The following is a 57,316-nucleotide window of genomic DNA, read 5'->3' as shown; positions in this document are numbered from 1 at the left end:
TACCTTTCTCCAAAAGTTCTGGACAATATTTCAAAAGCAAATGTCATCTGAAATTGACTGAAAAACGAGATTTCATCACGCATGACATCATTATATGAGAAATTGGTGGATGGGAAACGTAGACAAGAAGTTGGCATCCTCATGAGCACCAATTGTGTGCTATTCTTTATGAATAGAAATTGGAATTTCTGCTCGGATTGACACAAGCAAAACAAGGGAATTTGGCCAAAAGAAAAGCTTCAGGTATATCGTTCATGCAATATCGTTTAGTAGTTTCTTTACAACATATTTATTCAAATGATAACCTCATTATATGAGAAAGGTCTTTTAAGTTTATTTGATTGTTGTTTAACGCCGCATGAAGCAATATTCCAGTTATATGACGGCGGTCTGTAAATAATCGAGTCTGGACCAGGCAATCCAGTGATTGACATCATGAGCATCAATCCACACAATTGGGATCGATGACGTGCATCAACCAAGACAGCGAGTCTGACCACCCGATCCTGTTAGTCGGCTCTTACGACAAGCATAGTCGCCTTTAGGGCAAACATGGGTTGCTGGAGACCTATTCTACCCTGGATCTTCACGGTTAGGGTCTGTTTAGAACAACCTTAGTAAATTAATCACAACGACAGTGAGTCGTAATACATTTAAAATACGACAAAACGGCCGACACGATAAACGTGACGGGAGTGGTTTCCGAAGTTGTTAACTTTGTTAACCTGTGGCTATTACAAGTGTTAGTCATCACTGATGAATTGGTTGATCATAGAAAGATGATTGGAAAGATGTGTCCAATAGATACTGAGGTCAATTCATATATTGCTGTAGACTGTCACTGTAGTCTAGACGCGGATCGAGTCGATACCACGATAGTTTGGATGTGCTTTTCTTCGTTTTGTTCTCTTGGGTGGGTTGTAGCGAGGATATCCTTGAAGGGGCAAAAAATTAAACTCTCATTACAATGTATGCTAAAACGCCAAGTATAAGATTAAAGGGTCTAAATGATGAGAAACAACGCTTCTGTATGTATTCGTGCTCGGGATTCCACAGGGGTCAGGAATGTGGACATAGTTCGTCAGTTTTCACGTCATTGCAAGAATACAGTATGCAGTAAAACACGTATGAAGTGCCGCAAATCGCTGTACAGAGCAGTATTCCTCCAGACATGTCGTGGTCCACAAACCAAAGGTAGGAATTCCACTCGGGTATGTGTGATCGGCTACTACTACTACTACTACTACTACTACTACTACTACTACTACTACTACTGACCCGTGAAGATCCGGGTTAGAATAGGTCTTCAGTCAACCCATGCTTGCCCTAAAAGGTGTCTATGCTTGTCGCAAACTACTACTACTACTGCTACTGCTGCTGATGCTGATGCTGATGCTACAAATGCTACTACTTCTACTAGTTACAGATTAAAATAGAAAATGTAGCAAAGAAGGTTTGGGTGATCCTTGGACAGTCATGCTGGTTATGCTCATCATCAGCTCATGGTCCTTTCCCCCTCTACACACAGACCAGACAGCGAATGGGACTCCCAGGAAACCCACCCAGACGTTTTCGGAGAATGTGAAGACTCTCCAATTAGAAGGCCCAATTCCTGGTAGCAAACCCGGGTACTCTCTAAATGTGAGATTGGGAGGTACCAAACCTAAGGCACCGAGACCAATGGGGGTCGGGCATCTTTTTCTTCTTCTTCTTATGTGGATTCACCGGAAGGTGACATATACGACTTTCGAGAACGTCATTATTCCTTAACCTCATTTATTGAACAATGATAATTGAATGGGTCAGTATTAACAGCAATCGAAATGAAGGGTGTATAATTCAATAGAGCTAAATGCGTTTTTGAATTTGTTTATAGCGGGTTTGTAAACTATGATCATGAATATATAGTAAATAATTAAAATTTCATTTAATTGCTTTTATTCAAAATTGAAATTATATGTAAACAGTCTCTGAGTGCTAAAAAGCATGTCTTGATGTTATCAGGTTCTGAGAAAAGTTTTGTAAGTAGCTATTACAATTAATATTATATATTTGCTGGAATTTGATGTGACAAAAACTTGATCTGTAATAGTATACTATTCTTTAAAGGCTATTGTATCATGATTTATTGCTGTTTGAGATAATAAATAAATTCGCATGGAAAATAATACGATCATCATAATCATGAATCTTTGTTGTGATATACATTCGTCCACCAGGAAGAGAGTGTCTGGGTGCACAAGTTTTGAAGTGCCGAGTTCTGTCAGAACGCCTAAAACCTACATCACTTCCGGCCTTTACCCCACATTAAATTGAAATCCGTAAAGAAACTGAAATACTGATCAAAGCGGCATCACGCCAATCAGATCCGTCTGCAACAGACTGTTTTCTTCCAAAATATATAGAAAGGAAAAAGGAAGAAAGCTGCTGAAACATGAAGAAAACATTTCTGAGAATCAAAATATTCCTCCAATATTTCGAGCTTGAAAAGCACTGGTTTCATGGTGTACGTGATTCACTCACAGTAAAATATCTCTGAATATATCACTTCAGGATTATTCTCAAAATATGTTAGGGTTTAATGCCAGTCAGCAATATTCACGCTTTGTCTCGGTGGCATGAACATAATTGAGTCTTAGCACGACAGTGGCTGATATTATGAGCAATATCCACCGCAGTTGGGTTACGATAACGCGCAATCTGTCCACCCGATCCATTTCATTCCACTTTTATGACCAGAATTCTTATTCGAATCTATATCTTTTTATGCTTCTTAAAGGTTTAGTAGTGACATATCATGCACGTGGGTTTTACAAAACTCGAGGACGCAGCACAAACTGTCCGCAACGTTCCCGCAGAACAGCATAACCATGTTATAATTTGAATGTCACTACGACTGAATCCAAACATATTATGAAACAGCATGTCTTTGAAATAACCTTGAGATGCAGCAAGTGTGTCTACACACATGTAGTAATGGAATTGCTAAGCAAATACCATCACCTTGACGCGTATGTCAACGACGGCTGGTTAATCCTAATTGAAACATTTCATTAAACTGATGTAAACATCCACATCCAAGTCATAAACGGTACATATTGTTAGTATAAATGTTTATTGATATGAACCTTTCACCTTTCAAGTGACCTGGATACATCTACGATTACTATATAAGGTGCAGTTCAAGCCGTCAGTCCATACCGCAGAACTCCTGAACATCAGATCACAAGAATATCAGACCAGTTCGCCAGCAGCCATGACTTCAACCAAAGTATCTGTCTTGTGCTTGATCGCTATTGGTAAGTTCGTCATCATTCTACATCAATGACATTAACTTGGATGTCGGTCTTAGAACAGGCCACGCTAATTCTATAATGGTAATCGTTGTTTTTTGGTGAAAGAAGACACAAATGCTATACCAAAGATTGTCTTCGTCATTGAAGAAACTGATCGTTGACAGGGCAGTGGGTCATGTCCTCGTTTGTCACGAAAACGTTTTGCGTTTGATTTCCTATATGGGACATGGTCAATTTAAAATACCGAGAAAAGAATTTTGATTACTGAAATGCACTTAAATTGTATTACCTCGATGGAGGACGTCGTATCCATTGTTATGGCTTTCTTGTACCGTAATCGGGGTAAAAATGACCAAAACTCGTGAAACATCGAGAGTGAACGTTGTTTTACGCCAATACTCAAGCCGTATGACGGTAAACTATACCTAGTGTCGAGTTTGAACCATACAAAGCAACGGTTGGTAGTATTGAGAAACATGGACGCCGTCTGAGTACGTCGGTGTCACAGAGTTGACAGAGTGCCTGATGGACACATACTTCGTATGTTGTTATTGGCCGGAGGCCGACCTCAATGTACTTGATTGATTGATACTTAATCTTTAAATCGGTTGCCTCTTTGGGCTTGAACTTCATGAACCAATTAATCTGTTTTTACTTCGATGTGTCGTATCTCGTTGATGATAATACACAAACCCACAGACGAAGGGAAATAACGAATCCTTCATATAACGGCCTGTTTATACAAATTGTGTCAGTGGCGGGTGCACCCGTAGAACAGGACACGCCTATCCTTTGCACGAACACCTCGTGACATCACTGATTTACAGCGATCCATTCATGGTATTTTGCCTTTTCCGTCCAATGGAGACAGGCTAACCTCGGTCTTTCACCCAAATATTCAAAGTGAATAATGTCACCCTCGATTGTTATTTTTCAGGCTTGTGCTTCTCAGCTGTAAGAGGTAAGAAGACAGGTGACAGTTATATTGTCAAAAAATGTAAGATGTATGCCGTAGAAAGAATGCTTTGAGGATGAAGACACTAGTCTCCCGTGGAACATATTCGTTAAAAATAGTTGCATTTTTTGTAACTCGGGAGAAGAATAGTTTATAGATCCAATGTAATCCTATCAAAGTTGGCTGACTGATTGTGATGTCATGATCGCATTAATGTTTGACTATGTAAAGAGTACAAATGCCTAATAAAAATGAGATGATATTCTGGCTTTGCATGTTCCAAGGATTTATTTGGCTATAAATGGACTATTCTGTTCATGTGAACTTTTGTTGAAAAAGTAGGAGACTATGGATAATTGAATGTATATTTGAATAATAATAATGACCTTTTTGTCGGGTCTCTTGGTGTTTGTATTAATCCTTAGAACTGAAGGGATGTTAGTGAAAGCACAGTCATAACTGTCCTCTTTCTGTGTGTGTGTGAAGAGTTTCACATCTTAACCGTGGCAAGATCGTGGATTCGAATCCCATATTCATCCGGATAATGATCTTTGCTTTATCAGCACCATGGCTCAGTTTGTGTTGTGTCACGTGTTGGGATTTAGTCTAATATGAATTCTTCTCTCGACTCACTGAGTGGTTTCAATGCGTGTAAATGGAGTTTCGGAAGCGACAGTAAAATGCATGGTACGTGTACATGAACGGACCTGAGAAGGTCACTTTTCAGCCGCAAGTTGACTGACATCTGACCAAATGGTGTTAACCGAATGGAGAAGGCCAAACAGAGTAAACCGCTCTGGTTGATTATTGTCCACACTCATAGTGGCAGGTCAAGACAAACCAATGCTGAAAGTGTGACATTGCTACAATGTTAGCCATATTTCGCCTGCTTTGCTGGCTATCTGTTGTATATGATATTCACGGCTACCATTTTGACCGATCCATCCCCTCTCGAAAAATTTGTCACATTGAGAATACAGTACCGTATACGTTTTCAGCCTTCGCATTCCCAAAGAAGCCTTGCGTGGAGATGAAGTTGTCCAATATTTGTGTATGTTACAGATGTTCGAGCTGATTCAGCATCAACGTCAACCTCAACCTCAACCTCAACCTCAACCTCTACGTCAACTTCTACATCTTCGTCTACTGAAAACGGAGGAGGTGTTCTGATAGGTAAGAATAATTCAAATGGACATGATTGATAAAAGATGCACACTCCTCAGTGGTATTAAGTTTTCAACATTCTATTTGGATTCGATTCCGATTCTGATATGTCGGTCAGAGGTTTCAAATCACAGTTATCACTTCCGTTTCGCGACCGTACCACCGAGGCAGCTAACAGTTACAGAAAAATACTTCTTTCTCAAGTGTTGTCGGTGGGCATAATGTAAAAATGATATCTACAATTGGAGGTTGCAATAATACAGATTTGCAGCAGTTACTACACTATTCAGAGTATGTATTGTAATATATAATGAGCAGCAAAGCCGACAGAAATTATGGAAGAGAATGTACCCCGAGGACGTGGATCATTGCTGGTGAGGCTGAACTCTGAATGTTCTTGCCTAGATTCGGTTGTTTACAGTAGTGCTCAGAGCGGCGCAAGGCAGCAAACAAACAATTAGATATTATAATTGTTCTTCAAGCAGACCAGGTCATGCATACCATTTTCCTGATTATGCATTTATATGATTTTCAAAGCTATTTTACGTCATGTGAATATCTGTTAATCGAGATTATTCTCTGGCGTAAACGTTTTGAATTTCGTATTTTCACGAACAATAGAGAGTTCGTGGTTACTGTGACATGGTATCGTTTGTGTTACAATTAGCGGTGTGACGTGTGGTGTGGAATTAGTTTTTCAATGTTTAATTCATGTTTAATTAATGTTTAACTGCTGTCCTCATTAGCATGGCCTACGAAGTAGCTTGCTACATATGTTCAGCATATTTTCGGATAAGTAAAGTGGAATAAAGTACACCTTTAATCTTGCCATGAAGAAATAGGATCAATCCACAGGAGATATCTACAGGTAGCCCATCTCTACACTTAAAACTGGGTATAATTATCTCAATTCCAACTGAAACGAGTTAGCAATACATAGCTACGTTTAGAAACATATAGCAAAAATACCTTCACGCCATTAATGACATTTTATTACATTTATTCAGATAGTCATATTGTATATTATTAGCTCCGGATAATCCTGAGCCACAAGGACCTATTGAACCAAACGGTGAGTGTAGACCATATGCTTCTTCAAGGGATGTGATAAGGGTTCCTTTAAACCATCCAGATCTGAAATTGGCAAATAATTTAAGAAAACTATCATATTCATATTATTCTGAATTTAAAAAGATTTCCAACTGGTTTTCCGATTTTTAACAACACCAGCTGCTGTGATAAGACTGTAACGTGTCCAAAAGGATCGTTTTCTGCTGGTTGTGGTGAAACGAGTTCTTAAAATAAATACTTGAACACAAAATTTGAACAACGCAGATTTTCTTATTGAATGTCGTTCAAACAATATAACAATGTGATAACAATAATATATTACCTACTTCTGTAGGTAAAGGGGAAGTTGTATGAATGAAAGGAAATGCTTGTTGTCATTTATGTAATATAGTGCACAAAAAGGACCCTTTATCACACCTCCTCCTTCCACTTCATTTGGTCACAGGTGGATTCTGAGACTGAAGAGACTATTAGTTCACTGCAGTCAGTGTACCGCATGTTGTCCTTGGTACATAACGACGCAGGTTTGGGGGTAGCCGAGTGGTTCAAGCGTTGGTCCGCCACGCCAAAGACCCAATGGAGCATTGCTGAAAGCGGCGTTAAACTATATTCAATCATTATAACATGAGGACGACTTTAAGAGTATAAAACAAAACGCTTTCAACATTTACAGCAGATCAGGACTCGGGTCAAGTTGTGCTGTGTCACGTGGTATCACATAATTACCAATGTCAGCCATATTTCGTCTTCTTGTCTTGGTATCAGCTTTGCCATCCATATTTTTTGCGTCCATTTTGAGATATACTTACCTTATCATAGTGTTTCATTTTGCTGTGATATCAGTATAATATTGATTACAGACAGTTTATTCAGTAATTTAGGCATCAAGGCCCATAGTACAATGCAGATTGGATATTAACATTTGTCACGTGATGTACATGATTAGATTTCAAATCAAGTTATACATTCCTCATTATAAAGACATGTTTCAAGAATACAGAAAAAGCATGGATCTTATTAGGTTTTTCAGAGTTAAGCAGAATTATCATTACCTGACGGTCTTTAAAAATACCTTGCAACATGGGGAGAAATTTATACCTTAAATGGGAATACGTTTCACATGTAAGTAAGACACGGTATTCATCCTATACTTCTCCAGGTGAACTGTTTGTACAAATAGAGTTTACAATATCACCGTCTTTGGACCTGCGACATACATTTACATTAAAATTGTGCAATGAAATTCTATGTTTACAATAAACTCTGATTAAACAATGATTTAACTTGCTAAGATGAAGTGATTCAGAAATAGTTCAGGACTTGGGTCAGGTTGTGTTGTGTCAAGTGGTATAACATAATCACCAATGTCAGCCATATCTTTGCCTGGTATCAGCTTTATATGCTATCCATATCTTTTACATCCATTTTGAGCTATACTTCCTTTGTCTTAGTGTTTTATCTTGCTGTGATATCAGTATAATATTGATTGCTGCTGCTTTAATCTCCTTGAAGTCACTTTCAGTCTCTAGATCGCAGAAGAATTTATGGAAACCCAACCAATGGCCAACATATCTGTGTTTGCATTAATGGCACTATCATTTGAATGATTTCTGGTTTTTTTATGTTTTAGCTGCAGAGTGTGTTGGAGGTAAGGATAATGTTTATTTTGAAACTGTTTTCAAACATGTTGACAAACTTTTTTAAAAAGTGATGAACAGTTGTTGATATGAGTTCTCTGTCCACATTAGACACGACCACTGTAAGGACTGTTTGGTTACAATGTATGACCTTTCTCATTGTACGACATCCCTCCTCGAAAGCTGATCACCAGTTCAACCCTGACAGCATGACACTCAATTTATTCGTATTCAATTGTAGAATTCTGTGACCCTGAGCCAGAGGTGCCAGCTAAAGTCACGGAACCAGCTGGTGAGTAAAAACCCGGTTTTCCATAATCACTCATTGGCTCTTTGCAGCTTACTCACCAAAACTTTAAACAATTTCACTTTCATCACATTATTTCACTCTTTTACTTGAAGATGTTGTTGAGCCAACCGTCCCAGTTGAAGTGACTGAACCAGCTTGTGAGTATTAACCGAGTCATTCCTCCCACTGTAGTGTTTACCGGGCCTAGTTATGCATTTAATAATTTAAACGTTCTTCCCAAATATCGAGAAATCTCCATGAATCTGGGCTTTATGAAAGCAGGCAGGAATATGTCCTAACTCTCAATATACAGAACATGGCGTACATATGAAATAGGAAAGATAAAGAATATGTCCTTTGTTTGTTTCTGTCAGGACGTTCGAAACAAAATTAAACAAGTTTTACCAAATAATATTTTCTCATATAACTAAGTTTTGATTAAAATTCATGGTTGTAAGTATATGTTTAGTTATGGCGTCCTCTATTTCCAATGTGTCAGAAATATATCAGAATATTTCCTTTCAGCACAATGCGTGAAAGTAAACCTACCCGAGGGTGCTGTTTCGGCAACACGTGTCTACTGGAAAAACCCTGACAGAATTACCATCGCCAGTGTCACCCTTATCGCTGGGACCTCGGAGGGCACATGTGTCGAAGGCAGAAACTATGTCGTGACTCGTACTGGAGGTTTCTATGTTAAAGGATGCAAGGGCACATTTCAATTGTGCCCCTAGGATACAAGGCTATTTAAAGTGGGCCCTACGACACGATGGAACAAATACACATGTTACTACTAATGTGTAATGTAATTTCTGTAATGTAGTTTTCATATGTATTTGACATTCTGAAATAAAGTATTTACATATTACTGTTAATTATGAATCAGTATTGCAGTTCTTGGTGTCATTATGTATATGAGATGCTATAATAAAGTATTACTGTCATAATTTACGTTTGTTTCACAATTTTGTTGTTCCACTGAATGTTTATATAAATGAGATGCCCCACTCAACCCCAAATGGGCAAGAGACAAATGCGCAAACTGAAAAAGAGGAATTAGCAGCTATCATCAAAAGTCTGACCTCCCCGCATAAATATATTGTAGTTGGTCCCATTAATGAGGCCTCAAATAGCATAACCTTTACATGTTATCGTCAGAGTGTTACTTATTTTATCAAAGAAGTAACATAACAAACAATGCCACACATAAGGCCAGTCTGTTTGGCCTGACTTTAAAACCTGAAGAGAAGTCCATTCCTCTTTTGTACTGGATTCCAAAGCTCCAAAAAGATCAGTACAACGAGGGATGTATGGCTGGGTCCAGCAAATCTACCTCCAAACCCATGTCTCAATGATTAACTACAATTCTTGATACAGTCAAGGAAGGATCGTCTTTAAATTCACGAAAGGTAATTGAGACAAGTGGAATTAATAACATGTGGATTCACAAAAAAAATAAATTATTTGCTTGATTTTTGTGGTTATCAGATAAGAACCAAGTTTAACTATGTCAAAATATTTGATTTTTAAACTTTCTTCACCACTATCCCCCTCGATAGGAAACACATAATTCTTTGAACCTTGGGACACTTGTCAGTAAACCTGCTGACAGTAGATATGTAGTAGTATGTAATAATGTGTATATCATCAAGTTTATTTGAATGTCAGCTTTAATTTTAATTCCTTGGTCTTAGTCAACCACACAATATAACCGGATGTACTATTACAATAACACAGTCACCATTGGCTATTTAACAAGGTTCAGGACAATTGGTAAAAAATGAGAGCAAAGGTCATCTGAAGTTGACTGAGACAATAATATGTGAAAAACGGGACTTCCGCACAGATCATATCTATGTGAACTTTTTGATGGTCAGGCTCGCTGACTTGGTTGATGCATGTCATCGATCCCAATTGCGTGGATCGATGCTCATGATATTAATCTCTGGACTGTCTGGTCCAGACTCGAATATTTACAGACCGCAGCCTTATAGCTGGAATAATGGAGTGAGGCGTTATACAACAAACCAACCAACCAGTGCCAAGTACATGTGCCTCCTGACTCTCTATTGTTCGTGAAAATGCGAAATTCAAAACGTTTACGCCAGAGAATAATCTCGATTAACAGATATTCACATGACGTAAAATAGCTTTGAAAATCATATAAATGCATAATCAGGAAAATGGTATGGACAATCAAAATTCGACACAATATATTACTTCAGTGGTGTTCTCAAAATATTTTGAATCGAGTCTTGACACGACAAATCAGAGATATCCTGAGCAATGTCCACAGCCGTCGGGTCATGATGAAAGGCAATCTGCCTGCCCGATCCATTCCGTCGACTCTTTCGACCGGCACTGGTTGCTTCCGGGGTCTCCTTAGTTGGAAATGTTATCCCAATACTTTCCAGATGTATTGTCGTTTGACTTCCTCGATTTTCAGACTTTTACAACTACAGTTTCTTCGTTGTACCTCAAAGGTGTATCTTCGAATACGTCCACAGCTTGGTCGCTGGACCTCCGCGGTGTATCGACCAATGCACCTACAGTTTCTTCGTTGTACCTCCAAGGGGTATCTTCGAATACACCCATAGTTTCGTCGATGGACCTCCGCGGTGTATCGACCAATGCACCTACAGTTTATTCGTTGTACCTCCAAGGGGTATCTTCGAATACACCCACAGCTTCGTCGCTGGACCTCCGCGGTGTATCGACCAATGCACCTACAGTTTCTTCGTTGTACCTCCAAGGTGTATCTTCGAATACACCTCGACCAATGCACCTACAGTTCGTCTGAGGTGTATAAACAAATCAAGCTTTGTCCCGCCGGCCTATAAATAATAAGTGGTCTGCGAGTCTGTGAGTACGACAAAAGAATGGCTGATATTAGGAGCAATGTCCACAGCCGTCGGGTTATGATGATACGCAATCTGCCTACAGGATCATTTCAGTCGACTCTCATGACCAGCATTGTTCGCTTCTGGGGTATCCCTGGGTGATAAGTAATCCAAATACCTTTCGAGATGCATTGTCGTTGGACCTCCTAGATGTAGACACAAATACACCTACAGTTACACCTTCGAGGTGGTTAAACCAATAAACCTACAGTTTCGTCGTGACATCGAGGTGTGTCGACCCATAATTACAGTTTCGCTGTTGAACTCCGAGGTGTATCGACTTCAGTTTCACCATAACTTCGAGGTGTATTGGCCCAAACACCTACAGTTTCGCAATACTTTTCACTGTGTATCAGCTAATTCGCAGACAGTTTCGTCGTGGTGGGACTTCGTATATGTATCGACAATACACCTAGTGAGTGGGTGAGTGAATGAGTATGGCTTTACGCCTCTTTTAGCATTATTCCAGCAATATCATGGCGGGGGACACCAGAAATGGGCTTCACACATTGTACCAATGTCGGGATTCGAACCTGGGTCTTCGGCGTGACAAGCGAACGCTTTAACCACTAGGCTACCCGACCGCCCCTCAATACACCCAGAGTGTCATTGGTGGACCTCCGTGGTGTTACGGCTTTAACAAATTTAGTAATTGACCGTTTCCGTTTGATGTGTCTCGCAGTATTGACATAGAATATTTACAAATAATGAATACTTTCCAAATGATTAGAAAGTATCAGTCACTCAGCTCCAGTTGCAGAGTGTAGAACTGACGAGTGACGATGTCTTTTGGGTCTTTGTCGCTGCCACAAAAAATGGGCTCAACATATTTTTAAAATGGAATTTAGTTTATATATTGTTACGTGTGAAGGTGAAGTGAGGGGTATACCCCCAAACCACTCGCACAAATAAAATGTTTTACAAAACAATCTGAGTTGAGAAGAACTTCACTGAGAATCATTCATTACACACAATGGTTTACATGATAACAAGTAATTGGAACCTAGCATTAATATCTGCAAAGCAATGTGGCATTGATAGAACACAAAGTCATAGTCACCAGGGGTAGGATTCTCAGACATCGTTGTTTCAGTGTTTCATGGCTGAAGGTGCATTACTATGATGTCTCAACCCCGACATGGGTACACACACAGTGAGTGAGTTGGGTTTAACGCCGATTTTAACAGTATTCCAGTTATATCGCGGCGTGTCAGCATAATGTGGGAGGAAAGCCCGAAGTGATGCAGGTCTCAGACGTTTACCACTTCGGTGAAACCCACGAGCACGGGTATGGTGCTGACAAACCTAGAAACATAATCGGGGCGAACCGGGATTCGAACCCACAATCATAGGTTTCTGGCGTGCCTAAGGGACGCAACTCTGCACAGCGAATCGCGGCGCCTTAGACGACTGGGCCACCCGTGCCCCCCGGGTACACACACAGAGTAACAGTCCTCGTTGTAGATGAAACAGGAGGAGACAAATAACGAGGCTGTTTCACACCAAGTCACAAACACCACTGAACACCACTGAACACCATTGAACAATCACACGTGATTTGCCGATAAGCTAACTTCTTTCCCTAAACACACAAAAGTTCCTTGCTTGATCCACTCAAATCACAAACTGTACACTCGTTTACATAACAAGCAATTCACTCAACTGAAAGCCCCTTATTTCAAGGCAAGTTTAATTTGCAGCTTATATACTGATCAACATATAAAAGTATTCACCACATATGCAAACATACATCAGCACGTGTAACAATTCCCGCCGTCATATTGCTGGAATATTGCTTAAAGCCATACTCACTCACATGTAACAATATGACGCAAAATTAGTGTTGTGACAATATGCATGCTTTATCTAAGACAGAATATTCTCATTATTGGTAGAAGATGTATGGCCTGGGACTTTAAAGAACATCAACAAATGTTTTGCGACTATGGTCTTTACGGTTTAGAACTATTTAAACAGACCTTGTAAGGATGATGAAGTAGAGTCTATAAAGGAAAAGATCTAATATACAAAATACCTTGAAATCATTATCAGGTCACATTATATACCGGGTTTATACTGCCATCCTCATCGTGTGTTTTCATCGTTATGTAGCAAATATAAAATGTCAAGGCCAGAGAATAAATAGTTTTGATTATCCGCCGAAACAGATTCCATTTGGCGTAAAGGTCAAAATAGCTGTGAAATTTACATGAATTGCCCACTGCAAATCAGTGATGACACCATGTGTTCGGAAAAACGCTAATCATAACCTGCTCTACCAGCATCACCCGGCCTTCACACGATTTGCGTAAAAAGTATGCATTTATTACCTGACGCCTCAAAGCAAGTCTCCTGGTAAGCGACGGCGGCATGCACACACATCAGACGATCAAATAATGAACCAAAAAATCCTGATTGTGGATTTGCTTATTTTTATTTAAGAATTGACCTTCACTTTGTGTGAGTTCATTGGAGTATGAACCTTCATAGAGTGAGGGCCAAACTGTATGAGCGTCGGAGCTTGCGATGTGCATTGTTTGAAGGTCAATGTATATAGTTTGCCTATGGTGGAATCAAGGTCATTAAATGAAGAGATAAATATCCAGTATTTGTGTTTGTTAAATAGTTATGACAATATGATTGTAAATGTTTTCATATACCTTGAAAAGGATACAACATGACTCCGAGGTTTGGATGGGATTGTTATTACTTTTTCCCTGCTATTTAAGTGTTTTGTCGCTTGTATGTGCAGCCCAAATCAAAGTGTTTTATCTATCGTAGATACCTACATAAAAAACGCAATGTGCTAGAAAAATTAGGAAAATATGAAACATCTCACATATCGAGCAAAGACAAATAATTGCGTGGTTTCCCTTTCCCCCTCCCAATGCAGAAATGTACGTGTACCGCACGTGCATACATATTTCTCATGAGGGGGGCTAGTATAAATGGTGCTAAAACGCACTTCAGCGGAGGTAAAGGTTCCCTTATTTAACCATCTGGGCTTGAAATAAAGGAGACCAGTGAAACTGCATCCACTGTTTCATAATTAGATCTATGTGAAAAAGGTTCAGAATGGTAAAATCTGTACACAATATTGTGTGACAATTTTAATGACTTTAACTTTCCAACAGCCAATTTCCCTTTATGTGGTTTAAGCATATTTTTATTTCAAAAGAAATCTGGATCGGTAAACAAGCAAAACTTGCGTATGTAAATACCTCTCCATGTAATAACTTTACAACAGCTGGTTATATATAAGATTATATGTAAGATAGTGCTAAACATAAACGTACTAAATGCACAAATGAAATATATGAAGCCAATACAACTGGTGTATGTGAAATAAGATATAGTAGTTTTCCATTACTACATGCATAAAATTAAGCTACTCGAATCTTTCGCTTTTGACAATGAAATCGTGCACTGATTGAGGAATAGTCATGTTTGTAGAACTGCTAACTAAACTACTGCCACGTAATATCGTTTTTAAATCATACACATGTGTGTAGAAATACACAGTGTTTCTGATATTATCGTATTTTTGACAGGTATAGAAAAAGTGAATTGCGTCTTCAAAGTGATACCCACAAGTGCAGTCTGACATGTCTGATCCATGTCGTCTAAACCTATCAGCATTTAGGTCACTGCAGCCGAGCCTAAGGCGACAGTGGACAATTTGACATGATCTATGACTGAATTTTAAGTCAAAATTATCAGAGACTGGACATGGAATGAGATCGTTGAGATATACAGGTGAAATACTGTTTTTCATTTTGTAAAATGTAATCAATTTGAAGCGGTGTCGTCGTTCTTTTAAGGACAGAAAGTTTGTTTCGTTATATATTTTAACATGACTGGTACCCCGAACCGCCCCACAAATAGTTCTCAATGCGTCCATTGTTATTACCACAATAACGATTCATTCGGTTGTATTTGATTGTGTAACTTCAAAACTTTAGTCATTCGAACCATGTGGAAACAGTGAATTTTAGTCGATGTCACAGTCGCTTTCCATGGTAATCAGGTGTCGTTTGTCTGGCACTGGGCCTGGAGGTATAATAAAATTTATCCTTCATTTGACACAATCACATTATCAGCAAACAGTGCCGACGCCACCAAAGAAATGAGTAATTTGAGATTGGCAATACCCATGCATAAACCACGATGAGAGTTTCAGGAACAAATCAAGCTAGGATGTTACTGTGTTCAATGTGTTTGATTGAATGCTTCCTAACATTATTTTGGATATTTGTTTGTGCTGACGATGATTTATGATTAAGCAATTATTCAGAGAATGGTGGTTCTTGTAAACCGTTATATGCGTGTATCAATTTGTTGGATCAACATTTGGACATTGTGTGCACACGAAAAACCATTTGTTATTCGTTCTGACGTCTAGATTTTTGCTTCTTATATACATTAGTCACAGCAGTAGATGATTTGACTTTCTCAATATGATGAACCATTAGATTTAGGTCTGCCATTGTAAAAGAGTACGTTGCCATTCGTCAAGACATTGGTCATGGAAGTTATTTACAGACTGTATCTGTGTCAGTCAACTTCAATTTCGATACTATCAATCAGTAACCATCTGGTAACCTTTAATAGCAATTTGGCAACACTGGTAACTGTATCGCTCCTCATTTATCAATTAAAACGTTGTCTCCAACATCAACAAACTTATTCTTGTTGTTCCGTTGCTTGTGTGAGACCAGTTTATCGCGAACACCTTGTGTCATCACGGATTTTCATTGACACACTCATATTATTTCCCTTGGTTGCCTGTTAAGCCCAATGGTTATTCTGTGACGTTAACCTTTTATATTTGTACATTGTATAAACACCAGTTCGCCTGCAAAAGCAAAAAAAGTGCTTTTTCTTTGCCTGAATTTGCATATTTATGTCATAGGCTTATGTCATGGATAAATGTATTAGTTAAAGGATAATGATTATTACACGTATTTATAACACTCTCATTTTGAACCATTTGTGAATAATAAATAGCTGTACAAATCATATATTTATCATTCTGAATCTTAGATCTAAATAGATCTAAAATGAAATTTATGTGGCAGTTTCACAGGTCTCTTTTTTCTGTCCCGAATGGTTAAATCAGTGGAACCTTTACCTCCGCTAGGTCTCCGTAGGTCTTTACACCCCATTATACTAGTCTCCTTCCTATCTGATGCGTCTTTACAAATCATGTACAGTAACTTGGTATAACTGAATTAAATTTCCTGAAAACCATTCCCGATCCTGTGGTTCCAATCGATATATCGGATCACGAGAAACATGTGCTGTTTCACTAAAGCATAGAGATTCTAGAATATTGCTGGACATACAACCTTTAGTCATAGATCTAAATATGGAACAGATCAAATCATCGATATACCTGAAGCTTTCATGAGGCTTTTTAAACAAATTCCTCTTGCCCTGTGTATATATGCTTCAGGTGGGAACAAAGATTTAAATGATTTAATGGTGACGTAGAAAAGCTGAAGAACCTTCTCTTTGATAGGAATCTGAATTTAGATATCAATGCATCTTTGTTTTAACATTCGGGTAAACATGTTTATATCACCACAATCTCAAACCTGTCATAAATGTATTTCGATTATGTCCCTTTGGGTTTGAAAGGTGTTCGTTTACCAAATATTAAAATAGTAAGGATGATTATGTAAGGTATGAGGAAACCATCTAATATACAAAATAACCTGAATAACCCCAAAAGGACCATTGCAATTGGAATTGTCCTGTTATTATGAACCGATCTTTGGTTGACATTTTTGGATAGACTGATTCTTGAGCTTCCTGGAATGTGTCATATTACTGACCAAAGCATTGCGTTTTACCCAATCAATCACAAACTCAATATCTTCGTCGACAGACAAAACCATACAAATACTGTTTAACATAGACTTTATTATTGAACCAGAGTGCACAATTATGTGGTCACAATCACATATTGATGTTTGGCATGGGCTTTACATTTGTCGAGTTATCTGAATATATCTAAATAACAGTGCTATCTACTTTACATTCCGTGTGTGAATGTAAACCAGTATATAATCCACTATGGTCCAATCAGGCGTCAAACGTGGTCTCGCACTTCAAAAGAACTTCCGTAGAAATTTAGTGTCACCATGCACCGGTAACACAATCCCAAAGTATCGGGTTTTCCTCAGGACCACGCTTTAAACATTCTGCTTGTTCACTGAGCAGGCTCTCCAACATCTGAAACAACACCATCATAAACCATTATGCTGACACCATTTTGAACCACTTGCTTTTTATATATTCGTTTCCATTACCGAATTTTTATCAAAATAAAAATAGAAAATAAAATTATAAAACATGTTTTTTGTGTAAGTTCTTGAAAGGTTTCTCGGTAGAATATAATAGAATAAAATATTATTTAAAGCACTCATGAATAAATAATGGTCAGGGGGGTTCTATTTTCACATTAACTTACTTTTCTGTTTTTCTCAACTGACTCATACTTCTACCATTTTTCCATTTGTGAACGTCGCCGGATGCGTAAATTGAGTAATTTAAACTGAAATGACTAATACACCATTTGAAAAAATATTCATATTCTGTGCGAAACAGTGTCAATGGTTTGACTCCTTTGCGAGAGCAGGGCAGGTTGCATTTTGTTGACATCTGAATCATCTGTACATGAAATAGGAATTGTGATATGAAAATAATAAGATAAGCTATTATATGAATTAGCACCTGTTCTGACACAGGATACTTATTCTGTTTCTTTTAGAAAATCTCGGCTCACCGATAACTGGAGGATCGACCAGAACTGCTGCACCGTCCAAGGGGATACAACCATCTGATGTATGAAGAGAAAAACATTCCTTGCTGTAGTTAAACATTGACCCCAGCACAATGTGTGCTTTCTAAGAGGGATGGGATGTACTATGGTTGAGCGCCATTACCACATTGTGAACATGTTCCTTGACATGATTACCCTTTCCGCGAAAACTTGGTGTGATCACTGATTTTCAGTGGTCCATTCATATAATTTTCACAGCTAGTTTTCACTTTCGGTCAAATGGAATGTGTTTCGGCGTACAAGCTTGATTGGTTATTCTCTTGCATTGACAGTTAATATTAACAAGAGTATCTATGACAGGAAGCTGACGCTGTCAAAATCCGTCATTGGTGTTTTATAAGGGCATTACAAACTACCTTGCCAAACTTGATCCTACTCTGGAACCTTAGAATCGGCATGGTGAATCTCGATATACAGTTCGTTTTATTGAAAAGACCTTACCTCCGACGCATTCTTGTCCTGGAAGGAAATAATATTCAAAATATGATTTACATTAGGACTGTGGTGCCATGTTATCATCATAATGGTACATGTATTTGCATTCAGTTAAGCGTATGTGCTCTTCAGTTTAAAAACAAACCGATGCGTATGGTCTATGTTATACTTTAGGTTACTGTTATTCCATTTATTTCTTTTGCATTCATGACGGATGATACTTTTCAAGTGAGGTAGGTGCTTACCGTTGGCTCCGAGAATTGAAGGTGCAAATCCGGCTGGAATAAAATTATCTTTACTTGATAAATCGTCATACGTTCATGATGAAACACCACTATCCCACGATATAAGTACATCTCATATCATCATCACTGGAACCAACTGCTAAACACACTTAAGAAAAATCACGACCTGACAATTGAAGCTGAGGCTGGCGAATTGGTACAGAATGTATTTTGTGTGTGTTTCTTTTAGATTCAGTATCAACAAAGAAATGTTTATGACGATTATCGTTTGTGTACCGTTTAGACGGTGTTCTGTCACAATTGTCCCTCATGTCATACTTTTCTGAGATATGGTCAGAAAAGAGAAACAATTTTAGTACCAAAGCTTTTGATTCACTGTGTCCATTATTCATTTTGTTTGCTCCTAATAGTAAAACCATAAAACCATCTCAAAGTATCAATATGTTTGTTTTTCTTATTTGCCATCAAAACAACGGATTAGAGAGAAAAGTTTACTTTGCCGCAAAATTGCGATGAGGTTTTTCATCATTGTTTCAACTGCATAAAACAGGCACAAGACTTATCTAAACGTCTTTCATTATGGAACCAAATTCAATCTATCACAAGGTCCCTGTACCACATGCGGTAGCGGTTTGGCGGATGCAGAACTAAATTCAGTTGGTTAGTTCGAACCTCCTGTCTCATCAGAAACTTACGTGCTCCATTTTCAGTAGACGAAGATGTAGAGGATGAAGTTGATGTTGATGTTGATGTTGATGTTGATGTTGATGTTGATACTGATCTATCCATTTCTGTAACAGACATACAGATATATAGGATGAAAAGTTGCAGTTACACGTATAAATTACATAAATAAATAAATAAACGAAGTACTCTTATCGTCGAGGCTGGCTTTTATGTATTGGGGAAACAAGCCTTTCATTGGGTATTATATTTAACCAGTTGATCACAAGTCAGTTAATGTAGTTACCTCTTTTGTTGCTTGCAATGGAAATCGAAATGCCTAAAAAGAAATGTTAAAATAATTGAACATATGAAATATTGATGGAACTGAAACATCTTTAAATACTTTGTACTTCAATATGACAGCCATGAATGTTGATTGAAAGTGGTAAAACATCAGAGAAAAGAGATGCACGTCCGAGACGTTTACAACTTTCTTGAAACCCATGATTACAGAGATGGCAAACCAAGACTTGGGGGAAAATTAAGATTCAAACAAATGATCAGCGGATCCTGGCATGACGACTGTTTATGATAATGTCATATTCTGTTCCTTATCAGCATGTTTCAATACTAAGACAAACGAATATCGATGCTTTCATTGAGATTTCTAAACACAAAGTTACCAATTGATGCAAATATATATTTATACTTACTGATGGCGATCAGGAACAAGACAGTGACTTTGGCGGAGTTCATGATGTTCTGTTGTTCTGTGCTGGCGCTGTTCGGTATGAATATCAGAGCTTTGACTGCCTTACTTATACTGAATGCTATATACATTATGAGATATGCATTGTTTGAAGGTCAATGTTGATTGTTTTCCTATGGTGGAATCAATGTCATTAAAGGAAGAGATAAATATCCAGTATTTGTGTTTGTTAAATAGTAATGACAATATGAATGTAAATGTTATCATATACCTTGAAAAGGATACAACATGACTCTGAGGTTTGGATGGGATTGTAACTACTTTATCACTGCTATCCGAGTGTTTTGTCGCTTTTATGTACAGCCCAAATCAAAGTGTTTAATCTATCGTAGATCCCTACATAAACAATGCAATGTGCTAGAATTATTAGGAAAATATGAAACATCTCACATATCGAGCAAAGACAAATAATTGCGTGGTTTCCCTTTCCCCCTCCCAATGCAGAAATGTACGTGTACCGCATGTGCAATACATATTTCTAATAACAGCAACAAGCGCGCGATCCGATATACCGGTTCGAACAACAGGTTCAGGATTATTGTTCAGAAAAAGTAATTTTGGTATAATAAGTTACTGTACTTGAGAAACTGTACGTATTTAAGTGGAGGGTGGCTAGTATAGTTGGTGCTAAAACACACTTCAGCGGAGGTTAAGGTTCCACTGATTTAACCATCTGGCCTAGAAATAAAGGAGACCAGTGAAACTGCCTCAACTGTTTCATATTTAGATCTATGTGAAAAAGGTTCAGAATGATAAAAACTGTACATAATATCGCGAGACACTTTGAATGACTTTAACTTTCCAACAGCCAACTTCCCTTTATGTCGAGCCATATTCCACCTGTCTTCATTTCACAACTTTTGGGGTACAAACGAGCTTGCTCCTTCTACGAAGCTTTCAAAGGGCGTTGTACGACTCCTGCTCAAACAACATTTGATCAGAGTTTACGACATTCAAGGCCTTAGTAAACCAATAACATGTGGAGAACATGTCCCAATTTGACACACGAGTGACAAAAGTGATGTCTGATGCAAGTCGCTATTTTCATTTGGAAGATATGTTCCCTTGTATTTACTGCAGACCAACCGACTTGCCTGGGTGTCACCGAAGGGCAGGACAGGCTTGACGTTTCGCGAACAGCTGATATGATCACTGTTTGTTTGCTGTTTCTTTGTTTGTCGTTTAATGATGGACTTAGCAATATTCCACCTATATGACGTTGGTCTGTGAATAATCGAGTCTGAGCCAGACAATCCAGTGATTATATTATGATCATCGATCCGAGGAATCGAACAATGGACTCTGCTTTTGGTTGGGATTTTTTATGATTGTAGAAAAGTTGATTTCAGCTTTACTTATAATTATAAAATCTGGGAGGTTGAACCTATAATAAGCATCAATAGTGGTCATTTTACGAATCTGAAAATCAGTAAAATTATACATTCCCTGTCTGTGAAGGGGACAGAAGACACTTTTCATATAATCTAGCATACACATTTAAAGCGTACGCATGTTCTGTCTACATATAGGACAAAGTTTCCATCTATATCTACCAAAGCCAGGGGTGATGGCTGAGCGTATACACATGGCCGTCTGTGTGTTATTATTAATGCCATCAGTAAATAGAAATGAATGTTGTTTATGAGAACGTTATCTCTGTTAATGTCAGCGTAAACACAACACTGTGAAATATCAACTGAGTCTTAGTCTCGCCAAAGTCTCCCAAGATTAGAAACAAATACACTTAAATCATTGAAATCTTATAATGCGTAGAGATACATATATTCTCTGGCAGCAAAGTGAAAAAAAAATAATATTCCGATAACTTCGTCTGTGAGACTCCATTCACCGATCTAGAAATAAGCTGTAGCAGATTTGAAAATGTATCAATGTTATTACCACAATAACGATTCATTCGGTTGTATTTGATTGTCTAATTTCAAAAACTTTAGTCATTCGATCCATGTGGACAACAGTGAATTTTAGTCGATGTAACAGTCGCTTTCCATGGTAATCAGGTGTCGTTTGTCTGGCCTTGGGCCTGGAGGTATAATAAAATGTATCCTTCTTTTGAAAACAATTACATTACCAGCAAACAGTGCCGACGCCACCAAAGAAATGAGTAATTTGAGATTGGCAATACCCATGCTGAAACCACGATGAGAGTTTCAGGAACAAATCAAGCTAGGATGTAACTGTGTTCAATGTGTTTGATTGAATGTTTCCTAACATTATTTTGGATATTTGTTTGTGCTGACGATGATTTATGATTAAGCAATTATTCAGAGAATGGTGGCTCTTGTAAACAGTTATATGCGTGTATCAATTTGTTGGAACAACAATTGGACATTGTGTGTACACGAAAAAACATTTGTTATTCGTTCTGACGTCTAGATTTTTACTTCTTATATACATTAATCACAGCAGTAGTTGATTTGACTTCCTCAATATGATGAACCATTAGATTTAGGTGTGCCATTGTAAATGAGTACGTTGCCATTCGTCAAGACATTGGTCATGGAAGTTATTTACAGACTGTATCTGTGTCAGTCAACTTCAATTTCGATACCATCAATCAGTAACCATCTGGCAACCTTTAATAGCAATTTGGCAACACTGGTAACTGTATCGCTCCTCATTTATCAATTAAAACGTTGTCTCCAACATCAACAAACTTATTCTTGTTGTTCCGTTGCTTGTGTGAGACCAGTTTATCGCGAACACCTGGTGTCATCACGGATTTTCATTGACACACTCATATAATTTCACTTGGTTGCCTGTTACGCCCAATGGTGTCGAGACTGGTTATTCTGTGAAGTTAACCTTTTATATTGCTACATTCTATAAACACCAGTTCGCCTGCAAAAGCAAAAAAAGTGCTTTTTCTTTGCCTGAATTTGCATATTTATGTTATAGGCTTATGTCATGGATAAATGTATTAGTTAAAGGATAATGATTATTACACGTATTTATAACACTCTCATTTTGAACCATTTGTGAATAATAAATAGCTGTACAGATCATATATTTATCATTCTAAATCTTAGATCTAAATACATCTAAATATGAAATTTATGTGGCAGTTTCACAGGTCCATTTTTCTGTCTAAAATGGTTAAATCAGTGGAACCTTTACCTCCGCTAGGTCTCCGTAGGTCTTTACACCCCATTATACTAGTCTCCTTCCTATCTGATGCGTCTTTACAAATCATGTACAGTAGCTTGGTATACCTGAATTAAATTTCCTGAAAACTGTTCCCGATCCTGTGGTTCCAATCGATATATCGGATCACGAGAAACATGTGCTGTTTCACTAAAGGATGGAGATTCTAGAATATTGCTGGACATACAACCTTTAGGCATAGATCTAAATATGGAACAGATCGGGCAACAGATAGGTGGTTAAATCAGTGGAAGGGAATTGGCTATTTTACCGTTATTAAACAGTATCAGATCATCGATATACCTGAAGCTTTCATTAGACTTTTTAAACAAATTCCTTTTGGCCTGTGTATATATGCTTCAGGTGGGAACAAATATTTAAATGATCTATGATGACGAAGAAAAGCTGAAGAACCTACTCCTTGATACCAATCTGAATTTAGATATCAAGGCATCTTTGTTTTAACATTCGGCTAAATGTGTTTATATCACCACAATCTCAAACCTGTCATAAATGGTAAAATCCTCACATGAGCTACCCAGTTTATACACCCATGCTCATTCTGTGTTTTCAACTCCATGTAGCAAGCACACTATAAATCGTCCTTTAGGGGATCCCTATCAGAAATTACTCGTATGTTTTTGCAAATGTATTTCGATCATGTCCCTGTGGGTTTGAAAGTTGTTCGTTTATCAAATATTAAAATAGTAAGGATGATTATGTAAGGTATGAGGAAACCATCTAATATACAAAATAACCTGAATAACCTGAAAAGGACCATTGCAATTGGAATTGTCCTGTTATTATGAACCGATCTTTGGTTGACATTTTTGGATAGACTGATTCTTGAGCTTCCTGGAATGTGTCATATTACTGACCAAAGCATTGCGTTTTACCCAATCACTCACAAACAAAATATCTTCGTCGACAGACAAAACCATACAAATACTGTTTAACATAGACTTTATTATTGAACCATAGTGCACAATTATGTGTTCACAATCACATATTGATGTTTGGCATGGGCTTTACATTTGTCGAGTTTTCTGAATATATCTAAATAACAGTGCTATCTACTTTACATTCCGTGTGTGAATGTAAACCAGTATATAATCCACTATGGTCCAATCAGGCGTCAAACGTGGTCTCGCACTTCAAAAGAACTTCCGTAGAAATTTAGTGTCACCATGCACCGGTAACACAATCCCAAAGTATCGGGTTTTCCTTAGGACCACGCTTTAAACATTCTGTTTGTTCACTGAGCAGGCTCTCCAACATCTGAAACAACACCATGATAAACCATTATGCTGACACCATTTTGAACCACTTGCTTTATATATATTCGTTCCCATTACTGAATTTTTATCAAAATAAAAATAGAAAATAAAATGATAAAACATGTTTTTTGTGTAAGTTCTTAAAAGGTTTCTCGGTAGAATATAATAGAATAAAATATTATTAAAAGCACCCTTGAATAAATAATGGTCAGTGGGGTTCTATTTTCACATTAACTTACTTTTCTGTTTTTCTCAACTGACTCATACTTCTACCTTTTTTCCATTTGTGAACGTCGCCGGATGCGTAAATTGAATAATTTAAACTGAAATGACTAATACACCATTTGAAAAAATATTCATATTCTGTGCGAAACAGTGTCAATGGTTTGACTCCTTTGCGAGAGCAGGGCAGGTTGCATTTTGTTGACATCTGAATCATCTGTACATGAAATAGGAATTGTGATATGAAAATAATAAGATAAGCTATTATATGAATTAGCACCTGTTCTGACACAGGATACTTATTCTGTTTCTTTTAGAAAATCTCGGCACACCGATAACTGGAGGATCGACCAGAACTGCTGCACCGTCCAAGGGGATACAACCATCTGATGTATGAAGAAAGAAATATTCCTTGCTGTAGTTAAACATTGACCCCAGCACAATGTGTGCTTTCTAAGAGGGATTGGATGTACTATGGTTGAGCGCCATTACCACATTGTGAACATGTTCCTTGACATGATTACCCTTTCCGCGAAAACTTGGTGTGATCACTGATTTTCAGTGGTCCATTCATATAATTTTAACAGCTAGTTTTCACTTTCGGTCAAATGGAATCTGTTTCGGCGTATAATCTTGATTGGTTATTCTCTTGCATTGACAGCTAATATTAACAAGAGTATCTATGACAGGAAAGTGACGTTGTTTTTCAAATATTTGTTTTTAAAATCCGAAGCAAATGTCAAAATCCGTCATTGGTGTTTTATAAGGGCATTACAAACTACCTTGCCAAAGTTGATCCTACTCTGGAACCTTAGAATCGGCATGGTGAATCTCGATATACAGTTTGTATTATTGAAAAGACCTTTCCTCCGACGCATTCTTATCCTGGAAGGACAAGAATATTCAAAATATGATTTACATTAGGACTGTGGTGCCATGTTATCATCATAATGGTACATGTATTTGCATTCACTTAAGCGTATATGCTCTTCAGTTTAAAAACCAACCGATGCGTATGGTCTATGTTATACTTTAGGTTACTGTTATTCCATTTATTTCTTTTGCATTCATGACGGATGATACTTTTCAAGTGAGGTAGGTGCTTACCGTTGGCTCCGAGAATTGAAGGTGCAAATCCGGCTGGAATAAAATTATCTTTACTTGATAAATCGTCATACGTTCATGATGAAACACCACAATCCCACGATATAAGTACATCTCATATCATCATCACTGGAACCAACTGCTTAACACATTTAAGAAAAATCACGACCTGACAATTGAAGCTGAGGCTGGCGAATTGGTACAGAATGTATTTTGTGTGTGTTTCTTTTAGATTCAGTATCAACAAAGAAATGTTTATGACGATTATCGTTTGTGTACCGTTTAGACGGTGTTCTGTCACATTTGTCCCTCATGTCATACTTTTCTGAGATATGGTCAGAAAAGAGAAACAATTTTAGTACCAAAGCTTTTGATTCACTGTGTCCATTATTCATTTTGTTTGCTCCTAATAGTAAAACCATAAAACCATCTCAAAGTATCAATATGTTTGTTTTTCTTATTTGCCATCAAAGCAACGGATTAGAGAGAAAAGTTTACGTTGCCGCAAAATTGCGATGAGGTTTTTCATCATTGTTTCAACTGCATAAAACAGGCACAAGATTTATCTAAACGTCTTTCATTATGGAACCAAATTCAATCTATCACAAGGTCCCTGTACCACATGCGGTAGCGGTTTGGCGGATGCAGAACTAAATTCAGTTGGTTAGTTCGAACCTCCTGTCTCATCAGAAACTTACGTGCTCCATTTTCAGTAGACGAAGATGTAGAGGATGAAGTTGATGTTGATGTTGATGTTGATGTTGATGTTGATGTTGAAGCTGATGTTGATGTTGATACTGATCTATCCATTTCTGTAACAGACATACAGATATATAGGATGAAAAGTTGCAGTTACACGTATAAATTACATAAATAAATAAAAAAAACACGAAGTACTCTTATCGTCGAGGCTGGCTTTTATGTATTGGGGAAACAAGCCTTTCATTGGGTATTATATTTAACCAGTTGATCACAAGTCAGTTAATGTAGTTACCTCTTTTGTTGCTTGCAATGGAAATCGAAATGCCTAAAAAGAAATGTTAAAATAATTGAACATATGAAATATTGATGGAACTGAAACACCTATAAATACTTTGTACTTCAATATGACAGCCATGAATGTTAATTGAAAGTTGTAAAACATCAGAGAAAAGAGATGCACGTCCGAGACGTTTACAACTTTCTTGAAACCCATGATTACAGAGATGGCAAACCAAGACTTGGGGGAAAATTAAGATTCAAACAAATGATCAGCGGATCCTGGCATGACGACTGTTTATGATAATGTCATATTCTGTTCCTTATCAGCATGTTTCAATACTAAGACAAACGAATATCGATGCTTTCATTGAGATTTCTGAACACAAAGTTACCAATTGATGCAAATATATATTTATACTTACTGATGGCGATCAGGAACAAGACAGTGACTTTGGCGGAGTTCATGATGTTCTGTTGTTCTGTGCTGGCGCTGTTCGGTATGAATATCAGAGCTATGACTGCCTTACTCATACTGAATACTATATATATTATGAGAAATGCATTGTTTGAAGGTCAATGTTGATTGTTTTCCTATGGTGGAATCAAGGTCATTAAAGGAAGAGCTAAATATCCAGTATTTGTGTTTGTTAAATAGTTATGACTCTGAGGTTTGGATGGGATTGTAACTACTTTATCACTGCTATTCGAGTGTTTTGTCGCTTTTATTTACAGCCCAAATCAAAGTATTTTTTATCTAGTGTAGATACCTACATAAACAATGCAAATTGCTAGAAAATTTGGGAAAATATGAAACATCTCACATATCGAGCATAGACAAATAATTGCGTGGTTTCCCTTTCCCCCTCCCAATGCAGAAATATACGTTTATCGCACGTGCAATACATATTTCTCTTGACAGCATCGAGCGCGCGATCCGATATACCGGTTCGAACAACAGGTTCAGGATTATTGTTCAGAAAAGTTAATTTAGGTATAATAAGTTACTGTACATGAGAAACTGTACGTATTTAAGTGGAAGGAGGCGAGTATAAAATTGGTGTAAAAACGCACTTCAGCGGAGGTAAAGGTTCCACTGATTTAACCATCTGGGCTAGAAACAAAGGAGATCAGTGAAACTGCCTCAACTGTTTCATATTTAGATCTATGTGAAAAAGGTTCAGAATGATAAAAACTGTACATAATATCGCGAGACACTTTGAATGACTTTAACTTTCCAACAGCCAACTTCCCTTTATGTCGAGCCATATTCCACCTGTCTTCATTTCACAACTTTTGGGGTACAAACGAGCTTGCTCCTTCTACGAAGCTTTCAAAGGGCGTTGTACGACTCCTGCTCAAACAACATTTGATCAGAGTTTACGACATTCAAGGCCTTAGTAAACCAATAACATGTGGAGAACATGTCCCAATTTGACACACGAGTGACAAAAGTGATGTCTGATGCAAGTCGCTATTTTCATTTGGAAGATATGTTCCCTTGTATTTACTGCAGACCAACTGACTTGCCTGGGTGTCACCGAAGGGCAGGACAGGCTTGACGTTTCGCGAACAGCTGATATGATCACTGTTTGTTTGCTGTTTCTTTGTTTGTCGTTTAAATATTGACTTAGCAATATTCCACCTATATGACGTTGGTCTGTGAATAATCGAGTCTGAGCCAGACAATCCAGTGATTGATATTATGATCATCGATCCGAGGAATCGAACAATGGACTCTGCTTTTGGTTGGGATTTTTTATGATCGTAGAAAAGTTGATTTCAGCTTTACTTATAATTATAAAATCTGGGAGGTTGAACCTATAATAAGCATCAATAGTGGTCATTTTACGAATCTGAAAATCAGTAAAATTATACATTCCCTGTCTGTGAAGGGGACAGAAGGCACTTTTCATATAATCTAGCATACACATTTAAAGCGTACGCATGTTCTGTCTACATATAGGACAAAGTTTCCATCTATATCTACCAAAGCCAGGGGTGATGGCTAAGCGTATACACATGGCCGTCTGTGTGTTATTATTAATGCCATCAGTAAATAGAAATGAATCTTGTTTATGAGAACGTTATCTCTGTTAATGTCAGCGTAAACACAACACTGTGAAATATCAACTGAGTCTTAGTCTCGCCAAAGTCTCCCACGATTAGAAACAAATACACTTAAATTATTGAAATCTTATAATGCGTAGAGATACATATATTCTCTGGCAGCAAAGTGAAAAAAAAAATAATAATTCCGATAACTTCGTCTGTGAGACTCCATTCACCGAGTTAGAAATAAGCTGTAGCAGATTTGAAACTGTATTAATGTTATTACCACAATAACGATTCATTCGGTTGTATTTGATTGTCTAATTTCAAAAACTTTAGTCATTCGATCCATGTGGACAACAGTGAATTTTAGTCGATGTAACAGTCGCTTTCCATGGTAATCAGGTGTCGTTTGTCTGGCCTTGGGCCTGGAGGTATAATAAAATGTATCCTTCTTTTGAAAACAATTACATTACCAGCAAACAGTGCCGACGCCACCAAAGAAATGAGTAATTTGAGATTGGCAATACCCATGCTGAAACCACGATGAGAGTTTCAGGAACAAATCAAGCTAGGATGTAACTGTGTTCAATGTGTTTGATTGAATGTTTCCTAACATTATTTTGGATATTTGTTTGTGCTGACGATGATTTATGATTAAGCAATTATTCAGAGAATGGTGGCTCTTGTAAACAGTTATATGCGTGTATCAATTTGTTTGAACAACATTTGGACATTGTGTGTACACGAAAAACCATTTGTTATTCGTTCTGACGTCTAGATTTTTACTTCTTATATACATTAATCACAGCAGTAGTTGATTTGACTTCCTCAATATGATGAACCATTAGATTTAGGTGTGCCATTGTAAAAGAGTACGTTGCCATTCGTCAAGACATTGGTCATGGAAGTTATTTACAGACTGTATCTGTGTCAGTCAACTTCAATTTCGATACCATCAATCAGTACCCATCTGGTAACCTTTAATAGCAATTTGGCAACACTGGTAACTGTATCGCTCCTCATTTATCAATTAAAACGTTGTCTCCAACATCAACAAACTTATTCTTGTTGTTCCGTTGCTTGTGTGAGACTAGTTTATCGCGAACACCTTGTGTCATCACGGATTTTCATTGACACACTCATATAATTTCACTTGGTTGCCTGTTACGCCCAATGGTGTCGAGACTGGTTATTCTGTGAAGTTAACCTTTTATATTGCTACATTCTATAAACACCAGTTCGCCTGCAAAAGCAAAAAAAGTGCTTTTTCTTTGCCTGAATTTGCATATTTATGTTATAGGCTTATGTCATGGATAAATGTACTAGTTAAAGGATAATGATTATGACACGTATTTATAACACTCTCATTTTGAACCATTTGTGAATAATAAATAGCTGTACAAATCATATATTTATCATTCTAAATCTTAGATCTAAATAGATCTAAATATGAAATTTATGTGGCAGTTTCACAGGTCCATTTTTCTGTCTCAAATAGTTAAATCAGTGGAACCTTTACCTCCGCTAGGTCTCCGTAGGTCTTTACACCCCATTATACTAGTCTCCTTCCTATCTGATGCGTCTTTACAAATCATGTACAGTAGCTTGGTATACCTGAATTAAATTTCCTGAAAACTGTTCCCGATCCTGTGGTTCCAATCGATATATCGGATCACGAGAAACATGTGCTGTTTCACTAAAGGATGGAGATTCTAGAATATTGCTGGACATACAACCTTTAGGCATAGATCTAAATATGGAACAGATCGGGCAACAGATAGGTGGTTAAATCAGTGGAAGGGAATTGGCTATTTTACCGTTATTAAACAGTATCAGATCATCGATATACCTGAAGCTTTCATGAGACTTTTTAAACAAATTCCTTTTGGCCTGTGTATATATGCTTCAGGTGGCAACAAATATTTAAATGATCTATGATGACGAAGAAAAGCTGAAGAACCTACTCCTTGATACCAATCTGAATTTAGATATCAAGGCATCTTTGTTTTAACATTCGGCTAAATGTGTTTATATCACCACAATCTCAAACCTGTCATAAATGGTAAAATCCTCACATGAGCTACCCAGTTTATACACCCATGCTCATTCTGTGTTTTCAACTCCATGTAGCAAGCACACTATAAATCGTCCTTTAGGGGATCCCTATCAGAAATTACTCGTATGTTTTTGCAAATGTATTTCGATCATGTCCCTTTGGGTTTGAAAGGTGTTCGTTTATCAAATATTAAAATAGTAAGGATGATTATGTAAGGTATGAGGAAACCATCTAATATACACAATAACCTGAATAACCTGAAAAGGACCATTGCAATTGGAATTGTCCTGTTATTATGAACCGATCTTTGGTTGACATTTTTGGATAGACTGATTCTTGAGCTTCCTGGAATGTGTCATATTACTGACCAAAGCATTGCGTTTTACCCAATCACTCACAAACTCAATATCTTCGTCGACAGACAAAACCATACAAATACTGTTTAACATAGACTTTATTATTGAACCATAGTGCACAATTATGTGTTCACAATCACATATTGATGTTTGGCATGGGCTTTACATTTGTCGAGTTTTCTGAATATATCTAAATAACAGTGCTATCTACTTTACATTCCGTGTGTGAATGTAAACCAGTATATAATCCACTATGGTCCAATCAGGTGTCAAACGTGGTCTCGCACTTCAAAAGAACTTCCGTAGAAATTTAGTGTCACCATGCACCGGTAACACAATCCCAAAGTATCGGGTTTTCCTTAGGACCACGCTTTAAACATTCTGTTTGTTCACTGAGCAGGCTCTCCAACATCTGAAACAACACCATGATAAACCATTATGCTGACACCATTTTGAACCACTTGCTTTATATATATTCGTTTCCTTTACCGAATTTTTATCAAAATAAAAATAGAAAATAAAATGATAAAACATGTTTTTTGTGTAAGTTCTTAAAAGGTTTCTCGGTAGAATATAATAGAATAAAATATTATTAAAAGCACCCTTGAATAAATAATGGTCAGTGGGGTTCTATTTTCACATTAACTTACTTTTCTGTTTTTCTCAACTGACTCATACTTCTACCTTTTTTCCATTTGTGAACGTCGCCGGATGCGTAAATTGAATAATTTAAACTGAAATGACTAATACACCATTTGAAAAAATATTCATATTCTGTGCGAAACAGTGTCAATGGTTTGACTCCTTTGCGAGAGCAGGGCAGGTTGCATTTTGTTGACATCTGAATCATCTGTACATGAAATAGGAATTGTGATATGAAAATAATAAGATAAGCTATTATATGAATTAGCACCTGTTCTGACACAGGATACTTATTCTGTTTCTTTTAGAAAATCTCGGCTCACCGATAACTGGAGGATCGACCAGAACTGCTGCACCGTCCAAGGGGATACAACCATCTGATGTATGAAGAAAGAAATATGCCTTGCTGTAGTTAAACATTGACCCCAGCACAATGTGTGCTTTCTAAGAGGGATGGGATGTACTATGGTTGAGCGCCATTACCACATTGTGAACATGTTCCTTGACATGATTACCCTTTCCGCGAAAACTTGGTGTGATCACTGATTTTCAGTGGTCCATTCATATAATTTTCACAGCTAGTTTTAACTTTCGGTCAAATGGAATCTGTTTCGGCGTATAATCTTGATTGGTTATTCTCTTGCATTGACAGTTAATATTAACAAGAGTATCTATGACAGGAAAGTGACGTTGTTTTTCAAATATTTGTTTTTAAAATCCGAAGCAAATGTCAAAATCCGTCATTGGTGTTTTATAAGGGCATTACAAACTACCTTGCCAAAGTTGATCCTACTCTGGAACCTTAGAATCGGCTAGTGAATTTCGATATACAGTTTGTATTATTGAAAAGACCTTACCTCCGACGCATTCTTGTCCTGGAAGGAAATAATATTCAAAATATGATTTACATTAGGACTGTGGTGCCATGTTATCATCATAATGGTACATGTATTTGCATTCACTTAAGCGTATGTGCTCTTCAGTTTAAAAACCAACCGATGCGTATGGTCTATGTTATACTTTAGGTTACTGTTATTCCATTTATTTCTTTTGCATTCATGACGGATGATACTTTTCAAGTGAGGTAGGTGCTTACCGTTGGCTCCGAGAATTGAAGGTGCAAATCCGGCTGGAATAAAATTATCTTTACTTGATAAATCGTCATACGTTCATGATGAAACACCACAATCCCACGATATAAGTACATCTCATATCATCATCACTGGAACCAACTGCTTAACACACTTAAGAAAAATCACGACCTGACAATTGAAGCTGAGGCTGGCGAATTGGTACAGAATGTATTTTGTGTGTGTTTCTTTTAGATTCAGTATCAACAAAGAAATGTTTATGACGATTATCGTTTGTGTACCGTTTAGACGGTGTTCTGTCACATTTGTCCCTCATGTCATACTTTTCTGAGATATGGTCAGAAAAGAGAAACAATTTTAGTACCAAAGCTTTTGATTCACTGTGTCCATTATTCATTTTTTTTGCTCCTAATAGTAAAACCATAAAACCATCTCAAAGTATCAATATGTTTGTTTTTCTTATTTGCCATCAAAGCAACGGATTAGAGAGAAAAGTTTACGTTGCCGCAAAATTGCGATGAGGTTTTTCATCATTGTTTCAACTGCATAAAACAGGCACAAGATTTATCTAAACGTCTTTCATTATGGAACCAAATTCAATCTATCACAAGGTCCCTGTACCACATGCGGTAGCGGTTTGGCGGATGCAGAACTAAATTCAGTTGGTTAGTTCGAACCTCCTGTCTCATCAGAAACTTACGTGCTCCATTTTCAGTAGACGAAGATGTAGAGGATGAAGTTGATGTTGATGTTGATGTTGAAGCTGATGTTGATGTTGATACTGATCTATCCATTTCTGTAACAGACATACAGATATATAGGATGAAAAGTTGCAGTTACACGTATAAATTACATAAATAAATAAATAAACGAAGTACTCTTATCGTCGAGGCTGGCTTTTATGTATTGGGGAAACAAGCCTTTCATTGGGTATTATATTTAACCAGTTGATCACAAGTCAGTTAATGTAGTTACCTCTTTTGTTGCTTGCAATGGAAATCGAAATGCCTAAAAAGAAATGTTAAAATAATTGAACAAATGAAATATTGATGGAACTGAAACACCTATAAATACTTTGTACTTCAATATGACAGCCATGAATGTTAATTGAAAGTGGTAAAACATCAGAGAAAAGAGATGCACGTCCGAGACGTTTACAACTTTCTTGAAACCCATGATTACAGAGATGGCAAACCAAGACTTGGGGGAAAATTAAGATTCAAACAAATGATCAGCGGATCCTGGCATGACGACTGTTTATGATAATGTCATATTCTGTTCCTTATCAGCATGTTTCAATACTAAGACAAACGAATATCGATGCTTTCATTGAGATTTCTAAACACAAAGTTACCAATTGATGCAAATATATATTTATACTTACTGATGGCGATCAGGAACAAGACAGTGACTTTGGCGGAGTTCATGATGTTCTGTTGTTCTGTGCTGGCGCTGTTCGGTATGAATATCAGAGCTTTGACTGCCTTACTTATACTGAATGCTATATACATTATGAGATATGCATTGTTTGAAGGTCAATGTTGATTGTTTTCCTATGGTGGAATCAATGTCATTAAAGGAAGAGATAAATATCCAGTATTTGTGTTTGTTAAATAGTAATGACAATATGAATGTAAATGTTATCATATACCTTGAAAAGGATACAACATGACTCTGAGGTTTGGATGGGATTGTAACTACTTTATCCCTGCTATCCGAGTGTTTTGTCGCTTTTATGTACAGCCCAAATCAAAGTGTTTAATCTATCGTAGATCCCTACATAAACAATGCAATGTGCTAGAATTATTAGGAAAATATGAAACATCTCACATATCGAGCAAAGACAAATAATTGCGTGGTTTCCCTTTCCCCCTCCCAATGCAGAAATGTACGTGTACCGCACGTGCAATACATATTTCTAATAACAGCAACAAGCGCGCGATCCGATATACCGGTTCGAACAACAGGTTCAGGATTATTGTTCAGAAAAAGTAATTTTGGTATAATAAGTTACTGTACATGAGAAACTGTATGTATTTAAGTGGAGGGTGGCTAGTATAATTGGTGCTAAAACACACTTCAGCGGAGGTTAAGGTTCCACTGATTTAACCATCTGGCCTAGAAATAAAGGAGACCAGTGAAACTGCCTCAACTGTTTCATATTTAGATCTATGTGAAAAAGGTTCAGAATGATAAAAACTGTACATAATATCGCGAGACACTTTGAATGACTTTAACTTTCCAACAGCCAACTTCCCTTTATGTCGAGCCATATTCCACCTGTCTTCATTTCACAACTTTTGGGGTACAAACGAGCTTGCTCCTTCTACGAAGCTTTCAAAGGGCGTTGTACGACTCTTGCTCAAACAATATTTGATCAGAGTTTACGACATTCAAGGCCTTAGTAAAGCTTTAACATGTGGAGAACATGTCCCAATTTGACACACGAGTGACAAAATTGATGTCTGATGCAAGTCGCTATTTTCATTTGGAAGATATGTTCCCTTGTATTTACTGCAGACCAACCGACTTGCCTGGGTGTCACCGAAGGGCAGGACAGGCTTGACGTTTCGCGAACAGCTGATATGATCACTGTTTGTGTGCTGTTTCTTTGTTTGTCGTTTAATTATTGACTTAGCAATATTCCACCTATATGACGTTGGTCTGTGAATAATCGAGTCTGAGCCAGACAATCCAGTGATTGATATTATGATCATCGATCCGAGGAATCGAACAATGGACTCTGCTTTTGGTTGGGATTTTTTATGATCGTAGAAAAGTTGATTTCAGCTTTACTTATAATTATAAAATCTGGGAGGTTGAACCTATAATAAGCATCAATAGTGGTCATTTTACGAATCTGAAAATCAGTAAAATTATACATTCCCTGTCTGTGAAGGGGACAGAAGACACTTTCCATATAATCTAGCATACACATTTAAAGCGTACGCATGTTCTGTCTACATAAGACAAAGTTTCCATCTATATCTACCAAAGCCAGGGGTGATGGCTAAGCGTATACACATGGCCGTCTGTGTGTTATTATTAATGCCATCAGTAAATAGAAATGAATCTTGTTTATGAGAACGTTATCTCTGTTAATGTCAGCGTAAACACAACACTTTGAAATATCAACTGAGTCTTAGTCTCGCCAAAGTCTCCCACGATTAGAAACAAATACACTTAAATTATTGAAATCTTATAATGCGTAGAGATACATATATTCTCTGGCAGCAAAGTGAAAAAAAAATAATATTCCGATAACTTCGTCTGTGAGACTCCATTCACCGAGTTAGAAATAAGCTGTAGCAGATTTGAAACTGTATCAATGTTATTACCACAATAACGATTCATTCGGTTGTATTTGATTGTCTAATTTCAAAAACTTTAGTCATTCGATCCATGTGGACAACAGTGAATTTTAGTCGATGTAACAGTCGCTTTCCATGGTAATCAGGTGTCGTTTGTCTGGCACTGGGCCTGGAGGTATAATAAAATGTATCCTTCTTTTGAAAACAATTACATTACCAGCAAACAGTGCCGACGCCACCAAAGAAATGAGTAATTTGAGATTGGCAATACCCATGCTGAAACCACGATGAGAGTTTCAGGAACAAATCAAGCTAGGATGTAACTGTGTTCAATGTGTTTGATTGAATGTTTCCTAACATTATTTTGGATATTTGTTTGTGCTGACGATGATTTATGATTAAGCAATTATTCAGAGAATGGTGGCTCTTGTAAACAGTTATATGCGTGTATCAATTTGTTGGAACAACATTTGGACATTGTGTATACACGAAAAACCATTTGTTATTCGTTCTGACGTCTAGATTTTTACTTCTTATATACATTAATCACAGCAGTAGTTGATTTGACTTCCTCAATATGATGAACCATTAGATTTAGGTGTGCCATTGTAAAAGAGTACGTTGCCATTCGTCAAGACATTGGTCATGGAAGTTATTTACAGACTGTATCTGTGTCAGTCAACTTCAATTTCGATACCATCAATCAGTAACCATCTGGTAACCTTTAATAGCAATTTGGCAACACTGGTAACTGTATCGCTCCTCATTTATCAATTAAAACGTTGTCTCCAACATCAACAAACTTATTCTTGTTGTTCCGTTGCTTGTGTGAGACCAGTTTATCGCGAACACCTTGTGTCATCACGGATTTTCATTGACACACTCATATAATTTCACTTGGTTGCCTGTTACGCCCAATGGTGTCGAGACTGGTTATTCTGTGAAGTTAACCTTTTATATTGCTACATTCTATAAACACCAGTTCGCCTGCAAAAGCAAAAAAAGTGCTTTTTCTTTGCCTGAATTTGCATATTTATGTTATAGGCTTATGTCATGGATAAATGTACTAGTTAAAGGATAATGATTATGACACGTATTTATAACACTCTCATTTTGAACCATTTGTGAATAATAAATAGCTGTACAAATCATATATTTATCATTCTAAATCTTAGATCTAAATAGATCTAAATATGAAATTTATGTGGCAGTTTCACAGGTCCATTTTTCTGTCTCAAATAGTTAAATCAGTGGAACCTTTACCTCCGCTAGGTCTCCGTAGGTCTTTACACCCCATTATACTAGTCTCCTTCCTATCTGATGCGTCTTTACAAATCATGTACAGTAGCTTGGTATACCTGAATTAAATTTCCTGAAAACTGTTCCCGATCCTGTGGTTCCAATCGATATATCGGATCACGAGAAACATGTGCTGTTTCACTAAAGGATGGAGATTCTAGAATATTGCTGGACATACAACCTTTAGGCATAGATCTAAATATGGAACAGATCGGGCAACAGATAGGTGGTTAAATCAGTGGAAGGGAATTGGCTATTTTACCGTTATTAAACAGTATCAGATCATCGATATACCTGAAGCTTTCATGAGACTTTTTAAACACATTCCTTTTGGCCTGTGTATATATGCTTCAGGTGGCAACAAATATTTAAATGATCTATGATGACGAAGAAAAGCTGAAGAACCTACTCCTTGATACCAATCTGAATTAAGATATCAAGGCATCTTTGTTTTAACATTCGGCTAAATGTGTTTTTATATCACCACAATCTCAAACCTGTCATAAATGGTAAAATCCTCACATGAGCTACCCAGTTTATACACCCATGCTCATTCTGTGTTTTCAACTCCATGTAGCAAGCACACTATAAATCGTCCTTTAGGGGATCCCTATCAGAAATTACTCGTATGTTTTTGCAAATGTATTTCGATCATGTCCCTGTGGTTTTGAAAGGTGTTCGTTTACCAAATATTAAAATAGTAAGGATGATTATGTAAGGTATGAGGAAATCATCTAATATACAAAATAACCTGAATAACCTGAAAAGGACCATTGCAATTGGAATTGTCCTGTTATTATGAACCGATCTTTGGTTGACATTTTTGGATAGACTGATTCTTGAGCTTCCTGGAATGTGTCATATTACTGACCAAAGCATTGCGTTTTACCCAATCACTCACAAACTCAATATCTTCGTCGACAGACAAAACCATACAAATACTGTTTAACATAGACTTTATTATTGAACCATAGTGCACAATTATGTGTTCACAATCACATATTGATGTTTGGCATGGGCTTTACATTTGTCGAGTTTTCTGAATATATCTAAATAACAGTGCTATCTACTTTACATTCCGTGTGTGAATGTAAACCAGTATATAATCCACTATGGTCCAATCAGGCGTCAAACGTGGTCTCGCACTTCAAAAGAACTTCCGTAGAAATTTAGTGTCACCATGCACCGGTAACACAATCCCAAAGTATCGGGTTTTCCTTAGGACCACGCTTTAAACATTCTGCTTGTTCACTGAGCAGGCTCTCCAACATCTGGAACAACACCATGATAAACCATTATGCTGACACCATTTTGAACCACTTGCTTTATATATATTCGTTTCCATTACCGAATTTTTATCAAAATAAAAATAGAAAATAAAATGATAAAACATGTTTTTTGTGTAAGTTCTTAAAAGGTTTCTCGGTAGAATATAATAGAATAAAATATTATTAAAAGCACCCTTGAATAAATAATGGTCAGTGGGGTTCTATTTTCACATTAACTTACTTTTCTGTTTTTCTCAACTGACTCATACTTCTACCTTTTTTCCATTTGTGAACGTCGCCGGATGCGTAAATTGAGTAATTTAAACTGAAATGACTAATACACCATTTGAAAAAATATTCATATTCTGTGCGAAACAGTGTCAATGGTTTGACTCCTTTGCGAGAGCAGGGCAGGTTGCATTTTGTTGACATCTGAATCATCTGTACATGAAATAGGAATTGTGATATGAAAATAATAAGATAAGCTATTATATGAATTAGCACCTGTTCTGACACAGGATACTTATTCTGTTTCTTTTAGAAAATCTCGGCTCACCGATAACTGGAGGATCGACCAGAACTGCTGCACCGTCCAAGGGGATACAACCATCTGATGTATGAAGAAAGAAATATTCCTTGCTGTAGTTAAACATTGACCCCAGCACAATGTGTGCTTTCTAAGAGGGATGGGATGTACTATGGTTGAGCGCCATTACCACATTGTGAACATGTTCCTTGACATGATTACCCTTTCCGCGAAAACTTGGTGTGATCACTGATTTTCAGTGGTCCATTCATATAATTTTCACAGCTAGTTTTCACTTTCGGTCAAATGGAATCTGTTTCGGCGTATAATCTTGATTGGTTATTCTCTTGCATTGACAGTTAATATTAACAAGAGTATCTATGACAGGAAAGTGACGTTGTTTTTCAAATATTTGTTTTTAAAATCCGAAGCAAATGTCAAAATCCGTCATTGGTGTTTTATAAGGGCATTACAAACTACCTTGCCAAAGTTGATCCTACTCTGGAACCTTAGAATCAGCATGGTGAATTTCGATATACAGTTTGTATTATTGAAAAGACCTTACCTCCGACGCATTCTTGTCCTGGAAGGAAATAATATTCAAAATATGATTTACATTAGGACTGTGGTGCCATGTTATCATCATAATGGTACATGTATTTGCATTCACTTAAGCGTATGTGCTCTTCAGTTTAAAAACCAACCGATGCGTATGGTCTATGTTATACTTTAGGTTACTGTTATTCCATTTATTTCTTTTGCATTCATGACGGATGATACTTTTCAAGTGAGGTAGGTGCTTACCGTTGGCTCCGAGAATTGAAGGTGCAAATCCGGCTGGAATAAAATTATCTTTACTTGATAAATCGTCATACGTTCATGATGAAACACCACAATCCCACGATATAAGTACATCTCATATCATCATCACTGGAACCAACTGCTTAACACACTTAAGAAAAATCACGACCTGACAATTGAAGCTGAGGCTGGCGAATTGGTACAGAATGTATTTTGTGTGTGTTTCTTTTAGATTCAGTATCAACAAAGAAATGTTTATGACGATTATCGTTTGTGTACCGTTTAGACGGTGTTCTGTCACATTTGTCCCTCATGTCATACTTTTCTGAGATATGGTCAGAAAAGAGAAACAATTTTAGTACCAAAGCTTTTGATTCACTGTGTCAATTATTCATTTTTTTTGCTCCTAATAGTAAAACCATGAAACCATCTCAAAGTATTAATATGTTTGTTTTTCCTATTTGCCATCAAAGCAACGGATTAGAGAGAAAAGTTTACGTTGCCGCAAAATTGCGATGAGGTTTTTCATCATTGTTTCAACTGCATAAAACAGGCACAAGATTTATCTAAACGTCTTTCATTATGGAACCAAATTCAATCTATCACAAGGTCCCTGTACCACATGCGGTTAGCGGTTTGGCGGATGCAGAACTAAATTCAGTTGGTTAGTTCGAACCTCCTGTCTCATCAGAAACTTACGTGCTCCATTTTCAGTAGACGAAGATGTAGAGGATGAAGTTGATGTTGATGTTGATGTTGATGTTGAAGCTGATGTTGATGTTGATACTGATCTATCCATTTCTGTAACAGACATACAGATATATAGGATGAAAAGTTGCAGTTACACGTATAAATTACATAAATAAATAAATAAACGAAGTACTCTTATCGTCGAGGCTGGCTTTTATGTATTGGGGAAACAAGCCTTTCATTGGGTATTATATTTAACCAGTTGATCACAAGTCAGTTAATGTAGTTACCTCTTTTGTTGCTTGCAATGGAAATCGAAATGCCTAAAAAGAAATGTTAAAATAATTGAACATATGAAATATTGATGGAACTGAAACACCTATAAATACTTTGTACTTCAATATGACAGCCATGAATGTTAATTGAAAGTGGTAAAACATCAGAGAAAAAAGATGCACGTCCGAGACGTTTACAACTTTCTTGAAACCCATGATTACAGAGATGGCAAACCAAGACTTGGGGGAAAATTAAGATTCAAACAAATGATCAGCGGATCCTGGCATGACGACTGTTTATGATAATGTCATATTCTGTTCCTTATCAGCATGTTTCAATACAAAGACAAACGAATATCGATGCTTTCATTGAGATTTCTAAACACAAAGTTACCAATTGATGCAAATATATATTTATACTTACTGATGGCGATCAGGAACAAGACGGTGACTTTGGCGGAGTTCATGATGTTCTGTTGTTCTGTGCTGGCGCTGTTCGGTATGAATATCAGAGCTATGACTGCCTTACTTATACTGAATACTATATATATTATGAGAAATGCATTGTTTGAAGGTCAATGTTGATTGTTTGCCTATGGTAGAATCAAGGTCATTAAAGGAAGAGCTAATATATCCAGTATTTGTGTTTGTTAAATAGTTATGACTCCGAGGTTTGGATGGGATTGTAACTACTTTATCCCTGCTATTCGAGTGTTTTGTCGCTTTTATTTACAGCCCAAATCAAAGTATTTTTTATCTAGTGTAGATACCTACATAAACAATGCAAATTGCTAGAAAAATTGGGAAAATATGAAACATCTCACATATCGAGCAAAGACGAATAATTGCGTGGTTTCCCTTTCCCCCTCCCAATGCAGAAATATACGTTTATCGCACGTGCAATACATATTTCTCTTGACAGCAACGAGCGCGCGATCCGATATACCGGTTCGAACAACAGGTTCAGGATTATTGTTCAGAAAAGTTAATTTAGGTATAATAAGTTACTGTACATGAGAAACTGTATGTATTTAAGTGGAAGGAGGCTAGTATAAAATTGGTGTAAAAACGCACTTCAGCGGAGGTAAAGGTTCCACTGATTTAACCATCTGGGCTAGAAACAAAGGAGATCAGTGAAACTGCCTCAACTGTTTCATATTTAGATCTATGTGAAAAAGGTTCAGAATGATAAAAACTGTACATAATATCGCGAGACAATTTTAATGACTTTAACTTTCCAACAGCCAACTTCCCTTTATGTCGAGCCATATTCCACCTGTCTTCATTTCACAACTTTTGAGGTACAATCGAGCTTGCTCCTTCTACGAAGCGTTCAAAGGGCGTTGTACGACTCTTGCTCAAACAATATTTGATCAGAGTTTACGACATTCAAGGCCTTAGTAAAGCTTTAACATGTGGAGAACATGTCCCAATTTGACACACGAGTGACAAAATTGATGTCTGATGCAAGTCGCTATTTTCACTTGGAAGATATGTTCCCTTGTATTTACTGCAGACCAACTGACTTGCCTGGGTGTCACCGAAGGGCAGGACAGGCTTGACGTTTCGCGAACAGCTGATATGATCACTGTTTGTGTGCTGTTTCTTTGTTTGTTGTTTAATGATGGACTTAGCAATATTCCAGCTATGTGACGCCGGTCTGTAAATAATTAAGTCTGAGCCAGATAATCCAGTGATTGACATCATGAGCATCGATCCAAGGAATCGAACAATGGACTCTGCTTTTAGAAGGGATTTCTTATGATTGTAGTAAAGTTAATTACACATTTACTCTAGTGGTCATCGTTAGTGGTCATTTTATGAATCTAAAAATCAGTAAAATTATACATTCCCTGTCTGTGAAGGGGACAGAAGACACTTTTCATATAATTTAGCATACACATTTAAAGCGTACGCATGTTCTGTCTACATATAGGACAAAGTTTCCATCTATATCTACCAAAGCCAGGGGTGATGGCTAAGCGTATACACATGGCCGTCTGTGTGTTATTATTAATGCCATCGGTAAATAGAAATGAATGTTGTTTATGAGTACGTTATCTCTGTTAATGTCAGCGTAAACACAACACTGAGAAATATCAACTGAGTCTTAGTTAACCTCTGTTTGTCTTGCCAAAGTCTCCCGTACTTAGAATCAAATACACCTATACGGGAAAATATTTCTTTAAAGCCTCTAAACTTTATCATCATATACGAAAACACCGTGTCGTACAATAAAATACTGCAGGGAGAATAAACCACTCGCGGCTGCGCCCCTCGTGGTTTATTCTCCCTGATGTGTTTTATTATACAACACATTATACCCGAGGCTGCGCCATTTCGCCATATTTATGATTTTAGGTCTGTCAGCACCATAGTCACGAGGAAGAGCGGAAATATATGCGCCACGAGTCAACATGACTCACAGGATGAGAAAAAGATGTTATAATTTAAAATAATGTTTTTTCTTACTTATATTCACGATGTGACCACACTGTCAGTAAGTCAGACTGAAAGTAGTACCGGTAAAAAGTGTTATTTTGTTTCATTGCCTTCATTAAATACAGCACTCCATCATTTAACATATAAATATTTGTTGATGTCGCCCCCTAATTCAGCTATGTGACGTCGGTTCGTTAATATTAGTGTCTGGTTCAGGCAATCCAGATATTAACAGCATCAAACGAGTCAATTTGGATACGATGACAGTAAGTGAGTGAGTGAGTTGGGTTTAACGCCGCTTTTAACAGTATTCCAGTCATATCACGGCGTGTCAGCTTAATGTGGGAGGAAAGCCCGAAGTGATGCAGGTCTCAGACGTTTACCACTTCGGTGAAACCCACGAGCACGGGTATGGTGCTGACAAAACTAGAAACATATTCGGGGCGAACGGCCGGGATTCGAACCCACAATCATAGGTTTCTGGCGTGCCTAAGGGACGCAACTCTGCATAGCGAATCGCGGCGCCTTAGACGACTGGGCCACCCGTGCCCCCTGGATACGATGACAGCCATCCTTACCACCCGGTCCCGTTATACTTCAAGCATTGGTTGCTAAAGACCACCCATGTTAAAAATAATAAACTCATTGTATTTGTATTCAATTGTAGACATCTGTAATCCTGAACCAGAGGTGATGCAAAAATCACGGAACCAGCTGGTGAGTAATAATTAGGTATAATTGGGTCTTTACAGCTTTCCCATCAAAACGTTGAAGTACGTTGTATTTCATGTACATCAAATTATTTCGCTCTTTTACTTGAAGATGTTGTTGAGCTAACCGTCCCAGTTGAAATGACTGAACCAGCTTGCGAGTATTCACCGAGTCATCACTGCCATTGTAGTGTTTACCGGGCCAAGTTCGGCATTTCATAATGCCTTCCCAAATATCGAGGAATCTCCAAGAATCTGGGCGTTTTGAAAGTAGGCAGGGTTCTCAGAGGAAGCAGGCAGGACTGTCTAACTCTGAATATAGGGAACATGGCGTACATATGAAATAGGAAAGATAAAGCATATGTCATTTGTTTGTTTCTATCAGGACGTTCGAAGAAAAAAAATGAACAACTTTTACCAAATAACGTTTTCTCATATAACTTGCGTTGAGTTATGATTTAAATTCATAGTTATAAATATATGTTTAGTGATGGCTTCCTCTATTTCCCATGTGTCAGAAATACATCAGAAATATTTCCTTTCAGCACAATGCGTGGAGGTAACGCTACCCGAGGGTGCTGTTTCTGAAACCCGTGTCTACTGGAAAAACCCTGACAGAATTACCACCGCCAGTGTCACCCTTATCGCTGGGACCTCGGAGGGCACATGCAGCAAAGGCAGAAACTATGTCGTGACTCGTACTGGGGGATATCTATGTTAAAGGATGCAAGGGCACATTTCAACTGTGCCCCTAGAGATACAAGGCAATTTTAAGTGCATTCACACATAGTACTATTAATTTTGTAGCAGTGGTGCAGTTTTCGACACCATATGTATCGACGTTTGTTTTCACAATGTTATCAGTCAGTATGGCGTGCAACATATCAGGCTTAACTAAAATGATAACTTGTGTCTAAAGTTTTATTCAAACTCGTTTCAAATAATTCGCTTGAAGTACACTCTTCACATAAAGTGCCTTTTTATAGCAAATACCACGAGTACCGAATGCCATAACTTGCACGTGCATTTTGCTTTACTGTTTTCCTCCATGACATATTTTAACAAGAGTGAAAACAATGCCGTTTAAGACATTGCAAATCGACAATGGCTGCGTTTTAACGCACCGTTTGTCGAATATCAATCCACCAACATTTTCCAATAACATATATCCAATTTATATACCGGATGTTTTGTGTTGTCAGGTTCAGTGAGCTACATACTACCTGTGCGTTTCTTTTTTTGAAGAGTGTATGTTGGAATGATCAGCCCGCATTTTTTCCAAGACTGGAAATGTTGCTTTTTCTCCGAGCGACATTTACATTGTTTAACATTTTCATGAAATACGGATGTTACATGACAGAGGCTGATACGTTATCGGTCAGTATGTCTCTTCATGTAACATGTTCATATGGTTCACCAATTTACACCTGACTTTGTTCAACTATAGAAATTGTCTCATTTATCACAATAATACATACTACGGACGCGTAGTAGGGCCACGGTGAATTTTTTTTTTGTCTAAGTATCTCCCACGTAGGACTTAGTATCTCCTACGTCGGATTCACTAACGGAGATAGTAGAAGTCCTACGTAGGAGATAGTAAGTCCTACGTAGGAAATACTAAGTCCTACGTAGGAGATACTAAGTCCCACGTAGAAGATACGAAGGCCTACGTAGGAGATACTTAGACAAAAATATTCACCGTGGCCCTACTACGCTTCCGTAACATACTGTATTCATTTCATCATTAAATGCAGAAATTATACCCGAAATAAAATGTTATGCATTTCCAATTTAATTAATTGTACAATTCGATTGTATCATTCGATTCACCTCTGCGTGTGTTGAATGTCACCACATGCCCCATCAACATTAGTCATTCTCTTCACCATTTTCTTTGTTCAACTTCTGCGTTCAAGCGTAACTCACTCTTGGCCCAACAACACTACGGTTTAACATTTAGACATAAATAATTCACAGGACCCGTTCATTTTTCTCGTCCCCAGGGGGTTCCGTTTGGTATTGCTGTCGTGAGGCAAATATAATTACTTTCACGTTTACGCCATTCTTCATGTTTGTGGAACAACACGTTTTGAAATATAAGAAAAGGGTAATATGGTTGATTTTGGTTAGCGTTGTTTGCAAATTAACCCCGAACAGGTGTATTAATTGTATAAATAAACAATTGACAAAATCAGGCCAACAACAGGAAATCCCGTGAAGATCCGGGGTAGAATAGGTCTTCAGCAACCCATGCTTGCCGTAAAAGGCGACTATGCTTGTCGTAAAAGGCGACTAACGGGATCGGGTGGTCAGGCTCGCTGACTTGTTTGATGCACGTTCATCGTTCCCAATTGCCTGGATCGATGCTCATGATATCAATCACTGGATTGTCTGGTCCAGACTCGATTATTTACAGACCGCCGTCATATAGCTGGAATATTGCTGAGTGTGGCGTTAAACAACAAACCAACCAACCAACCAACAACAGGAAACTACATATTAAGTTGAAAAAAACTCTTATACTGGTATTATGTGACAAACAAATGATTGATTGTGGTTTTATCGCTTGTGGACATTTCCCAGAAATGAGGGAGGACAAGTGAAATGTGCCTGGTGCCATCCCTGATTTTCAGTGATCTATTCATTTAAATATCAGCACTGTTTTGCCTATTACGCCACATAAAACCCATTTCGCGGAAAATAGAACTCGTTTTGTCTCTCGGTTTCCGGGATTGAGAGCTGTTTGGTTGGGTTGGAAAATCTGAGCTTTCAAGCTGTTTTTCTTTCAAAGCGGGGCGGTCGGGTAGCCTAGTGGTTAAAGCGTTCGCTCGTCACGCCGAAGACCCGGGTTCGATTCCCAACATGGGTACAATGTGTGAAGCCCATTTCTGGTGTCCCCCGCCGTGATATTGCTGGAATATTGCTAAAAAGCGGCGTAAAACCATATTCACTCACTCATTGACTCTTTTCAAAGCAAGAGTGAAAAAACTGCATACGAAGGCGTTGTTGGGCTTTCAAGCTATCTATATCTTAGTGATGAAGATGGAAGGTTCACTGCCAAAAAACTCATGGACCATCATTCTGTCACAGTGTCAATGTCAGAGTTTGAACAAAAAAAGGAAACACTTCATAACCGTCACCACCATACCTCATGTATCATAATTTTGAATTTGTGAGGTGAGGTGAGGAAAAATTAAGGTTTAACGTCGCGTCCCAGATTATTGCACTTATATAGCGACGTGCATGCACGTGTGTGTGTGTGTGGCTTCTTGTACTAGTCCGGACTGATACCGATTTATAGTGCTAGCTCACTGAGATACCATACCGCAGTTTAACATGAATACCCCACTCAGACACAGTATACTGACTCCGAGCCGACCAGTCCTTGTTTTAGCCCCTTAATGCCGAGCGCCAGACAGGGTAACAACAAGTACCATCTTTGAACGTCTTTGGTATGACGAGGCCGGGGATCGAACCTCGGACCTTCCGCTCTCCGGGCGGACGCTCTACCACAAGACCACGGAGGCGGCTGAATTTGTGTTGATAATGCCTGCTAGAATGCTAGAATATGCATTTTTCGTGTCGACGTGGGATTTCGGGCAGTTTCTGTCATAATTATACCGATAGATATGAAACAAAGGAACAATTATTGGAAGCAAAACAGTTTCATGTAAAAATCAGTTTTACCCGAAGCAAAGCGTACCAGTATACTTGTGTGTTTGGTATTGTGTTTTTGGTATTGGACCCGTGAAGAATAGATCTTCAGCAACCCTCGTTTGCCGTGAAAAGCGACTATGCTTGTCGTAAAAGGCTAGGCGACTAACGGGATCGGGTTGTCAGGCTCGCTGACTTGGTTGATGCATGTCATCGATCCCAATTGTGTGGATCGATGCTCATGATATTAATCTCTGGACTGTCTGGTCCAGACTCGATTATTTACAGACCGCCTTCATAGAGCTGGAATATTGCTGAGTGTGGCGTTAAACAACAAACCAACCAACTTTATGGTATTGGGTTTCCGTTGAAAGAAACGTGTCTCAATCAAGAATGGAGGGTATCTTTATAGGGTCAGGGTGCCCAAACACGGCTCCTCCAGTTATCGGTGAGCGGAGATTGTTTATAAAAAAAACCAGAATAAGTATCCTGTATTGGAACAGGTGCGAATTCACAGAGTACCTTATTTTTTTCATATCAAAATTCATATTTCATGAACAGATGAATCAAAGGTCTGACTCTTCCGTCTGCATGGGAGACACAAAAGCGACTTTCATCTGAGAAGATGACAAGCCTCCACTCACGATGACGCCAATTGTGATGACCCTGTGCCCACTGAAGTTGTGCTTGTCGATGCCGTGGTTGGAGAACAGGACGACGTGCTGGTCGGCGACATCTGAGGTTGTTGGAACGGAGACGCCGGATCACAGTGTCCTGGCTAATGTGTCGATTATGTGTTCCCATGGTCTGTCGAGCACTTTCACTTGCAGTTAGGAACGGATGTCGCTGGTGTTGACGGGTAATCTGCCGATCTTGTCGAGGTGTGGTGACCCTAGGACGACCGCTCCGAGGAAGGTCATCAGTGGTCTGTGTAGCATTGTATCGATGCAGGAGACGGTAAATTGTGGTTATGTTAACGTTGAAATGACAGGCAACATCCTGGACAGACTCGGGGCTTTCAAAATGCAACCAGAAATATTGATAACACCATCAGGCTTCACTACATGCAACAACTCGTATCAATTTATGGTTCCGTGTTTGTTACCTATTTGCTTGAAACCACTTGCGTTTCTTTTGCGTGTGAGTATATATATATATATATATATATATATATATATATATTTATATATATATATATATATAACAGTGTATAACAGTGTTATCAGCTTTACATTTCGAGTTTGAATGTAAATCTGTATATAATCCAGTATGATCAAACGTGATCACGAACTTCAAAAGAACTTTAGTGTCACCGTGCACTGGTAACCCAACCCAAAGTTCTGTTTTTTCCCCAAGACCACGTTTTAAACTTTTATTTTTAACCACTTGGTTTACGTGCATTCTTTTTAAAAAAACGATGTCGAAATGAAAATGAGAAATAAAATTTGGAAAAACATGTTTTAAGAGAAGTGTCGGGAAAATATCACAGAATGTAATATTATGGAAAGCGTCTTGGAACGACAGGTCAAAGGACTTCATATTGACTTACTTTCCTGTTTTTCTCAACTGACTCATACTCCTACCTTTACACACATCTGTGAATGTCGTCGGATGCGTAAATTAAATTATAATTTAAACTGAAATGACTCAATGACTATTGTGCATTAATTTTCTGTGCTAAACAATATCAATGCTTTCACTCATGGCCGAGAGCAAGGCAATTACCACGGTCCTTTTAAAGATTTCAGGGTATTTGGAATATTGGAGGGTTTCCTTAACAGATATTACTCAATCATCCTTACCTGGTCAATATAATTAGCGGCAAATGAACTTCTTTCAAAACAACAAAGACAATGATCGAAATACATGATCGGGTCCCTACAAGGGATCTCTTGAAGAATCATCAATAGCGTGCTTGCTATGTGCCGTTGAAAACACATAGTTGCATAAACTAAGTATCTGATGAGAACATTTACACTTTCAGACAGGTTTTTTCCTTACTAAGACTGTGGAAACACATATTTATCTGAATGTTTAAGCAAAGATGTATTGATTTAGAAATGCTGATTGGCATCAAAGAGTGGGTTCTTCAGGTTTTCTATGCCATCGTAGATCATAAACATCTTTGTTATCATATTTGTATAAAAACACAGACTACGGTGAGTGTGTGGTTGAAGTGGGTCATATTACTGTCTGTGTGCAGATGTTGCTCACTGTAATTTGCAGTTGTAAAAATAGCTGTGAAACATTACATGAATATATCAGTGATTCAGTGATCAGTTGACCCAAGGTGTGATAAACAGGTTATATGAATAACTTGTATCCTGTTGATGTAGGCCACATCGTTTTAACAGATAAAAGGTGCGTGACACTGTGTTAGCAAGTTGTATTACAGTTAAGCGGATTGTTACTGATTGATGGCATCAACACTGAAGTTGGCGGACACAGATTCAGTCTGTAAATAACTTATCCATGACGATATCTTGACGAATGTAAACGAGGTTTTCTACAACGGCACACACTCTCCGCGCGTCTATATATTGCAATCTATTGGTTATCGTACTGAGAATGTCAAACCACCCACTGTCATGAAACAAATGATAAAGCAGACAGATTCCAGATGTCAGAACGACTTACAAATCATTTTTCGCGTGCACATCTTGTCCAAAAGTTGACTGACAAGAATGTTCCACCAAATAAAAACACGCATATAACTGATTACAAGAATCGCCATTCTGTGAATAATAACTATCACATTTATAATCATCAGCACAAACAAATATCCAAATAATATTAGGAAGCATCCCATCAAGCAAATTGAACACAGTAACATCCTTGCTTGACTTCTTCCTGAAACTCTCATAGATGGCCCATGCATGGGTATCGCCAGGAAACAGCCGTCTAAAATCTGAACTTAGTCATTTTCTCTCTGTTAGCTGGTTATTTGATTGTGTAAATTTGATTTGGAATTTTGTTATACCTCCAGGTCCAGTGCCAGACAAACGACACCTGATTATTATGGAAAGCGACTGTGACATCGACTAAAATGTACTGTTGTGACCCATCCGCCCGAGTTCCACAAGTGAGAACAAAGCGTGGTTCGACTGACTAAAGTCGTGACACAATAAAATAAAACAGAAGGAATCGGTATTGTTGTGATTCAGTTATACAGTTTCAATCATGCTACAACATATTTCTAGCTCGGCGATTGATTTTACCGAAAGAGGTTATTGGGTCATTTCCTTTGTTTCACGTTGCCAAAGAATGGATGTATCTCTGTGCATAATATACCATAAGACGTCAATAATTTGGCTGTATTTATTTCTAAATGGGGAAGACTTTAAGGGCAAAATGTTAAATAGCGGTCACAACTCCATTTTTTTTTTGTAATATGGGGAACATCAACCTCGTTCCGTTAATCGTTATTTGCCGAGCCTTCACCGCGGCACAAAGCGCAACAGGGTGCACGGGTGGCCCAGTCGTCTAAGGCGCCGCGATTCGATGTGCAGAATTGCATCCCTTGGGCACGCCAGAAACCTATGATTGTGGGTTCGAATCCCGGTTCGCTCCGATTATGTCTCTAGGTTTGTCAGCACCACACCCGTGCTCGTGGGTTTCACCGAAGTGGTAAACGTCTTAGACCTGTATCACTACGGGCTTTCCTCCCTCATTAAGCTGACTCGCCGTGATATAACTGGAATAATGTTAAAAGCGGCGTTAACCCCAACTCACTCACTCAAAGCGCAACACATCACTTGGTTCATATTTCCCATGTGAAAAGAAACACGAGTGGTGGATCCTCTGTATATGAAGATGACGTCACGAGCTAACAGTGATGACGTCATATGTATACTGAGAGCTTCTCGCCATGGTTCCCTTTAGTAGACGCCGCTATTTTATTTCAGAGCATTTATTTCATGTGTGTACATTTTTATCACAATAACCTAACAGAATTATCACTCGGTCGACAAATGTTTCTAGGTCTTATGTTCAACGGATTTCATTGGAACATCATCTTTAATACAAGACTATGTCGCAAAAAGAAACACATATAACCAACATAATATTATGCAATCCATGGATTGCATAGTTTATTAAAATTACACTCCTATTTAAATTAATAACGATGCGGACCCACCACTCAATACGTTGGTTTTTGTGTGTGTTTTTTTAGGCAGGACATTGTTTTTATCACTGCTTCGAAACACGCAATGTTTAAGTCAAAGAAGGATCGGATTTATTCAATTGTTTTTCACAGCATATTTCTTTTCACGAACATTATAAGACGGCGGTACGGCTCGAGGACATATTATTTTTTCCAGTTTTTTTATAGTACAAATTATTGTTTTAAAAAGCATCCCGAGAAGGTCGTTATGGCTATATCAGGATCGCAGAAATCATAACCATTAACCTGTCAAAACTATGCGGGTGCTCGTTGCTTTCCTTGCACATTAGGCTCACATCTCATGTTAAAACTGAAATCCTCGTCATGCTTCAAGATATTGGTATACATTTATATGACAACTCCGCTGAACCAATGTTTCGAATCTAATCATTTCTTAATTTTCGAATTTAAGGAGTTTTCAGGGGAACACTATCAATGAAGGCCTCAAAATCTACCTCAAAGGTAAACTCGACAAGAAGAATACTGAAACCTTTCATGAATATCCTCTTAACTTCATTTTAGAAAATGTATATACCAAATAACATTAATGTTGCATATTGGTCTGATATATTACTCCTTATGCCACAGTACATCCTATATCCACAATAATATTTGTAGAGAACAATCATATGTCATGGGGTATTAATGAATGCTTCGATACACGTACATCAATCACGTAATGAAGCCTGACAAACACAAGAAGCCGCCTTGAGAATTAAGATGAAGTATAATGTATAGGGGTACATGCATAATTCGATAATGTTCAAAATGAACATGAAACTGAGATGTTTAACTGTATTTGTACACATCTCACATCGTAAAATGACAATCATTGCGTGACAGTGACAGATATGGCATAACAGACAAATATGTTCACACCCTTACAGGCAAACAATGACCATTGGTCTTCAAATACTTAACATCTCATAATGTACGTAGCATACGCTATAAGTAAGCCAGTAGCATCTCCGACATTCATATCAAACAGTGACAGCAGAGATCAAGTAGAGACACAGTTCAGCGCCTGCACAGAACAACAGAAAATCATGAGCTCCGCCAAAGTGACCGTCTTGTTCCTGATCGCCATCAGTAAGTATTAAAACATATCGGAGTTAACTATTTCTATGTTCAAGCTGGCGTCCGTTTCATTTTGTTTTGTGCTGAATACGCAGTTGTGTTGCTTATTGTAGTAGAAACCCCCCTTCAGTCATCAACTGAACACAACTTTATCTTGCATTCAATATCATGGTATGTCCTTTATAAAATGGGAATCTGACAATAGGTGACATTCCGCAAACGTTGCATGTATATGTACCGGATCATGGATGATAAGGTTCTAGATCTAAGGAATTCTGTTGTTGCTTATACATTGAAAATGAGTATGTCGCAACAACATAAGCATTTCTCCTGCAGGATAATCCAACGTGATATTTTACTTTAATTGTGTTTTATCACACGTGTCACACTCCATCATTATTACTCAAATCTTTTTTCAGGCATCGCATGTTCCTTTGCAAGTAACAAAAGAGGTAAGCATATTTACGCTGCTACATATTTGATCAAATTAAAACTGAGACGGCAAACGTATTTTTGTTTTATGTTAGCATTATGAACTGACACGTTTGTCAAACCGTTTTTGTGTCACAATTGCGAACTATTATAATTAACTGCTATGAAATTAAGCCAGTAGCTTTGTCTTGTTTTTTTTCTATTGCTGTAGCCATGTTATTGATATCTTTGTAACTAGCTCTAATATTTGGTATCTTTGTTACAGATGATAGATCAGCATCCACATCTACATCAACGTCCTCGTCTACAGAGTCAGTAGGTTCGTAGCTAACAATGTTAACTTAGCCAGTGTCAGCTTGTCCTTCAACGGCACAGACGCGATTACGTTTGATCGTGGGACTACCGTTGACAGAATTTAGTTTGGTTTCATAATACAAATAAGGATTTTAATAACTTTCACATGGAAATACTTATCCAATATAGCTGTCAACGGAATCCCTTTTTCCATTGCTTCTATCTCGGTGAAGAAAATCTATGGATTTGAATAAGTGTGTTATTATTGTTATCATTACTAGTCAAACATTCATAATTATGCGTACTTATATTGAATTTATCTGGAACGGGTTTTTGTACATCTTTGTAATGATCAAATCCCGACATATTTGGTTACGAGCAACAACCATGATGGTTGTTAACGCTACAGTCAACAATACCCCAACAATACCCCAGATATATGTATATAATGGCGGCATGTTAATAACTGAATCTGACCAGACAAGTTATTGCTTGACACGGGACACAATGAGACGCTATGAGCCAAGTCACTGAACATGAACAAGTCAGTGTTAACAGTCATGCAACAGACGAGTAACATTATTATTATTAGAAAGATGACTAGTCAAATACTCGTAATAATGCGTAATTATGGTGAATCTATCTGCAACTGGTTTTAGTGCAGTTTGAATGATCAAATCCAGACACAGGCCATGGTTTGGCTCCCTAATGCCGACCCTAAAGCTCCTGAAAGGAATTTTACATGAACGATTAGGTCTATTTAATGTCTGTTACAGGTCGTAGATCAGCATCAACATCAACATCAACATCAACATCAACATCAACATCATCGTCTTCATCTTCGTCTTCTGAAGGTAATTCGTTGTTAACCGATTGCGCATTGCCATCATACGTTATCATTGTTAACACAGAGACGCTGGAAATGATTGGGAGCTGTCAAAGCAAAGCGGGAGGCTCTTGGCCAATGTGATATTGCCAATTGCTCATGTGTTGATGATTGTATAGAAGACACTACATTTTATAGAACATGACTGCATGTGCAAATCAAGGACATCATGTAGTTCAACTGAGGAAGTGTTGGCGGGATAGTTCATGTCTATACACATAATGTAATGAATCTCGTTCTCTCTAATTTTCTGAGCCGCGAAAAACGCAAAATTTCGGATGCGGCCTAAAACAATGATTAATCACTCATTCTGTGTTTTATGTCATTTCCTAACTAGGGATGTTACAGATGTAATAGATATGTATCATGGAATAGTAATTTTATAACAAGTAATTGCCAGTTTACATCATGGAATAGTAATTTTATTACAAGTTTTTATACCAGTTTATATCATGTGATAGGAATTGTATAGCATGAATATGTTGTATTACAGGTTCTGGTGACCCTGGGCTACAAGGACTAATTGAAGGCTTCGGTAAGCATGAGCCTCTGGCCTCCGACGTGAATTAAATATTGTTTCATTTGTTTTCAAATTCTACCTCATATATTTTTTATCACATGACAGTTTAATGGCACATGAGCTCAGACTGAGTGAAGATACCCATAAAATCTTTATATGTACCCTCGTTCGTTCGTATTTTATTTTATGATGCATCAGTTCAATGTTGTTACTTTTTCAGCCCAAGAATGCGTAGGAGGTAAGGTTCCCGACACCTTTCATCAATTAGAACTTTGTTTTTCCAAATTACCAGGGTAGGATACGGCGCCAAGTAACAATAAGATTAACAGAAGATTTTGACAGCTACAAAATTGTTCTCAAATTTGGTGAAAGAAAATGAATCCACTCAAAATGAGTAAACAGCTGTGAATGAAATATAAAACAATAATTTGTAAATCACACCTATTTCCAGTCTTGCTGACCCTTGTAATTAATGTGTTCACAATATAACATAGCTCAACCCACACTTAGAAGGCACACATAATGTTTGGCACAACTGCCTCATCCACATCTTTCAAAACCGTGGGATCATGTGTCACTCTATATCAAGGACTGTTTCTCTCTTTTTACATAAGATGCCTGTGTCCCCTTGGACGGTGTAGCAGTCGAGGTCGATCCTCCTGTTATCGGTGAGTGTAAAGATCCTGTTATAAAAGAAACGGAAAATTCATCCTATTTTCATATGAAAATCATTGAACATTTGACTCAGATAAAAACAAAATGCAACCTACCTTGCCAAAAAATCAGTAAAACAATTGTTACAGTTTAATATAGAACACAGAAGAATATCATATAGAACCTTGTAACTGTGATTGCACTTTATTAGTGAACCAAACGTTTTATTTTAAATTACTTAGTTTACGAAATTGCTAACATATAGTTTTACAAATTGAGATAAAAGTAAATGTTTAAGATAAGCCTTTTATTTATTCCAGTTAGAATGAAAACAAATAAGATTATATGAAGCAATTAAATCCTTTGACTCCTCATTCAATGTTACTTTCAATTTCTTTTGTTTTCATCTCAACGTACAATTCCATTTATATATTACTTAAAAGAAGTCTTACCAGTTGTGACATAGGTATTTTGACAACCACAATAGCCTTAAACCAAGTTGTTGATAATGGCCTCAATATAATGTTTTATCATTGTATTGTTTTAGATGCTGGCGAGCCTGCTCAGTAACCTTACTGAATGTTTGAAGCATGGTCCTTTTGAACACCCGGTACTTCAGTCTGGTGTTACCGGTGAACTATTACACTGTTCAAGAGCGTGACCACGTTTGAGTTGGGACAACATGAGTGTGTATCATGGTCCAAGAATAAAGTCGATGTCAAAAATTCTTTGTATGTTGTTGTCTGTTGATAAAAGATTGATTGAGTTAATAAATGGGATTTTCAGTCTTTAGTCAGTACTACCAAGCACCTTCAATATGTACCAGAGTATTAATACAATATGTGTGGTATATAATGTATAGAAAATGGAATACATTTATTTTATTTTATAGATAATAAAAGAAATGCCATTATGATATAAGATGTTATTGATTAATATGAGCAAGTGCAATCTTTAATATGACTTAATTGAAGTTTAACTTAAATTAAGTGCTGACTTAATTTTAATATTTTAAGTTGCGCATTTCGGCTGTTATTACCTGGCCCAATTTGCATAAACACCCATCACCATGCACGCTGCCTAACTTTGCTT

General features: G+C 37.6%; 3 protein-coding genes and 3 long non-coding RNA genes across 6 annotated transcripts; 2 read left to right on the top strand and 4 right to left on the bottom strand.

Annotated features, from left to right (window-relative positions):
* Window positions 1-3,211: 3,211 nt before the first annotated feature.
* On the top strand, window positions 3,212-9,350 carry LOC124113687. Its single transcript, XM_048386410.1, has 8 exons — window positions 3,212-3,299; window positions 4,234-4,257; window positions 5,314-5,424; window positions 6,446-6,487; window positions 8,117-8,134; window positions 8,365-8,415; window positions 8,526-8,570; window positions 8,938-9,350. The coding sequence occupies exons 1-8, from the start codon at window positions 3,257-3,259 to the stop codon at window positions 9,144-9,146; spliced, it is 543 nt and encodes a 180-aa protein (XP_048242367.1). The 5' UTR covers window positions 3,212-3,256; the 3' UTR covers window positions 9,147-9,350.
* A 7,907-nt stretch (window positions 9,351-17,257) lies between these two features.
* On the bottom strand, window positions 17,258-19,620 carry LOC124113660. The gene is made up of 5 exons (XR_007218705.1): window positions 19,535-19,620; window positions 18,840-18,872; window positions 18,601-18,618; window positions 18,103-18,156; window positions 17,258-17,549 (listed from the first exon to the last, which is right to left on the bottom strand). It is a non-coding gene; the product is annotated as an uncharacterized LOC124113660 (long non-coding RNA).
* Window positions 19,621-24,384: 4,764 nt separating this feature from the next.
* Window positions 24,385-26,074, bottom strand: LOC125374639. The gene is made up of 3 exons (XR_007218708.1): window positions 26,043-26,074; window positions 25,268-25,321; window positions 24,385-24,714 (listed from the first exon to the last, which is right to left on the bottom strand). It is a non-coding gene; the product is annotated as an uncharacterized LOC125374639 (long non-coding RNA).
* A 718-nt stretch (window positions 26,075-26,792) lies between these two features.
* LOC125374887 lies at window positions 26,793-27,515 on the bottom strand. The gene is made up of 3 exons (XR_007218781.1): window positions 27,443-27,515; window positions 27,034-27,066; window positions 26,793-26,851 (listed from the first exon to the last, which is right to left on the bottom strand). It is a non-coding gene; the product is annotated as an uncharacterized LOC125374887 (long non-coding RNA).
* Window positions 27,516-38,768: 11,253 nt separating this feature from the next.
* Window positions 38,769-41,889, bottom strand: LOC125374914 (probable secreted beta-glucosidase SIM1). The gene is made up of 7 exons (XM_048386695.1): window positions 41,812-41,889; window positions 41,403-41,435; window positions 41,122-41,223; window positions 40,426-40,458; window positions 40,187-40,204; window positions 39,652-39,705; window positions 38,769-39,098 (listed from the first exon to the last, which is right to left on the bottom strand). The coding sequence occupies exons 1-7, from the start codon at window positions 41,852-41,854 to the stop codon at window positions 39,076-39,078; spliced, it is 306 nt and encodes a 101-aa protein (XP_048242652.1). The 5' UTR covers window positions 41,855-41,889; the 3' UTR covers window positions 38,769-39,075.
* Window positions 41,890-53,290: 11,401 nt separating this feature from the next.
* Window positions 53,291-56,936, top strand: LOC124113661 (uncharacterized serine-rich protein C215.13-like). Its single transcript, XM_046474120.2, has 8 exons — window positions 53,291-53,450; window positions 53,858-53,890; window positions 54,136-54,189; window positions 54,941-55,018; window positions 55,544-55,585; window positions 55,791-55,808; window positions 56,185-56,238; window positions 56,772-56,936. Exons 1-8 carry the CDS (start codon window positions 53,291-53,293, stop codon window positions 56,792-56,794), a joined length of 462 nt encoding a protein of 153 aa, XP_046330076.2. The 3' UTR covers window positions 56,795-56,936.
* The last annotated feature ends 380 nt before the right edge of the window (window positions 56,937-57,316 follow it).

This window comes from Haliotis rufescens, unplaced genomic scaffold (assembly GCF_023055435.1).
Source record: "Haliotis rufescens isolate VD_foot unplaced genomic scaffold, xgHalRufe1.0.p SCAF_6, whole genome shotgun sequence".
In the NCBI taxonomy this organism is placed as follows: Eukaryota; Metazoa; Mollusca; class Gastropoda; order Lepetellida; family Haliotidae; genus Haliotis; species Haliotis rufescens.
This window is presented reverse-complemented; position numbering and strand designations above follow the sequence as displayed.

Coding starts and splice junctions, on each gene's coding strand:
- LOC124113661 (XM_046474120.2), top strand. CDS start 53,291: ATGTACGTAGCATACGCTATAAGTAAGCCAGTAGCATCTCCGACATTC. Junction 54,190..54,940: donor CTCGTCTACAGAGTCAGTAG/GTTCGTAGCTAA, acceptor TGTCTGTTACAG/GTCGTAGATCAGCATCAACA. Junction 56,239..56,771: donor GGTCGATCCTCCTGTTATCG/GTGAGTGTAAAG, acceptor GTATTGTTTTAG/ATGCTGGCGAGCCTGCTCAG.
- LOC125374914 (XM_048386695.1), bottom strand. CDS start 41,854: ATGAACTCCGCCAAAGTCACCGTCTTGTTCCTGATCGCCATCA. Junction 41,436..41,811: donor CTTGTTCCTGATCGCCATCA/GTAAGTATAAAT, acceptor ATTTCTTTTTAG/GCATTTCGATTTCCATTGCA. Junction 40,459..41,121: donor GTCTACTGAAAATGGAGCAC/GTAAGTTTCTGA, acceptor ATTTTATTCCAG/CCGGATTTGCACCTTCAATT.
- LOC124113687 (XM_048386410.1), top strand. CDS start 3,257: ATGACTTCAACCAAAGTATCTGTCTTGTGCTTGATCGCTATTG. Junction 3,300..4,233: donor CTTGTGCTTGATCGCTATTG/GTAAGTTCGTCA, acceptor GTTATTTTTCAG/GCTTGTGCTTCTCAGCTGTA. Junction 5,425..6,445: donor CGGAGGAGGTGTTCTGATAG/GTAAGAATAATT, acceptor GTATATTATTAG/CTCCGGATAATCCTGAGCCA.